The 72,089-nt window shown below is 41.8% G+C and overlaps 1 protein-coding gene across 2 annotated transcripts; it reads left to right on the plus strand.

Annotated features, from left to right (window-relative positions):
- Nucleotides 1–35,643: 35,643 nt before the first annotated feature.
- Nucleotides 35,644–57,504, plus strand: LOC121005284 (zinc finger protein 383-like). Of its 2 annotated transcripts, none has more exons than XM_040437924.1 (9): nucleotides 35,644–35,721; nucleotides 37,302–37,432; nucleotides 37,620–37,811; nucleotides 37,892–38,015; nucleotides 38,105–38,181; nucleotides 38,734–38,842; nucleotides 40,767–40,861; nucleotides 51,652–51,763; nucleotides 56,465–57,504. In XM_040437924.1, exons 2-9 carry the CDS (start codon nucleotides 37,325–37,327, stop codon nucleotides 57,484–57,486), a joined length of 1,839 nt encoding a protein of 612 aa, XP_040293858.1. In that variant the 5' UTR covers nucleotides 35,644–35,721; nucleotides 37,302–37,324; the 3' UTR covers nucleotides 57,487–57,504. The 2 variants fall into 2 exon arrangements, with proteins under 2 accessions (XP_040293858.1, XP_040293859.1); XM_040437925.1 differs by having other exon boundaries at nucleotides 55,765–56,479.
- Nucleotides 57,505–72,089: the final 14,585 nt, after the last annotated feature.

Here is a 72,089-nt window from a genome sequence, read left to right on the forward strand (position 1 = left end):
ACTTTAGTAGAATTCTTCACACCTGGTCTGTACAGTGACAGCAGTGTCTCTAACTAAGCACAGGATTACACAGTAGTGAAGAAGATATCTGGTGAGTGTGTGAAACCCAGCAGCCGATTCGATGTGTCAGGAGAATGGAGAAGACTTCAGAGTCCCATCCCCATGCCTAACTGTCACTCCTTGCTACATGAGAGAACCAATGATCAGAAGATCCTGGACCTCACCAACAAGATCATTGAGCTGCTGACTGGAGAGGTGAGCGCCGCTGGGAATTCTGGGACATTATACAGTAATACAAGGGAGGTGTTAGGTTGGTGACTGTATCATTGTGTGTGTCAGGTTCTTATAAGGAGTCAGGATGTCGCTGTCTATTTCTCCATGGAGGAGTGGGAGTATATAGAAGAACACAAGGATCTGTACAAGGATGTCGTAATGGAGAATCGCCAGTTCTTTACATTACCTGGTAAGAGCAGACTTTATTTTTAGAGAGGCTTTACTAGATACACCAATCTTGTGATCATTATGTATAAATTATTAATTTACTCTGTGTGTTTCCTACAGAAGGGCCCACTAAGAGAAATACACAGGAGAGATGTGCTAGTCCTCTTTATTCCCCGGATAGCCCAGAGGAAAATTGGAATGTAATATGGAATCAGGTAGATGCAACAGAGGATTCAGCAAATCCTCTAATCCTGTTATCTGCACAGAAGATATGTCTACCTCTTTTTATGGTCCCAGTTCTTTAGCGGTTCTGACACTAATGTCACTAGAACAGGAGTCCTGAGCCCCTCTTCCTCCTGATTGCATGACTGCATTGAGGAGGAGTTTGAATGGAATGGTGGTTGAGCATGTGCACTCCCGCACCATTAAAAGTCTGTGTTCCTGAGAGACGTAGCCAAGCGCTGTACTTGGTTATCTCAATCAGTCTCGTAGACTTTGAATGGAGAACAGGCACATGTACTCCACTACCACTCCACTCAAACTCCTCCTCACTGTGGTCCTGCGGGCGGGCTTGGGAACCCCATTCAAGTGATCGGTGGCTAAATCGCTGGGATACTGCCGTAAGGCATACAACCGTAATGACATTGTTAAATTCTTACTTTACTATGTGAAATCTTTCTCTTCAAAGTTTAGCGGTTTGCTGTGCAGACATCCTATGTCTCCTAACTGAAAAGCGTTTGATATATTGAAGATCTTGATGAATGGTTACTAAAACACAATGTTTTTGGGCTCCCTAAAGGGTTCTGCCAAACTTCCCAAAGGTTTCTTTAAATTTCCATTTCTTTACCTATCATAGGGCGAAGGTCTCACTGATATTAAGCTTGAAAATATGGCAATAGAAGAGGTTTATGTGAAGGATGACCAGCAGTGTAAAGAGGAGGAGATTCCTGCAGATATCACCTCAGGTAAGTAAGAAACCCTACATTCAAAGAAGACTGGTATGCTCCTTGCTGGTTTTCGGTGATTGATGACAGGAATCATATTAACTTGTTGTGGAGATTCTGTGCATACTGGGGCAGATTTACTAATCTTTCACACTAGCAGTATTGATTTCCTTTCTGTTCTCAGCTGCTTCATGTAAATGTTATTTGTATCTCACCACTGCACTTTAGTGCCTCACTCTGCTTGTGATTTTACTAGTGCAGTTTTCACTAGTACTGTATATGCCACATCCTTGGCAGATGAAAAAGGGAACATCAAGAAGAAATTCACTCACACATCATAAAACATACACAGTGTTAGAGATGGGAAAATTATATTGTGTACTGTATTGGACGTAATAACAGATGTGAGCGGTCACCTATGAATGGGAGCAGTGCTGCAGCCCCATCCACTGCACAACTAATGGAGCAGTGTAGTTCTAATGCTGACTTCCGGCACCAGAGCTACTGCAGAACTGAACAGAACTCCAGTGTTGAGCAAAGCGAGCTTCGAATGCTTCATCCAGAGTTGCTTCGTTCAAAACTTCGGAATAATACTGTATGGAGATTCTTCTCCATACAGTATTAGAATGTATGGGCTCCGATGAGCGAAGTTAGTTATCGGTTGTTGATTTTTAAAGTGGAAGTCACACGCAACATCGCGCATAACTTACTTCAGCTCATCGGAGCCCATACATTCTGATACTGCACGGAGATGAATCTCCATACAGTATTATTCCGAAGTTTTGAACGAAGCAACTTCGGATGAAGCATCCGAAGCTCGTTTCGCTCAACACTAATTATTCCCAATATGGTACACAATATAATTTTTTATCTGAAACATGATTTATGTTTTTGTAGTGTGGAAACTGGAGTATGTGAGGGAAGCCCATGTAAACAAGAGAACATACAAATCTAAAGTAGATGTCTGATCTGATCTGAAACAAGATGTTGCAAGGCAGCAGTGCTAACCACTGAGCCATCTTGTCACTATCTTGATTGTAGTTGTTGAGTATGTAAAAGATAACCGTAAAGACGCTGCTTCATTTAACATATTTAGTGCGTTTTGCAACAGAAAAAAAAAACTTCTTTTATTCTAGAAATACTTTTTAGCATTGTTCTGTTTTTGTAGGGAATATTTTGCGGTATTTAAGTTATTCAATATTTCTACTTTATTCAGAATAAGTCCTTTTTATTCTCGGCAGGTGACTGCTCCATGGACTTAGAGAAATGTCTTTGTTTATCCCCAGAATGGAAAGAAGGCCAAATCACGCAGGATTCATCTGGAACTGTTTTCCAAACCATTATTGGAAAGAGACCCTCAGTCCTTCATCAGAAAGAGCTGCCCTCTGTTCCTTATTATTATGAGGAACCTTCTTCTGATCTATCGTGGATTTTTAAAGAAACAGGCTTGAGTTTTTCTGTGCACAAGAGACTTGAGAGGCCATTTTCATGCGTGTATTGTGGAAAATGTTTTTTCAAGAATTCAGATCTTGTACGGCATCAGAGAGTTCACACAGGGGAAAAGCCATATTCATGTTCAGAATGTGGGAAGTGTTTCATTCAGAAATCAACTCTTGTTCAGCATCTGAGAATCCACACAGGAGAAAAGCCATTTTTGTGCGCGGAATGTGGGAAAAGTTTTACCCAAAAAGCAGCTCTTCTTGAACATCGAAAAATTCACACAGGGGAGAAACCATTTTCATGTTTGGAGTGTGGGAAAAGTTTTGTCCAGAAATTAAATCTTGTTCAGCATCTGAGAATTCACACAGGGGAAAAGCCATTTTCATGTTCTGAATGTGGCAAATGTTTTATAAGAAAGTCAGATCTTATTAGACATCAGAGTTCACATAGGGGAGAGGCTATTTGCATGCCTGCAATGTGAGAAAACTTTTACTAAGAAATCAGATCTCCTTAATCATGAAAGAACTCACACAGGGGAGAAGCCGTTTTCCTGATTGAAATGTGGGAGATGTTTCACCCAGAAATCATATCTGATTAGTCATCTAAGGACTCACACAGGGGAGAAACCCTTTTCATGTTTACAATGTGTGAAATGCCTTACCCAGAAATCAAGTTTGGTTTCACATCAGAGAATCCACATAAGCGAGAAGCCATTTTCATGTTTGCAGTGTGGACAATGCTTTTCCAACATTTCGCATTTTATTAACCATCAAAGAGTTCACATGGGGGAGAGCCCTCTTACTTATCCACCATAGTGCTTTTTGTTCAAGCTACTCAATTCACAAATAAATACTTTTGCCCTATGTGACTGTTATTGTCATCTGTCCAGACTTCTTAGAATACAAAAATGTCAGTTTCTTCTACATGCCTGTGTTTGTTCAGCACTGCCATTAGGGTAGTGCTGGTGGTACTGCACTCAGGGGAACTGAGAGCTGGGGGGAGGGGCCTGGGGTCCAGCCATTTTGGGTCTGACATTGTCAGACTCCTTACTATTCACTTCATTGAAGCTGTGTGGCCCTTCCCTTCCATGTGGGTTGGGGAGGGGCATTTTCTAAAGAAATTATTTTAACCCCTTAAGGACCGGGCTAATTTTCAGCTTAAGGACCAGGCCATTTTTTGCAAATCTGTCCCTTTGTGTGAATAACTTTAAAACGCTTTTATTTATCCAGGCCATTCTGAGATTGTTTTTTCGTCACATATTGTACTTCATGACACTAGTAAAATTGGGTCAAAAGATTTCATTTTTATTTATAAAAAAAATACAAAATTTACACGAAATTTTGAAAAATTTGCAAATTTCCAAGTTTCAATTTCTCTACTTCTATAATACATAGTAATACCTCCAAAAATAGTTAATAATTTACATTCCCCATATGTTTACTTCATGTTTGGATCATTTTGGGAATGCGATTTTATTTTTGGGAGATGTTACAAGGTTTAGAAGCAAATCTTGAAATTTTTCAGAAACTTTCCAAAACCCACTTTTTAAGGACCAGTTCAGGTCTGAAGTCACTTTGTGAGGCTTACATAATAGAAACCACCCAAAAATGACCCCATTTTACAAATTACACCCCTCAAGGTATTAAAAACTGATTTTACAAACGTTGTTAACCCTTTAGGTGTTCCACAACAGTTATTGGCAAATGGAGATGAAATTTCAGAATTTCAATTTGTTTGCCAAATTTTCCATTTTAATCCATTTTTTTTTCAAGTAACAAAGCAAGGGTTAACAGCCAAACAAAACTCCAATATTTATTGCCCTGATTCTGTAGTTTACAGAAACACCCCATATGTGGTCGTAAACTGCTGTACGGGCACACGGCAGGGCGCAGAAGAAAAGGAATGCCATATGGTTTTTGGAAGGCAGATTTTGCTGGACTGTTTTTTTGACACCATGTCCCATTTGAAGCCCCCCTAATGCACCCCTAGAGTAGAAACTCCAAAAAAGTGACCCCATTTTAGAAACTACACCCCTCATGGTATACAAAACTGATTTTACAAACTTTGTTAACCCTTTAGGTGTTCCACAAGAATTTATGGAAAATAGAGATAAAATTTCCAAATTTCCATTTTTTTGGCATGTTTTCCATTTTAATAATTTTTTTCCAGTTACAAAGCAAGGGTTAACAGCCAAACAAAACTCATTATTTATGGCCCTGATTCTGTAGTTTACAGAAACACCCCATATGTGGTTGTAAACTGCTGTACGGGCACACGGCATTGCGCAGAAGGAAAGGAACGCCATATGGTTTTTTGGAAAGCAGATTTCACTGGGATAATTTTAAGCAGCAATGTCCCATTTGAAGCCCCCCGGATGCACCCCTAAAGTAGAAACTCCAAAAAAGTGACCCCATTTTGGAAACTACAGGAGAGGGTGGCACTATTTGGTACTATTTTAAGGTACATATGATTTTTGGTTGCTCTATAATATACTTTTTGTGAGGCAAGGTAACAAGAAATAGCTGTTGGCACCGTTTTTTTTTATTTTATTTACAATATTCATCTGACAGGTTAGATCATGTGGTATTTTTATAGAGCAGGTTGTCACAGACGCAACAATGCCAAATATGACTACTTTTTTTTGTTTGTTTCAGTTTTACATTACAAAGCATTTAAAAAAAAATTTTTTTTTAGTGTCTCCACATTCTGAAAGCCGTAGTTTCTTATTTATTTTTTGGGCGACTGTCTTGTGTAGGGGCAATTTTTTTTTTCGGGACGAGATGACCGTTTGATTGGCACTATTTTGGGGTGCGTATGACTTTTTGATCGCTTGCTATTACACTTTTTGTGATTTAAGGTGACAAAAAATTGCTTTTTTTTTACACCGTTCTTATATTTATTTATTTTTTACGGTATTCACCTGAGGGGTTAGGTTATGTTATCGTTTTATAGTGCAGGTTTTTACGGACGAGGCGATACCTAATATTTATACTTTTTTTAATTTACTTAAGTTTTACACAATAACAGCTTTTTTAAAACCCAAAAAATTGTTTTAGTGTCTCCATATTCTGAGCCATAATTTTTTTTATTTTTTGGGGCGATTGTCTTAGGTAGGGGCTAATTTTTTGCAGGATGAGGTGACTGTTAGATTGGTACTATCTTTGGGACTTCAACTTTTGGGGGTCTGTATTGGAATGCATTGGCTGTATGAGTAATACAGTGTGTATTACTCATACAGCTTCCTGCTTGTGAGATCCAGGGGGCTGGATCTCACAGGCTCTTCACCGGAAGGCAGCCCCAATGCCTAAGTAAGGCATCGCGCTGCCTTCCATGCCATCGGGTCCCCGTGCTGCTGTAATGCAGCACGGGGACCCGATGGCAGCTCCGATCCCTGCCGGAATGACCCGTAAACGCTGCAAACCGCAGGTCTGAATTGACCTGCGGTTTGCAGCGATCGCTGATACGGGGGGGAGGGTCACATGACCCCCCTCGGCATTGTCACAGGGTGCCTGCTGAATGAATTCAGCAGGCACTCTGTTCCGATCACCGCACGGCGGTGATCGGAAATACACAGGGCGTACAGGTACGCCTGTGTCCTTAAGGACTCGGACATCAGGGCGTACTTGTACGCAGGGTGTCCCTAAGAGTTTAAAGGTCTCTGTTGAGAATTGAACCCCAGACCTTCCGTATAGCATAATCTTAACCCCTTAGGGACTTAGGGCGTACCGGTACGCCCTGTTTCCCGAGTCCTTAAGGACCCAGGGCGTACCGGTACGTCCTGTGTAGTTTTGATCACTGCCCACGGCCGGCAGTGATCGGAACAGGGTGCCTGTTGAAATCATTCAGCAGGCACCCTGTGACAATGCCTAGGGGGGTCCTGTGACCCCCCCGCATTGCCGATCACTACAAACCGCAGGTCAATTCAGACCTGCGGTTTTTAGCACTTATGCAAGTTTCTGATCCGTGACCGCAGGGATCAGAAACCTCAAAGTGGCCATATTTTTTAAAGTTAACCCCCCCTGCAGTCCTTTGTGTTTTTGTGCCTGCGGGCGCAGCGGGGGGGGGGGAGGATTGCGGGTGGTAGGCGTGCGGCAGTGTGGGGGGCGGGTGCACGATCTTCCGCCCGCCCCCCGTTTATTTTCAGGATGGCCGAGCAGTTGAATCAGAGTGTCAGCTCATTGCTGACACTCCGATTCAAACGGCAGACATCTGTGCAGATGTCCGCCGTTTTAACCCCTTCCATGCCGCGGTCCGTAGGGACCGCTGTATGGAAGAGGTGAAGAGGGAGGGAGCTCCCTCCCTCTCCCATCGGGGGGCTGCTGTGCCTTTGCAGCCCCTGGACAGGATGGGGTGACAGAGGGAGGGAGGGAGCCCTCCTCCCTCCCCTTCCCCGTCTGCTCAGTTGTGGCAGACGGGGAAGGTTCCCATGGCAACAGGACGCCTTCTCAGGCATCCTGCTGTCCATGGTGCTGAACAGATCTGTGCTAAACGCAGAGATCTGTTCAGACAAAGTGTGAGTGAAATACAGTGCAGTACACTATATAGTGTACTGTACTGTTTTATACAGACATGACCCACTGGATGTGGGTCTGGGTAAAAAAAAAGTTAAAGTTAAAAAAGTAAAAATAAATAAAAACACATGTTATATATCACCGCGTCCGTAACGACCCGATCTATAAAACGGTCATGTTACATTTCCCGCACGGTGAATGCCATAAAAAATAAAAAATTACAACTATGATGAAATTGAAATTTTGCTCACCTTACTTCCAAAAAAAGGTAATAAAAGTGATCAAAAAAGTTGTATGTACGCCAAAATAGTACCATTCAAACCGTCGTCTCATCCCGCAAAAAATGAGACTCTACCTAAGATAATCGCCCAAAAACTAAAAAAACTATGGCTCTCAGAATATGGAGACACTAAAACATGATTTTTTTTTTTTTGTTTCAAAAATGATATTATTGTGTAAAACTTACATAAATAAAAAAAAGTATACACATTAGGTATCGCCGCGTCCGTATCGACAGGCTCTATAAAAATATCACATGACCTAACCCCTCAGATGAACACCATAAAAAATAAAAAATGTGCTAAATAAACCATTTTTTGTCACCTTACATCACAAAAAGTGTAATAGCAAGCGATCAAAAAGTCACACGCACCCCAAAATAGTGCCAATAAAACCGTCATCTTATCCCGCAGAAATCATACCCTACCCAAGGTAATGGCCGAAAAACTGAAAAAATTGGCTCTCAGACTATGGAAACACTAAAACATGATTTTTTTTGCTTCAAAAATGAAATCATTGTGTAAAACTTACATAAATAAAAAAAAGTATATATATTAGGTATCACCGCATCCGTGACAACCTGGTCTATAAAAATATCACATGATCTAACCTGTCAGATGAATGTTGTAAATAACAAAAAATAAAAACGGTGCCAAAACTGCTATTTCTTGTTATCTTGCCTCACAAAAAGTGTAATATAGAGCAACCAAAAATCATATGTACCCTAAACTAGTACCAACAATACTGCCACCCTATCCCGTAGTTTCTAAAATGGGTCCACTTTTTTGGAGTCTCTACTCTAGGGGTGCATCAGGGGGGCTTCAAATGGGACATGGTGTCAAAAAACCAGTCCAGCAAAATCTGCCTTCCAAAAACTGTATGGCATTCCATTCCTTTCCTTCTACGCCCTGCCGTGTTCCCGTACAGCTGTTTACGACCACATATGGGGTGTTTCTGTAAACTACAGAGTCAGGGCCATAAATATTGAGTTTTGTTTGGCTGTTAACCCTTGCTTTGTTACTGGGAAAAATTTATTAAAATGGAAAATTTCCCAGAAAATTGAAATTCTGAAATTTCATCTCCATTTGCCAATAACTCTTGTGGAACACTTAAAGGGTTAACGACGTTTGTAAAATCAGTTTTGAATACCTTGAGGGGTGTAGTTTCTTAGATGGGGTCACTTTAATGGAGTTTCTACTCTAGGGGTGCATCAGGGGGGCTTCAAATGGGACATGGTGTAAAAAAAAAACAGTCCAGCAAAATCTGCCTTCCAAAAACCATATGGCATTCCTTTCCTTCTGCGCCCTGCCGTGTGCCTGTACAGTAGTTTATGACCACATATGGGGTGTTTCTGTAAACTACAGAATCAGGGCCATAAATATTGTTTAGTTTGGCTGTTAACCCTTGATTTGTAACTGGAAAAAAATTATAAAAATGGAAAATCTGCCAAAAAAGTGAAATTTTTAAATTGGATCTCTATTTTCTATTAATTCTTGTGGAACACCTAAAGGGTTAACGACGTTTGTAAAATCTGTTTTGAATACCTTGAGGGGTGTAGTTTCTTAGATGGGGTCACTTTTATGGAGTTTCTACTCTAGGGGTGCATCAGGGGGGCTTCAAATGGGACATGGTGTAAAAAAAAAACAGTCAAGCAAAATCTGCCTTCCAAAAACCGTATGGCATTCCTTTCCTTCTGCGCCCTGCCGTGTGCCCGTACAGTAGTTTACGACCACATATGGGGTGTTTCTGTAAACTACAGAATCAGGGTCATAAATATTGAGTTTGGTTTGGCTGTTAACCCTTGCTTTGTAACTGGAAAAAAAATATTAAAATGGAAAATCTGCCCAAAAAGTGAAATTTTGAAATTGTATCTCTATTTTCCATTAATTCTTGTGGAACACCTAAAGGGTTAACGATGTTTGTAAAATCTGTTTTGAATACCTTGAGGGGTGTAGTTTCTAGAATGGTTTTTTTTTGGGTGGTTTCTATTATGTAAGCCTCGCAAAGTGACCAGACCTGAACTGGTCCCTAAATGTTGGGTTTTTGAAAATTTCTGAAAAATTTCAAGATTTGCTTCTAAACTTCTAAGCCTTGTAACATCCCCAAAAAATAAAATATCATTCCCAAAATGATCCAAACACGAAGTAGACATATGGGGAATGTAAAGTAAAAACTATTTTTGGAGGTATTACTATTTATTATAGAAGTAAAGAAATTTAAACTTGGAAATTTGCATTTTTTATTTTTTTTTGTAAATTTGGTATTTTTTTATAAATAAAAATGAATTTTTTTGACCCAATTTTAGCAGTGTCATGAAGTACAATATGTGACGAAAAAACAATCTCAGAACGGCTTGGGTAAGTCAAAGCGTTTTAAATTTATCAGCACTTAAAGTGATACTGGTCAGATTTGCAAAAAAATGGCCAAGTCCTTAAGGGGTTAAATACCATAACTAAAATAGTGTCATTTTTATTTGCACTGTACCGATCACTATGAATAATGTGTTCATTATATTGTATGGGTTATTATAATTTCAGGGATACCAAATACTGTTCTGTGATATTTAGTAGATAGTTTGATACAAGAAAACACATGATTGTAAAAGTTTTTATTTTTATTTTTTAAGTAAATAAAAATAACAGAGCTAAATCCATTAAAATAAATGTTTTTTTTTTTTTTTTTAACATGCTTACTATAATGGGGGAGGGGGTTAGCAGAAATTCAATCTATAATTGTGTGTGTATGTATGTGTGTGTGTGTGTGTGTGTATATATATATATATATATATATATATATATATATATATAGTTCCAAGATGCACAGCAAGTGTGATCCAGTGAGATCTGGCTTTATTGAGCTTGAGAGGTGGAGAGGTGGACACTGCCCTACTAAGTTGGCTCTAATAAAATTAGGTTCTGAACAATGTAACTGGGAAATAAATGGCCACTTCACCAAAAAAAAATGAAGAGACTCAGAGCATGAAGAGACTCAGAGCATTTATTCTGCAATTCTTATTTTGGCCACCAGATGGCAGGCCAACATAAGATATGAACAAAATGCAAAGAAATTGTCAATTTTCAAATCCCTAATAGGTCAAAATAAAAAAAAACATTTTTCTATAGTCATTTATGAGCCTTAAAATTATATATTTATTTTAAAAAAAGTTCAAAAATATATAAAAAATAAAAATATATTAACGTTTAAATCACCCCCTTTCCGTATAATAAAAAAATTAATAAAAACATCCTGGGTATCACCATGACCGAAAATGCCCATACTATTAAAATCTTTTAAAAATATCCAACACGGTGAATGGCATAACAGAAAAAAGGGTCAAAATGGCCGATTTACCATTTTTTTTATTGCTTCTCTTACCCAAAAAAATGAAATAAAATGTGATCAAAAAGTCACACAAACTCCAAAATGGTATCAATAAAAACTATGGATTGTCCCGCAAAAAATGTGCCCCTAAACAGCTCAGTAGACATAAGTATAAAAAAGTTATGAGGGTCAGAATTTGGTGATGTAAAAAAAAAAATCTCAAAGTTTTAATTTATGTTTACACTATTTAGACATAAAAAGCCTATAATATGGGGTATCATTGTAATCGTAGAGTGACTTCATGTTTTGGGTGTCATATAACTGTTATATATTGTGTTCACAGAAGCAGGAAAGATAATATGCCTTTAAGATTCATTTTATAATGTAAGGTAGGCTCAGTGACACAGCAAAAATAAAAAATAAAAACAGAAAGCATTGTGTTAATCTGTTGTTGCTGGGCAGAAGTCTAGACCAATCACAGCCAGTTTCTCACACAGCAAGAGTTTTCACCAATCACAGCCAGCCTCACACACAGCCTGTCTGGGAATTCCCCAAGCTCCTGCTGCTAGAATCATTATTCACCAGAGACAGGAGCTGAAGAGACATTCACTCCACTGAGAGCTGAGTTTTATGGGAACAAGAGGCCAAAATAGGTAGTTAAAACAGTTATATAATGTTCATATTGTTAGTATTGTGATTAGAACTGTATACTGAACTAGATATATGTGTGTTTACTTACAGTTCCACCAATCGCAACCATACAATTGCCAAATACAAATTCAATTGCAAACTACAAATTGCAAACTACAAATAGCATACAAATCGCAATCCATACAAATTGCATACAGATCAGTAGAACTATCATCGGTCAAATCTTAGATATACCTCTCAGAGAGATCATAAAGTGCTTAAATAACTTAAAGTGAGAGTACAGATACTCAAGAGAGAAATATATCCACCTTTTTATGTTGAATGACCAGATTGAACAGTTGAACCACCATCTTATGCATACCGCCATTTTGTGATATCTTTTCAACACGTGTTTTGTACATTGACTATCTGCTGCGGAGGTGGCAGTGTTATATGACGAAAAGTTGAAGTTAATAAAGAAGTTATTTCAAACATTTGGTGTGCTCTTTAAACATACTGTTTCCATAGAAAGGCGCTAGAGGAATTACAGAGTAACAGACAGTCTGGTTAGACTAAAAGTCAGAGATATCAAAATTCTTCTAATGCCACAACGCAAAAGGCACTTCATAGTGCTGTGCCTGCCACAACCTATCCTGAGGATAGGCCATCAATAAGTGAATCCTGGAAAACGCCTTTAATTTTTTAAGCCAGTTTGCTGGCAGCTATAACTTATTTGTAAAGTGTTGCACTTCACAAGTCTGTCCATTCTTACATTCACTCTATACTGGTGCACCGTTTTCTTGTTCATCTGCTTCTCACAAAATTATACAAAACAAGAATGAAGACCACATGTAAAACACACGTGATGCTGATTTTCTGCTGACCGAAACATAATCTTGCTTTAATATTTGGGGTAACATCTATGTAAAGTGACTTGCTTACATCTAGTATCTGTATCTTTCTATACCAAACATGCCCACTAGAAGGCGTCCTACATGGAGACAGCTTAGATCATTACATTCTTTACTGTGCTTTGTAGTGAAGCTTCATTGGCTAACCAAAAAAAAAAAGTCTGCAAGCTTTCAGAGCACAGAGGCTCCTTCATCAGGCAGTAAACAAATAAATGAATGTGAAAGACAATTTAAAGGGGTTATCCCATGACTAATGTGACAAATGAAAATCAGACATCATGTAGTACATTCACAGTTTAGGAGGAAGCTGAAGGATGAAACTGAGCATGTGCAGCCTTCTAAGTGAGCCAGACAAAGAAATAAATTAAAAAAACAGCAGATGGCGCTGTACAGATACATTTTATTCCGTAAACGCTGCAAACCGCAGGTCTGAATTGACCTGCGGTTTGCAGCGATCGCTGATACGGGGGTGAGGGTCACATGACCCCCCTCGGCATTGTCACAGGGTGCCTGCTGAATGAATTCAACAGGCACTCTCTTCCGATCACCGCACGGCGGTGATCGGAAATACACAGGGCGTACAGGACTCGGACATCAGGGCGTACCTGTACGCAGGGTGTCCCTAAGAGTTTAAAGGTCTCTGTTGAGAATTGAACCCCAGACCTTCCGTATAGCATAATCTTAACCCCTTAGGGACTTAGGGCGTACCGGTACGCCCTGTTTCCCGAGTCCTTAAGGACCCAGGGCGTACCGGTACGTCCTGTGTAGTTTTGATCACTGCCCACGGCCGGCAGTGATCGGAACAGGGTGCCTGTTGAAATCATTCAGCAGGCACCCTGTGACAATGCCTAGGGGGGTCCTGTGACCCCCCCGCATTGCCGATCACTACAAACCGCAGGTCAATTCAGACCTGCGGTTTTTAGCACTTATGCAAGTTTCTGATCCCTGCGGTCCGTGACCGCAGGGATCAGAAACCTCAAAGTGGCCATATTTTTTAAAGTTAACCCCCCCTGCAGTCCTCTGTGTTTTTGTGCCTGCGGGCGCAGCGGGGGTGGGGGAGGATTGCGGGTGGTAGGCGTGCGGCAGTGTGGGGGGCGGGTGCACGATCTTCCGCCCGCCCCCCGTTTATTTTCAGGATGGCCGAGCAGTTGAATCAGAGTGTCAGCTCATTGCTGACACTCCGATTCAAACGGCAGACATCTGTGCAGATGTCCGCCGTTTTAACCCCTTCCATGCCGCGGTCCGTAGGGACCGCTGTATGGAAGAGGTGAAGAGGGAGGGAGCTCCCTCCCTCTCCCATCGGGGGGCTGCTGTGCCTTTGCAGCCCCTGGACAGGATGGGGTGACAGAGGGAGGGAGGGAGCCCTCCTCCCTCCCCTTCCCCGTCTGCTCAGTTGTGGCAGATGGGGAAGGTTCCCATGGCAACAGGACGCCTTCTCAGGCATCCTGCTGTCCATGGTGCTGAACAGATCTGTGCTAAACGCAGAGATCTGTTCAGACAAAGTGTGAGTGAAATACAGTGCAGTACACTATATAGTGTACTGTACTGTTTTATACAGACATCAGACCCACTGGATGTGGGTCTGGGTAAAAAAAAAGTTAAAGTTAAAAAAGTAAAAATAAATAAAAACACATGTTATATATCACCGCGTCCGTAACGACCCGATCTATAAAACGGTCATGTTACATTTCCCGCACGGTGAACGCCATAAAAAATAAAAAATTACAACTATGATGAAATTGAAATTTTGCTCACCTTACTTCCAAAAAAAGGTAATAAAAGTGATAAAAAAAGTTGTATGTACGCCAAAATAGTACCATTCAAACCGTCGTCTCATCCCGCAAAAAATGAGACTCTACCTAAGATAATCGCCCAAAAACTAAACAAACTATGGCTCTCAGAATATGGAGACACTAAAACATGATTTTTTTTTTTTGTTTCAAAAATGATATTATTGTGTAAAACTTACATAAATAAAAAAAAGTATACACATTAGGTATCGCCGCGTCCGTATCGACAGGCTCTATAAAAATATCACATGACCTAACCCCTCAGATGAACACCATAAAAAATAAAAAATGTGCTAAATAAACCATTTTTTGTGTAATAGCAAGCGATCAAAAAGTCACACGCACGGGGGCGTGGTTTGGCAGCCGAGCGTGATGGCCGCTTGAACCTGCTGCTCCTGCACATAGCGACCGATTTAGCAAGGTATACCCTTTGAAACAACTGGTGTCATTCACCCAAAAGTGCCCAAACAGCTTGTGAAATGCCTAGGGGCAAAAGGGTGCACGCCAAGCAAGGCAAACTTGACTTCTACTTCGAGAAAGACGCGGATGCCGTACAGCAGAGCCCGGCGGTCCCGCCATTTTCACCTCATGTGGATGATAAAGAACCGGCGCCTTCTCCAGCGCGGCAAAGAGTATCACCACAGCCGGCGAGGAGCGATTCAAGCCCACACTCACCTGAGAACCGGTCTACATCGACGGGCAGCTCCGCTGGTGCATCTCCCCCCTCCAGTGACGCTAAAGTACAGTCACCACTTTGCTCCGAGACTGGGAGTCCAGAGAAGCAGAGGCCTAAACTTCAGCCGGCGGCAGACACAGAGGTGAGCGTTGAGGATGCCCATTCTGCTTCCAGCATATTATATAAGTTACCCACCTCTGACCAGCCTGCGTCAGGAAACCTCCTGAAGGAGATGCTGATCGCTTTTAGCGCTGCCCTGCATGCTGATTTCTCCTCCTTGGTTACCCCGCTAAAATCATCTATTGCAGGCCTAGAATCAAGAGTGGCGCATGTGGAAGTAAAAATGGGGGAGTTTGCAACCTCGCACAATCAGTTAATAGATAATCAAGAAGCCATGCAGGCGGACATTGACCGTATCCAAGCTAAAATAAATGACCTGGAGGACCGCTCCAGGCGTAACAATATTAAATTTCGGGGCATTCCAGAGGATGTTAGCCTCTCTGAGCTGATGGACTTCCTGAAAACCTTAATGAAAAGGCTGCTACCCTCTTGTGCAGATCAAGACCTGATCGTAGTCAGTCTGTGAAATTATATGCAGACCTGTCGGCAGCCACACTGCGACAAAGGCGCCTGTTAGCCCCTATCACCACCGTTTTCAGGGAGCACAGCATTGCTTATAAATGGGGGTTCCCGGTGAAGCTTCTTCTCACCCATAATGGCAAGCAACACAGCATTGCATCTGTAGAAGAGGGCCGTCGCCTACTGAGTTCCTGGAACTTTCCTCTCCCTTCAGAAGAAGATCCACTACCCGGTCCCCCTCGTCATTTGAATGAAGAGTGGCATGCAGTTGGTGCCAAAAGGGGTACCAAGCATTGAATACCTACAGTAAAATGTGCACTGGAGTGCACACTAGTGCTTGGCATCAAACAGGACTAGTTCCCTATAAGTCCTAAGACCGGTAATTCACCATTATTGGTGACTATTCAGTCCGGTTTAATTTGATGTATAGTTTGTTATTTCTTTGTCTGTTTTGTCTGTTTTGTTCGTTTTGTTCCTTTTATTTAATTTTCACTTGCCTTTACAGTCACAATTTAGATGGCATTAATGATCGGGAAATAGAAGGGGTTAAGTTCGAGCTCTGTATGGCATCTAGGGAGATTCAAGCAGGCACCCTTAGCTTTTTGACCTTCCCTCATGGTTCTTAAACTGGTCTCCCTAAATGCCAAGGGGTTAAACAGCCCTCAGAAGAGATCCTTCATGTGGTCAGAGGCTCTTGACCTTAGAGCAGACATACTGTGTGTGCAGGAATCTCACATAATATGTAAGGATGCACATAGGATCAAACATCATCTATTCCCACATGTCGTACAGTCCCATTACCGTAAGAAGCAAAGAGGAGTCATACTGGCCTTTAGGAACACTATTGCCCTTTCAATTACTAACACCCTTACTGATAAGAATGGCAGATTCATCATTCTGACCTGCACCTTAAACAACTTGGCATATACTATAGTAGCTGTTTATGCCCCGAATAGACATCAGCTGCATTTTATGAATAAAGTAATAGCAAAAACGGCGAAATTACGACAAGGCCATTTAATAATTTGTGGAGATTTTAACTTAGTGCCTGACGCCGAGATAGATTCCTCAGCCAAGAATAGAGGTTCCTATCCCACTCTGGGTCCTCTTCTAAACCGGGAAGAGCTGTACGACGTGTGGAGAATTCACCATGCATCCGAAAGAGACTATTCTTTTTTCTCTCCTGTGCATAATTCCTACTCCCGCATAGATCTCTTTCTAGTTAGTAGATCACTCCTCCAGTTATCCACGCAGTCTACAGTTGAAACAATAAAATGGTCTGATCACGCGGCTATATCTTTATCAATACAAGAAACGTATAATATACGGGATTCTCTCTGGCGCTGCAGTCCTTATATCGTTTCTAATCCAAAGTACAGGGCCGAAATTGATAAAGCATTAACCGATTACTTCGAGCTAAATACAGGCTCAGTCTCTAATCCCTATAGCCTGTGGAATGCCCATAAGGCTTTCATAAGAGGTATATTTATCAAGTTGGGTCACCAGGCAAAAAAACTGAGGGAACAAAAACTACAGGACATTATGTCCCAGCTAACTTCCCTGGAATCCCTGAATAAATCCTCCCCGTCCGCAGAAAGATCTGCTCAAATACATGCCCTGAGAACACGACTTAGGGAGTGTCTCCTCTTTACATATGAGAAGAACCTGAGGGCCACTAAAGCCCGTTATTATTCGCAAGATAATAAAGCAGGTAAATTATTGGCCTGCCGCCTGAAATCAAGGGCAGCCAAAGCCAGAATCCCGTATTTGGTCCACCCGACAGACGGTCATAAGATTTATGATCCAAAGGCTATGGCGGATCAATTTGTTAGGTATTACTCTGCCCTATATAACCTAAAAGACTCTCCTGAGATAAACCCTACCCCGTCCCCTGATATTGACGCGTACTTAGAGAAGTTAAACCTAACGGCCCTAAACGACCAGCAGAGGAGCAAATTGTCCCTCCCTATTAGCACTCCTGAGATTGTTAAAGCTATCTCCTCGCTACACCCTCACAAGTCCCCAGGCCCAGATGGTCTGTCTAACATCTACTATAGCACTTACCAGGACAAACTCATTCCCCACTTGTTAACGGTATACAATAAGGCATTCAGAGAGGGTTCCTTCCCGGTTGAGATGTTGTCTGCAACAATTGTAGCCCTACCAAAGCCGGGCAAAGCACCTGACAGACCCCAGAATTTCAGACCCATATCTCTGTTAAACACGGATCTGAAAATGTATGCCAAAATTCTAGCTACAAGACTATCAGATATTATTCCAATTCTGACATCCTCAGACCAGACAGGATTTGTCAAGGGCAGGCAAATTACTGATAATTCCCGCAGAGTATTGAATATAATAGATACCATAAATCGTAGGGGAACCCAGGCGCTATTGGTGGCCTTAGATGCAGAGAAGGCGTTCGACCGACTGAACTGGTCGTTCGCCTTCTCTGTGCTGAGAACAATGGGACTGGGGGGAGCATTCATCGAGGCAATTGGAGCCCTGTACTCCAATCCCTCAGCCAAGGTGTTTATAAATGGGGCCCTATCCTCATCATTTCCCTTAACTAATGGCACGCGTCAGGGGTGTCCTCTCTCACCCTTGATTTTTATTCTAGCGATGGAGCCCCTGGCCCAGGCCATTAGACTTAACCCAGAAGTACCTGGAATACAGATTGGGAAGACTAAACATTGCATTTCCATGTATGCAGACGATGTGCTCATGACATTATCATCACCTCATTCATCCCTCCCAGCAGTTCTTTCTGATATTAAAGAGTATGGTCGTCTATCATATTATAAGGTTAACGAATCCAAGTCACAAATCCTTCCTTTAAACATAGGTAGAGACATGATAGACTCCTTAAAAAGTGCCTTCCCCTTTGATTGGAGAGGTGATAGCATAAAATACCTGGGCATAAATCTACCTCCAACCTTTTCTACTATGTTTACTACCAACTACCTCCCCTTATTAGAGATGATCAAGCAAGACTTTGCCTCATATAGCAAATCTGAAATATCATGGGTTGGCCGCATTGCAACCTTCCAAATGTTTATTCTACCTAAGCTTTTATTTATCTTCAGAATGGTTCCCATAAAAGTCCCCAACTTCTTTTTTAAAAAGGCACAAGGCCTACTCAGCCGCTTTGTATGGAAGGGAAGTAAACCTCGAATTGCAACTAGCACTTTCACAAAGCATAAAAACAAAGGAGGTCTTAGCCTTCCAGATCTTAAAGATTACTTCCTGGCCACCCAAATTCAGGCTTTGAAAAAATGGTGGATCATGGATGTTCAAACTCCCTGGGTACATATCGAATCAACGTTAGCCCCAAACAGTCATTTAAAAACCCTCCTGATCAACAGCCTGAGTGTCTCCAAAACTGGGGTCCAACCATTGCCTCTCGTGATGAAGGCTTCAATTTACCATTGGTGTCTCTTTCACAGTAAATGTGCTCCAGTTCCAGTCTCATTGCTAGATTCATCACCTCTACAGCTAGTGGAATTGCATATTCCAGAGTTAGATTTAGCACCATGGGGTCCCTTAGGTGTCAACATACTGAGTCAACTTTACAGCAATGGATCCCTAAAGTCCTTTAGTGAACTCCAAGAGGAATTTAAGATCCCCAAGGGAGATTTCTTTAAATACTTACAGATCAGGCATCTTTTACAATCAGCATCTCCTTACCAAGTGATAGCGTACAAGGGAGTTTTTGAATTGTGGGCCTTACCAACGAGAGCAGATAGAAAGGAGAAAATAAGATCTCTATACCAAGCCATAGACATGAAAGCCACTTTCACTAAATCTGCACCACTACTGGCATGGGACAAAGAACTGGGAACAACTATACCTGAGGTCGACTGGATAGAGTCATTTAAATTCATCTCTAAAACCTTTCACAGCACTTCCTTATATGAGGCTGCTATAAAGTCATGTCTAAGATGGTACTACACCCCTGACAGATTAAGCAGAATCTATCCCGGTACATCGAATCTCTGCTGGCGTGGGTGTGGACACAGGGGCACACTGCTACATATACTTTGGGGGTGCCCGTTGATTTCAAAGATTTGGTCGGATATGTTTGAAGTTGCCTCTAGTTTCTGTGGTATTGCAGTTAACAAAAATGTGAATACTGCGCTCTTTTTTAAGGGTATACAAAATATTCCACCTAGGAGCAGAATTCCGATGGCACATCTGCTACTTGTGACTAAATTAGCTCTGACAAAATGTTGGAAATCGGCGACAGTCCCCTCTAAGGCTGAAATTTTGGCCAGAGTCCAGAATAACTGTACTTATGAAAAAGTAATGGCATATAAAGACCATAGAGTTGATAAATTCTTGTATCAGTGGGAGCTTTGGATGTTATTCATGCCCAGGCCATCAAACCAACCTTATGATATATCTCTCTAAGCTGTCTGATTATTACACTACTGTGATGTTATAAGTAACAAGGCAATTTATTCTTTGTTTTGTTTTATCCTTTTATTTTATTTTATTTTATTTATTCTATGTATTCTATGTATTCAATTTCCTTTATTTTACTTTTTTTCTCTTTCTTTGAGTAATGTGTCATTACAAGTATGCGTTACTATAGGTCCTTATAGCACTGGCTTGTCTGGGCTAATATGGGACACAATCTTTAATATTACCATCTATGAGGGTCATCTGTATCATCGAATATTAAGATTGTATTAATATTGTAATGGATGGTATGAATCTTCTGTATTGTTAAAAATTTTCAATAAAAACGATTGAAACATAAAAAGTCACACGCACCCCAAAATAGTGCCAATAAAACCGTCTTATCCCGCAGAAATCATACCCTACCCAAGGTAATGGCCGAAAAACTGAAAAAATTGGCTCTCAGACTATGGAAACACTAAAACATGATTTTTTTTGCTTCAAAAATGAAATCATTGTGTAAAACATAAATAAAAAAAAGTATATATATTAGGTATCACCGCATCCGTGACAACCTGGTCTATAAAAATATCACATGATCTAACCTGTCAGATGAATGTTGTAAATAACAAAAAATAAAAACGGTGCCAAAACTGCTATTTCTTGTTATCTTGCCTCACAAAAAGTGTAATATAGAGCAACCAAAAATCATATGTACCCTAAACTAGTACCAACAATACTGCCACCCTATCCCGTAGTTTCTAAAATGGGTCCACTTTTTTGGAGTCTCTACTCTAGGGGTGCATCAGGGGGGCTTCAAATGGGACATGGTGTCAAAAAACCAGTCCAGCAAAATCTGCCTTCCAAAAACTGTATGGCATTCCTTTCCTTCTACGCCCTGCCGTGTTCCCGTACAGCTGTTTACGACCACATATGGGGTGTTTCTGTAAACTACAGAATCAGGGCCATAAATATTGAGTTTTGTTTGGCTGTTAACCCTTGCTTTGTTACTGGGAAAAATTTATTAAAATTGAAAATTTCCCAGAAAATTGAAATTCTGAAATTTCATCTCCATTTGCCAATAACTCTTGTGGAACACTTAAAGGGTTAACGACGTTTGTAAAATCAGTTTTGAATACCTTGAGGGGTGTAGTTTCTTAGATGGGGTCACTTTAATGGAGTTTCTACTCTAGGGGTGCATCAGGGGGGCTTCAAATGGGACATGGTGTAAAAAAAAAAAACAGTCCAGCAAAATCTGCCTTCCAAAAACCATATGGCATTCCTTTCCTTCTGCGCCCTGCCGTGTGCCTGTACAGTAGTTTATGACCACATATGGGGTGTTTCTGTAAACTACAGAATCAGGGCCATAAATATTGTTTGGTTTGGCTGTTAACCCTTGATTTGTAACTGGAAAAAAATTATAAAAATGGAAAATCTGCCAAAAAAGTGAAATTTTTAAATTGGATCTCTATTTTCTATTAATTCTTGTGGAACACCTAAAGGGTTAACGACGTTTGTAAAATCTGTTTTGAATACCTTGAGGGGTGTAGTTTCTTAGATGGGGTCACTTTTATGGAGTTTCTACTCTAGGGGTGCATCAGGGGGGCTTCAAATGGGACATGGTGTAAAAAAAAAACAGTCAAGCAAAATCTGCCTTCCAAAAACCGTATGGCATTCCTTTCCTTCTGCGCCCTGCCGTGTGCCCGTACAGTAGTTTACGACCACATATGGGGTGTTTCTGTAAACTACAGAATCAGGGTCATAAATATTGAGTTTGGTTTGGCTGTTAACCCTTGCTTTGTAACTGGAAAAAAAATATTAAAATGGAAAATCTGCCCAAAAAGTGAAATTTTGAAATTGTATCTCTATTTTCCATTAATTCTTGTGGAACACCTAAAGGGTTAACGATGTTTGTAAAATCTGTTTTGAATACCTTGAGGGGTGTAGTTTCTAGAATGGTTTTTTTTTGGGTGGTTTCTATTATGTAAGCCTCACAAAGTGACCAGACCTGAACTGGTCCCTAAATGTTGGGTTTTTGAAAATTTCTGAAAAATTTCAAGATTTGCTTCTAAACTTCTAAGCCTTGTAACATCCCCAAAAAATAAAATATCATTCCCAAAATGATCCAAACATGAAGTAGACATATGGGGAATGTAAAGTAATAACTATTTTTGGAGGTATTACTATTTATTATAGAAGTAAAGAAATTTAAACTTGGAAATTTGCATTTTTTATTTTTTTTTGTAAATTTGGTATTTTTTTATAAATAAAAATGAATTTTTTTGACCCAATTTTAGCAGTGTCATGAAGTACAATATGTGACGAAAAAACAATCTCAGAACGGCTTGGGTAAGTCAAAGCGTTTTAAATTTATCAGCACTTAAAGTGATACTGGTCAGATTTGCAAAAAAATGGCCAAGTCCTTAAGGGGTTAAATACCATAACTAAAATAGTGTCATTTTTATTTGCACTGTACCGATCACTATGAATAATGTGTTCATTATATTGTATGGGTTATTATAATTACAGGGATACCAAATACTGTTCTGTGATATTTAGTAGATAGTTTGATACAAGAAAACACATGATTGTAAAAGTTTTTATTTTTATTTTTTAAGTAAATAAAAATAACAGAGCTAAATCCATTAAAATAAATGTTTTTTTTTATTTTTTTTAACATGCTTACTATAATGGGGGAGGGGGTTAGCAGAAATTCAATCTATAATTGTGTGTGTATGTATGTGTGTGTGTGTATATATATATATATATATATATAGTTCCAAGATGCACAGCAAGTGTGATCCAGTGAGATCTGGCTTTATTGAGCTTGAGAGGTGGAGAGGTGGACACTGCCCTACTAAGCTGGCTCTAATAAAATTAGGTTCTGAACAATGTAACTGGGAAATAAATGGCCACTTCACCAAAAAAAAATGAAGAGACTCAGAGCATGAAGAGACTCAGAGCATTTATTCTGCAATTCTTATTTTGGCCACCAGATGGCAGGCCAACATAAGATATGAACAAAATGCAAAGAAATTGTCAATTTTCAAATCCCTAATAGGTCAAAATAAAAAAAAACATTTTTCTATAGTCATTTATGAGCCTTAAAATTATATATTTATTTTAAAAAAAGTTCAAAAATATATAAAAAATAAAAATATATTAACGTTTAAATCACCCCCTTTCCGTATAATAAAAAAATTAATAAAAACATCCTGGGTATCACCATGACCGAAAATGCCCATACTATTAAAATCTTTTAAAAATATCCAACACGGTGAATGGCATAACAGAAAAAAGGGTCAAAATGGCCGATTTACCATTTTTTTTATTGCTTCTCTTACCCAAAAAAATGAAATAAAATGTGATCAAAAAGTCACACAAACTCCAAAATGGTATCAATAAAAACTATGGATTGTCCCGCAAAAAATGTGCCCCTAAACAGACATAAGTATAAAAAAGTTATGAGGGTCAGAATTTGGTGATGTAAAAAAAAAAATCTCAAAGTTTTAATTTATGTTTACACTATTTAGACATAAAAAGCCTATAATATGGGGTATCATTGTAATCGTAGAGTGACTTCATGTTTTGGGTGTCATATAACTGTTATATATTGTGTTCACAGAAGCAGGAAAGATAATATGCCTTTAAGATTCATTTTATAATGTAAGGTAGGCTCAGTGACACAGCAAAAATAAAAAATAAAAACAGAAAGCATTGTGTTAATCTGTTGTTGCTGGGCAGAAGTCTAGACCAATCACAGCCAGTTTCTCACACAGCAAGAGTTTTCACCAATCACAGCCAGCCTCACACACAGCCTGTCTGGGAATTCCCCAAGCTCCTGCTGCTAGAATCATTATTCACCAGAGACAGGAGCTGAAGAGACATTCACTCCACTGAGAGCTGAGTTTTATGGGAACAAGAGGCCAAAATAGGTAGTTAAAACAGTTATATAATGTTCATATTGTTAGTATTGTGATTAGAACTGTATACTGAACTAGATATATGTGTGTTTACTTACAGTTCCACCAATCGCAACCATACAATTGCCAAATACAAATTCAATTGCAAACTACAAATTGCAAACTACAAATAGCATACAAATCGCAATCCATACAAATTGCATACAGATCAGTAGAACTATCATCGGTCAAATCTTAGATATACCTCTCAGAGAGATCATAAAGTGCTTAAATAACTTAAAGTGAGAGTACAGATACTCAAGAGAGAAATATATCCACCTTTTTATGTTGAATGACCAGATTGAACAGTTGAACCACCATCTTATGCATACCGCCATTTTGTGATATCTTTTCAACACGTGTTTTGTACATTGACTATCTGCTGCGGAGGTGGCAGTGTTATATGAAGAAAAGTTGAAGTTAATAAAGAAGTTATTTCAAACATTTGGTGTGCTCTTTAAACATACTGTTTCCATAGAAAGGCGCTAGAGGAATTACAGAGTAACAGACAGTCTGGTTAGACTAAAAGTCAGAGATATCAAAATTCTTCTAATGCCACAACGCAAAAGGCACTTCATAGTGCTGCGCCTGCCACAACCTATCCTGAGGATAGGCCATCAATAAGTGAATCCTGGAAAACGCCTTTAATTTTTTAAGCCAGTTTGCTGGCAGCTATAACTTATTTGTAAAGTGTTGCACTTCACAAGTCTGTCCATTCTTACATTCACTCTATACTGGTGCACCGTTTTCTTGTTCATCTGCTTCTCACAAAATTATACAAAACAAGAATGAAGACCACATGTAAAACACACGTGATGCTGATTTTCTGCTGACCGAAACATAATCTTGCTTTAATATTTGGGGTAACATCTATGTAAAGTGACTTGCTTACATCTAGTATCTGTATCTTTCTATACCAAACATGCCCACTAGAAGGCGTCCTACATGGAGACAGCTTAGATCATTACATTCTTTACTGTGCTTTGTAGTGAAGCTTCATTGGCTAACCAAAAGTCTGCAAGCTTTCAGAGCACAGAGGCTCCTTCATCAGGCAGTAAACAAATAAATGAATGTGAAAGACAATTTAAAGGGGTTATCCCATGACTAATGTGACAAATGAAAATCAGACATCATGTAGTAGATTCACAGTTTAGGAGGAAGCTGAAGGATGAAACTGAGCATGTGCAGCCTTCTAAGTGAGCCAGACAAAGAAATAAATTAAGAAAACAGCAGATGGCGCTGTACAGATACATTTTATTGAATAACGCACTGGCTATTCAAAATGTTTATTTATATGCAATTACAAAAGAATTCAGATTCAGATGCTGGTTTAAAAACTGTAGAATATTTTTGTGGTACAACTTCTTTAAAGGGACACTGTCACCTGGATTTTGGGTATAGAGCTGCAGACATGTGCTGCTAGATCGTCGCTAGCACGTTCGCAATATACATTCCCCATAGCTCTCAGTGCTTTTATTGCATCAAAAAAGCGATTTTATATATATGTAAATGAGGCAAGTAAGGTGCCCAAGGGGCTGTTACTAACGTTTCTTGTGCCCAGCCACGCCCACTGTGAAGGAGCCCAGCACCGCCCGCATCCTCCGAATCTCCCCCTTGCTCCCCGACGTCAAAAAGTTAGAGCGCCGTAATCTCGCAGCTAGAGCATGCGCAGTTCGTTTCCTGAGGCTGATGGCAGCACAGGGAAGGAACACTATGCCGGCACTGACATGCGGCGTACTCGCGCATGCGCGAAATTACGGCGCTCTAATTTTGTGAAGTCGGGGAGCAAGGATGAGATTCGTAGGATGTGGGCGGTGCTGGGCACCAGAAACGTTAGTAACAGCCCCTTGGGCTCCTTACTTGCCTCATTTACACACATATATATATATATATATTTAAAAAATTGACGCAAAAAAAACAAAGAGAGCTATGGGGAATGTATATTGCGGACGTGCTAGCGGCTATCTAGCAGCGCATGTCCACAGCTCTATAGGCAAAATCCAGGTGACAAAATCCCTTTAAGACTAGCAGAGATAAATCTGGGAATTCAAATTGATAACCACATTGCAATCATTGAAAAGACCACTCATTCTGATAGCCGGATTAGGGTACTTTCACACTAGCGTTATTCTTTTCCGGCATTGAGTTCCGTCACAGGGGCTCAATACCGGAAAAGAACTGATCAGTTTTATCCTAATGCATTCTGAATGGAGAGCAATCCGTTCAGGATGCATCAGGATGTCTTTAGTTCAGTCTTTTTTACTTTTCAGGACAGAGATAATACCGCAGCATTCGGATCCGGCATTGCGGGCTGCGCATGCTCAGACCGAAAAAAATGTGAAAAAAATAAATGCCGGATCCGTTTTTCAAGATGACACCAGAGAGAAGATTGCATTTGTCATACGGATTAGGATCCTGATCCGTGTGACAAATGCCATCAGTTTGCGTCCGTATTGCCAGATCCGGCGGGCAGTTCCGGCGACGGAACTGCATGCTGGAATCCGCTGCCGCAAGTGTGAAAGTACCCTTAATCACACATTATATGGACACCCTTCCTCCGCCTCCCTATTAGACTGACTTCTGATTCCTAAGTCTTAAAGGGACACTGACAGGGCCAAAAAGCATATTTAGGTATATATATGACAGTACAGGTCTTATAAAGTGTATTAGAATCATCTAAGTATCCCCCCTGTCCACCTTATAACTACAGTAAACTGAAGTTTTATAACCTGCTTGAATCGTCTTCAATCTGCCCAAGGGGCGGCGTTTCATCTCCACTTGTGCCCAGCCAGCCGGATTCTACTGGGCATGCGCCGGATCTTGCGTCGGGGAAACTAGTAGCCGCCCAGCGAAGTGAATATTGATGAGCTGGGCGGCGCTTCAAACGGCAGTTGTGGCGAGGCTGGCTGGGCGCAAGTGGAGATGAAACGCCGCCCCTTGGGCAGATTGAAGACGATTCAAGCAGGTTCTAAAACTTCATTTTACTGTATTTATAAGGTGGACAGGGGGGATACTTAGATGATTCTAATACACTTTATAAGACCTGTACTGTCATATATATACCTAAATATGCTTTTTGGGCCTGTCAGTGTCCCTTTAAAGGGGTATTCCCATCTCCAGGGCCGGACTGGGGATAAAAAGCAGCCCTGGAAAAAGTTGCATACCGGCCCCACAGCTTTGCGTCATTATTTACTTGTTTATAAAAGGGGAAAGCATTCATTTTAACCACTTAAGGACCACAGGTTTATACCCCCCTAAAGACCAGGCCCTTTTTTACAAATCGGCACTACACTACTTTCACCGTTTATTGCTCGGTCATGCAACTTACCACCCAAATGAATTTTACCTCCTTTTCTTCTCACTAATAGAGCTTTCATTTGGTGGTATTTCATTGCTGCTGACATTTTTACTTTTTTTGTTATTAATCGAAATTTAACGATTTTTTTGCAAAAAAATGACATTTTTCACTTTCAGTTGTAAAATTTTGCAAAAAAAACGAGATCCATATAGAAATTTTGCTCTAAATTTATAGTTCTACATGTCTTTGATAAAAAAAAAATGTTTGGGTAAAAAAAAAATGGTTTGGGTAAAAGTTATAGCGTTTACAAACTATGGTACAAAAATGTGAATTTCCGCTTTTTGAAGCAGCTCTGACTTTCTGAGCACCTGTCACGTTTCCTGAGGTTCTACAATGGCCAGACAGTACAAACACCCCACAAATGACCCCATTTCGGAAAGTACACACCCTAAGGTATTCGCTGATGGGCATAGTGAGTTCATAGAACTTTTTATTTTTTGTCACAAGTTAGTGGAAAATGATGATTTTTTTTTTTTTTTTTTTTTTTCATACAAAGTCTCATATTCCACTAACTTGTGACAAAAAATAAAAACTTCCATGAACTCACTATGCCCATCAGCGAATACCTTGGGGTCTCTTCTTTCCAAAATGGGGTCACTTGTGGGGTAGTTATACTGCCCTGGCATTCTAGGGGCCCGAATGTGTGGTAAGGAATTTGAAATCAAATTCTGCAAAAAATGACCAGTGAAATCCGAAAGGTGCTCTTTGGAATATGGGCCCCTTTGCCCACCTAGGCTGCAAAAACGTGTCACACATCTGGTATCTCTGTATTCAGGAGAAGTTGGGGAATGTGTTTTGGGGTGTCTTTTTACATATACCCATGCTGGGTGAGATAAATATCTTGGTCAAATGCCAACTTTGTATAAAAAAATGGGAAAAGTTGTCTTTTGCCAAGATATTTCTCTCACCCAGCATGGGTATATGTAAAATGACACCCCAAAACACATTCCCCACCTTCTCCTGAGTACGGCAATACCAGATGTGTGACACTTTTTTGCAGCCTAGGTGGGCAAAGGGGCCCATATTCGAAAGAGCACCTTTCGGATTTCACAGGTCATTTTTTACAGAATTTGATTTCAAACTCCTTACCACACATTCGGGCCCCTAGAATGCCAGGGCAGTATAACTACCCCACAAGTGACCCCATTTTGGAAAGAAGACACCCCAAGGTATTCCGTGAGGGGCATGGCAAGTTCCTAGAATTTTTTATTTTTTGTCACAAGTTAGTGGAAAATGATGATTTTTTTTTTTTTTTTTTTTTTCATACAAAGTCTCATATTCCACTAACTTGTGACAAAAAATAAAAACTTCCATGAACTCACTATGCCCATCAGCGAATACCTTGGGGTCTCTTCTTTCCAAAATGGGGTCACTTGTGGGGTAGTTATACTGCCCTGGCATTCTAGGGGCCCGAATGTGTGGTAAGGAATTTGAAATCAAATTCTGCAAAAAATGACCAGTGAAATCCGAAAGGTGCTCTTTGGAATATGGGCCCCTTTGCCCACCTAGGCTGCAAAAACGTGTCACACATCTGGTATCTCCGTATTCAGGAGAAGTTGGGGAATGTGTTTTGGGGTGTCTTTTTACATATACCCATGCTGGGTGAGATAAATATCTTGGTCAAATGCCAACTTTGTATAAAAAAATGGGAAAAGTTGTCTTTTGCCAAGATATTTCTCTCACCCAGCATGGGTATATGTAAAATGACACCCCAAAACACATTCCCCACCTTCTCCTGAGTACGGGGATACCAGATGTGTGACACGTTTTTGCAGCCTAGGTGGGCAAAGGGGCCCATATTCCAAAGAGCACCTTTCGGATTTCACAGGTCATTTTTTACAGAATTTGATTTCAAACTCCTTACCACACATTTGGGCCCCTAGAATGCCAGGGCAGTATAACTACCCCACAAGTGACCCCATTTTGGAAAGAAGAGACCCCAAGGTATTCGCTGATGGGCATAGTGAGTTCATGGAAGTTTTTATTTTTTGTCACAAGTTAGTGGAATATGAGACTTTGTATGAAAAAAAAAAAAAAAAAAAAAGCAGCATTTTCCACTAACTTGTGACAAAAAATAAAAAATTCTAGGAACTCGCCATGCCCCTCACGGAATACCTTGGGGTGTCTTCTTTCCAAAATGGGGTCACTTGTTGGGTAGTTATACTGCCCTGGCATTTTCCAGGGGCCCTAATGTGTGGTAAGTAGGTAAATGATCTGTGAAATCCTAAAGGTGCTCTTTGGAATGTGGGCCCCTTTGCCCACCTAGGCTGCAAAAAAGTGTCACACATGTGGTATCGCCGTATTCAGGAGAAGTTGGGGAATGTGTTTTGGGGTGTCATTTTACATATACCCATGCTGGGTGAGAGAAATATCTTGGCAAAAGACAACTTTTCCCATTTTTTTATACAAAGTTGGCATTTGACCAAGATATTTCTCTCACCCAGCATGGGTATATGTAAAATGACACCCCAAAACACATTCCCCAACTTCTCCTGAGTACGGCGATACCAGATGTGTGACACTTTTTTGCAGCCTAGATGCGCAAAGGTGCCCAAATTCCTTTTAGGAGGGCATTTTTAGACATTTGGATACCAGACTTCTTCTCACACTTTGGGGCCCCTAGAATGCCAGGGCAGTATAAATACCCCACATGTGACCCCATTTTGGAAAGAAGACACCCCAAGGTATTCAATGAGGGGCATGGCGAGTTCATAGAAAAAAAATTTTTTTGGCACAAGTTAGCGGAAATTGATATTTTTTATTTTTTTCTCACAAAGTCTCCCGTTCCGCTAACTTGGGACAAAAATTTCAATCTTTCATGGACTCAATATGCCCCTCACGGAATACCTGGGGGTGTCTTCTTTCCGAAATGGGGTCACATGTGGGGTATTTATACTGCCCTGGCATTCTAGGGGCCCTAAAGCGTGAGAAGAAGTCTGGAATATAAATGTCTAAAAAATTTTACGCATTTGGTTTCCGTGAGGGGTGTGGTGAGTTCATGTGAGATTTTATTTTTTGACACAAGTTAGTGGAATATGAGACTTTGTAAGAAAAAAAAAAAAATAATTCCGCTAACTTGGGCCAAAAAAATGTCTGAATGGAGCCTTACAGAGGGGTGATCAATGACAGGGGGGTGATCAATGACAGGGGGGTGATCAATGACAGGGGGGGTGATCAATGACAGGGGGGTGATCAGGGAGTCTATATGGGGTGATCACCACAGTCATTGATCATGCCCCTGTAAGGCTTCATTCAGACGTCCGTATGCGTTTTGCGGATCCGATCCATCTATCAGTGGATCCGTAAAAATCATGCGGACGTCTGAATGGAGCTTTACAGGGGGGTAATCAATGACAGGGGGGTAATCAATGACAGGGGGGTGATCAGGGAGTCTATATGGGGTGATCACCACAGTCATTGATCACGCCCCTGTAAGGCTTCATTCAGACGTCCGGATGCGTTTTGCGGATCCGATCCATCTATCAGTGCATCCGTAAAAATCATGCGGACATCTGAATGGAGCTTTACAGGGGGGTAATCAATGACAGGGGGGTGATCAGGGAGTCTATATGGGGTGATCACCACAGTCATTGATCATGCCCCTGTAAGGCTTCATTCAGACGTCCGGATGCGTTTTGCGGATCCGATCCATCTATCAGCGGATCCGTAAAAATCATGCGGACGTCTGAATGGAGCTTTACAGGGGGGTAATCAATGACAGGGGGGTGATCAGGGAGTCTATATGGGGTGATCACCACAGTCATTGATCACGCGCCTGTAAGGCTTCATTCAGACGTCCGGATGCGTTTTGCGGATCCGATCCATCTATCAGTGGATCCGTAAAAATCATGCGGACGTCTGAATGGAGCTTTACAGGGGGGTAATCAATGACAGGGGGGTAATCAATGACAGGGGGGTGATCAGGGAGTCTATATGGGGTGATCACCACAGTCATTGATCACGCCCCTGTAAGGCTTCATTCAGACGTCCGGATGCGTTTTGCGGATCCGATCCATCTATCAGTGCATCCGTAAAAATCATGCGGACATCTGAATGGAGCTTTACAGGGGGGTAATCAATGACAGGGGGGTGATCACCACAGTCATTGATCATGCCCCTGTAAGGCTTCATTCAGACGTCCAGATGCGTTTTGCGGATCCGATCCATCTATCAGTGCATCCGTAAAAATCATGCGGACATCTGAATGGAGCTTTACAGGGGGGTAATCAATGACAAGGGGGTGATCAGGGAGTCTATATGGGGTGATCACCACAGTCATTGATCATGCCCCTGTAAGGCTTCATTCAGACGTCCGGATGCGTTTTGCGGATCGGATCCATCTATCAGTGCATCCGTAAAAATCATGCGGACATCTGAATGGAGCTTTACAGGGGGGTGATCAGGGAGTCTATATGGGGTGATCACCACAGTCATTGATCATGCCCCTGTAAGGCTTCATTCAGACGTCCGGATGCGTTTTGCGGATCGGATCCATCTATCAGTGCATCCGTAAAAATCATGCGGACGTCTGAATGGAGCTTTACAGGGGGGTAATCAATGACAGGGGTGTAATCAATGACAGGGGGGTGATCAGGGAGTCTATATGGGGTGATCACCACAGTCATTGATCACGCCCCTGTAAGGCTTCATTCAGACGTCCGGATGCGTTTTGCGGATCGGATCCATCTATCAGTGGATCCGTAAAAATCATGCGGACGTCTGAATGGAGCTTTACAGGGGGTTGATCAATGACAGGGGGGTAATCAATGACAGGGGGGTGATCAGGGAGTCTATATGGGGTGATCAGGGGCTAATAAGGGGTTAATAAGTGACGGGGGGGGGGTGTAGTGTAGTGTAGTGGTGCTTGGTGCTACTTTACTGAGCTACCTGTGTCCTCTGGTGGTCGATCCAAACAAAGGGGACCACCAGAGGACCAGGTAGCAGGTATATTAGACGCTGTTATCAAAACAGCGTCTAATATACCTGTTAGGGGTTAAAAAAAACACATCTCCAGCCTGCCAGCGAACGATCGCCGCTGGCAGGCTGGAGATCAACTCTCTTACCTTCCGTTCCTGTGAGCGCGCGCGCCTGTGTGCGCGCGTTCACAGGAAATCCCGGCTCACGCGAGATGACGCCTATTGGCGTTAGTGTGACCTGGGAGCGCCGCAGAAATGACGCCTTTCGGCGTTAGCGTGACGGTAAGTGGTTAAAACACGTGTGTAAACACGAATATGAACTTTGCCCCACAATACCTCTGTTGTAGAACCCTCATTGTTCATATTATCACAGTAGACCAGCTTTTCCCAATCAGGATGCCTCCAGCTATTACAAAACTACAACTCTCAGCATGCCCAGACAGAGTTTGGCTGTCAGGGCATTCTGGGAGAGGTAGTTATGAAACATCTGGAGGCATCCTGGTAGGGAAACAATACAGTAGACCATTATCCCATCCAATTGGGTCAGAACTAAGAATAATCAAAGAACTTTACTTTAAAGAATGGAAGACACAGTTTCAAACTCTTACTTTATATTAGTTACTCAACACACACAAAACCAGTAGTTGATGAATAGTGCAAAAAAAAAATTGAGGGGAAAAAAAGTGCAAATAAACCTTTTGAGGTAAAAAGTGCAAAATGTTATACTAAACCATGTGACCATGGACCATGCTGGTATAACCTGGGTATCTCCTGTATATAATTATATATGTACAGCTGGAATAAGTTATACATCTTCCTGTATATAGTGAATGGACCATGCTGGTATAACCTGGGTATCTCCTGTATATAATTATATACCATATTTTTCGCCCCAAAAGACGCACCGGCCCATAAATACGCACCTAGGTTTTTGAGGAGGAAAATAAGAAAAAATATTTTTTTACCCAAAGGTGTGCTTTTGGTGGGTTTTGAACTAATGGTGGTCTGTGCATGACACTACTATGGGGGATCTGTGGATGGCACTGTTATGGGGGGGATCAGTGGGTGGCACTGTTATGGGGGAATCTGTGGATGGCACTGTTATGGGAGGGATCTGAGGGGGGCACTGTTATGGGGGGATCTGAGGGGGGCACTGTTATGGGAGGGGATCTGTGGATGGCACTGTTATGGGGGGGTGATCTGTGGATGGCACTGTTATAGGAGAGGGTGATCTGTGGATGGCACTGTTATGGGGGGGATCTGTGGATGGCACTGTTATGGGGGGAGTGATCTGTGGATGACACTTTTATGGGGGGGGTGATCTGTGGATAGCATTGCTATGGGGGGGTGTTCTGCGGATGGCACTGTTATGGGGGTGGATCTGTGGATGGCAATGCTATATATGTGTAACCCACAGATCCCCCACCCCATAACAGTGCCATCCACATATCCCCCCCCCCCCCCCATATTAGTGGCATCCACAGATGCCCTAATATACGAGGCCAGTGTCATGCAAATGCGGCGGGGTGGTGCGGTCACTGTACTCCGGCCCTACATCTTCTTGTATACAGTGTATAACTTATACCGGCTCTACATATATAATTATATACAGGAGATGCACAGGTTATACCAGCATGCTCCATATCAGTATCACTTTATACAAGAAGATGTATATACAAACTTATACCAGTTGTACATGTAAAATTATATACAAGAGATACCCAGGTTATACCAATTGTACATATATTATTATATACAGGAGGTACCCAGGTTATACCAGAATGGTCCATTAAAGATTTATAATTTATACCAGCTGTTAGCTGTACAATTATAATGATATCCAGATGATGCCTAGGTTATTCCAACTTAGTACATATTTAATTTATACTCAGATATATAGTCCTCCTGTAAGTACCTGGGGCAGTGAGATCTGTGCTAACCTTGTGCCTAGTGGGCTGAGTGCTGATTCTGCTGGCTCTTCAAGCACTGGACGGCCTAGACCAGCAGCGTGGAATCGTGGATGGCAGGCAGTGCCAGTGAGCATTGAACAGAATGTCACCCGTGCTCTGCAGCCGCTCCCGCCTGAACTAAAGGTACACGCCGTCGGATGTGCCACTCATGCAGCAGCGCTGATGACGTGTGACTTTACATCTTACAGCACACTGTGCGGTCCTGTGCTGCCCCGACCTGCTCTCAGTGATCAGCATGGCCGGCAGTCAGCTATTATCTACACCAGCAAAGGAGCCTCCTCGCTCTCGGCATGGCCGGCCATGCGGCAGTCAGCTACACGCCTTCACCTGCCAAGGAGCCTCCTTGCTGTCGCCTGCGGCCGGCAGTGTGGCAGTCAGGGCTACCAGCCTAAAGGGAATTTTCCCGGTATCCCGGTAGGCCAGTCCAGCCCTGCCCATCTCAGACAATGGAGGCATATCGCACCTACAACGAGAACGGAGCGAGGAGAGCTGTGGCTGGAGGACCCCAGATTTCCCGGGGTCCGTCCACCACCAAGCGCTGCTCCCATAGAAGTGAATGGGAGCGCACCACGAACGCGCGGCCCCTGCTCCCATTTATTTCTATGGGGCAGACGGAAATACCCGAGCTCGTCTATTTTCGGTGGCCCCATAGAAAGGAATGGAGGGCAGCTTCTCACGCGCAGTGCGCCCTCCATTCATTTCCCCGCTCCGTTCTCATTGTAGGTGGGACCGCACCTATCAGACAATGGGGGCATATACTAGTGATATGCCCCATTGTCTGAGATGGGACAACCCCTTTAACCCCTATTGCCTGATGATCTGTAAGAATATCCGCAGTTTTAGGCTCCATTCACACGTCCGCAAATGGGTCCGCATCCATTCCGCAATTTTGCGGAACGGGTGCAGACCCATTCATTTTCTATGGGGACGGAATGGATGCGGACAGCACACAGTGTGCTGTCCGCATCCGCATTTGCGGAGCGCAGCCCCGATCTTCGGGTCCGCAGCTCCGCAAAAGATAGAACATGTCCTATTCTTGTCCGCAGAGGACAAGAATAGGCATTTCTATAGGGGTGCCGGGCGGGTGTGTTGCGGATCCGCAACACACCACGGACGTGTGAATGGAGCCTTATTGCTCCCTTATCTTGATGATGTATCACCTCATGCCGTGCTGTGCTGCTCTCACAGTCACTCATTGGTGACCTGCCTGATGGAGGAGCCTCTGTGCTCTTAAAGCTTGCAAATGGATCTATTTTATTTTTGGTCATCCAATGAAGGTATTACTGCTATAATACTTTAACACAAATGTATTTTACATCACATAGTGAAGGTTCTTTATACAGCTCCCTTTACCTTCTACAGCAGGGATTAGCAATCTTTGGCACTCCTTCTGCTGTGAAACTACAACTCCCAGCATGCACACTTGCTTGGCTGTTCTTATAACTTCCATAGCAGTGAAAGGAGGATTCTGGGAGTCGTAGTTTCAGAACAGCTGGAGGTTGTTGATCCTTATTGTATTCTCCTCCTCTCATGTGACTGATCATATGATTGTGACATCATCAAAGGTCCTTCAGTCTGTAGCAGCTGGAAAGGTATGGCTGAATTAGTGGTGAGGGGATGTGTTCTATTCATTGTTACCCTCTTATGTATATGGTTATACTTTGTATCTCTATAGATATGTATGTCTTCTGTATACAGTGTGTATGTATGTGTCTCCTGACAATGGGACACAATAGGCAGCATGTGAAGAGTCCCTTCTTGTTTTATTAGTAGGGGAGATGAATTCCGATTTATGGTTTCCCCCATTAAATGTATACATCAGAAATGATGATGACATAATTACACAAAGAGGTCATGGAAAAGGTTACAGAATTTCCTATTATTACGGATGAGGATAGAGCGGTGTAGCTTCAGAGAGGGGGTAAGGGGGCTGGGATGGAGGGAAAGCAGAGGTTCTGCCCACCAGGCTGACACCCTGCTGCAGGAGACAACTGCAGTCCCGGGCATTTAACCCCTAATATGCTTCAATGGGTCTGTGGTCTGCATTTTGTGGCCAAGAATACATGTCCCATACTTTGTGGAACAGATATAGGGTTGCGGAAGGCACATGGATCATCTATGTGCTTTCTGCGTCATATGTCTGTTCTGCAGAAATGTAGCGCAGGTCCTAAACTTAGCTGCAAAATGTGGACCACAAACCCACTTAAGTTATCACTACTCACAGTGTTGGCTCGCTCCCTCTTTCACACCACTCACTACCCAGTTCAACTACTGACACTACTGCCCAGCGTACTACCCACCACTGTGTCAGTAGTGAGTGGTGGTGAAAGAGGGAGACAGCTATCCGTGTGGGGGAGGGGGGAGGGAGCTAACCATGTTGAGCTGGGACTAAGAAGTAGAGACCCAGAGTATTGGAACAGGATCAGCGGGAGCGAGTTTCTAAAAAAATCCCTTTCCTGGCCGACTCATTTAACCCATTAATGACCTATGATGGATATGGGTGGCCAGGGAATATATGGAGCAGGCTCAAAAGGTGGATATGACTCCCAGGGCACTACGCGTTCTGTTCCCCAACTATGATACGTTGTTTAGTTACGATCATTCTGGCCACCATTTGATTACTGGAGAAACAAATTGCCCCTGGTTGTTTTAATCCAGGTTCAGGACATGTACTAGAACATTTCTCTTAGATTCAGAATTATCCTGTTGTTCAGATAACACAGGGAGAGTGTGAAGACTATGAGACTGAATGAGCTGTAATACGTGAGAACCTTGTGCAGTCTCACAATGGTGTTATTCTATCATGGGATGTTGTAAGGATGCATACATCATGTATATACCGTTATACTGTGTTATGGACAGCTGTCTGGTAATACCTAGACCCCTCCATTGTCTCCAAGGACAAGCATCATGATTATCATATATATAATGATAATTATATCATTACGTATGAGATGTCTTACTGACTGGGGAGATTTATTAAATTGGTGTAATGTAGAACTGACTTAGTTGCCCATAGCAACCAATCAGATTCCACATTTCATTTTTCAGAGCTCCTTTGGAAAATGAAAGGTAGAATTGAATTGGTTGCTATGAGCAACAAAGCCGTTTTCCTTTACACCAGTTTGATAAATCTCCCCAACCTGCTTTTAGATTAACTGTTTTCATGTAGGACCCTCTACCACTGACGAGATAATGGTCCTTTTCCCTACTGATCCACAATCCGTGGACCAGGACAAGAACACATTGGCTGAAAGGATATTAAAACTTACCATTGAAATCATCTACCTTGTGACTGGAGAGGTGAGTTATCATGGAAATTATGACATATGTCTTCACTATATCACTTATCTGTATTGATAAAGCAGGGACATGACCTCGGAGAGTGATTTTTGGACTTGTCACTATCCAGTCTGTTAGTAAAACAAACAGGAGGCTGAGGGGTTCTGGGTATGTACTCTGTGGTGTCAGCGTGTTCCTCTATTCATAGGATTACACCGTAGTAAGGAAGACATCTGAAAAATGTGGGACACCCAGGGGCCAACCACATTTACCAAGATGTGGCAGCAGGACCCAGAGCCCCATCAATGTGCCCCCAGCCCATTCAGTGATACATGAAAGAATGAATAATGAGAAGATCCTAGAAGTCACCTACAAGATCATTGAGCTGCTGACAGAAGAGGTGAGCTCTGCTGGGAACACTGGGAGAATAAATAGCAGCATCACAGGAGGTACTCGATGATGTCTGTATCATTCTGTCAGGTTCCTATCAGATGTCAGGACATTGCTGTCTATTTCTCCATGGAGGAGTGGGAGTATTTAGAAAGACACAAGGATCTCTACAATGATATCATGATTGAGAATCACCATCCCTCCTCTTTAGCAGGTAAGAGGAGATCTTCACAGATTGTAGGGGAGCTTTTAGGGTACCGTCACTTCACGTAAACTGTCACTGTGTGTGTTTGTTTGCTACAGATGGACCAAGTAAGAGAAACGCACCACAAAATTGTCCCAGTCCTATCTATCCACAGGATTTCCCACAGAACTATCAGGTAGATGGAGCTAAGATCTCACCAAATGCTATATTTGACCAGAGAAATGTTGTTATTGTGTTAAGGAGGTTTTCCCACAAAAATATTCTTCATTTTCAAACCAGCACCTGGATCTGAATACTTTTGTAATTGCATGTAATTAAAATTTTAGTATAGCCACTCAGTTATTCAAAAAAAATGAATCTGTTAGTGCTGTCTACTCCTTTACTTAGTTTTCCATGCTCGGCTGTGTGTTAAAAGCTGTGACGGTTACAGGGAGAGACCTGCGGTAGAAAGGGCACCCCGCTGAGAAAGGGCACACCCCTTTAGCTGCCAGCCTGAAATAATTCCAGCAGAGCAGTTGGAGCAATGAATGGGGAGATCTCTGGACCTGTATGTGAGGTACCAGTTCTAGCTTTGTTAGAAGGAGATTGTCAAGTACTATATGATGCTTGATTTTGATTTTTTTTACATTAATCATGGAACATCCCTTTGGATTTCAATATTTCAGTCCTGTTTACTTCAACGGTCTTCTTCTGAATTGTGCATTTATTATTTCACATTTTTATTTAGGGTCAAAATCTGACTAATACTGGAACCAACTCAATTGTAGAAGAAGACATGTATGCATGGGGTGATCAGCTTTGTAAGGAGGAGGAAGTTTCAATAGATATTATCCCAGGTGAGTAAGGTGTCCGGTAGTCAAAGGGTTAACACACTGTAAGGCAGGTCTATAGATTCTTTAAAACGTACCCAGAACACACTTGTATAAATACAGCAAAATAAGGGATAAAATAATCATAACTTGTAATACTATCAAGAAAGGCGTCCAGGACCCTTTTCAAATGTTTTCAATTATTTAAAGGGGTTCCAGTTATTGATGCTGTATCCTCAGGATAGGTCATCAATATCAATTTTGGGGATCCGGCACCTCCACCGATCAACTGTTTAAGGAGACCACAGCGCTTTGTTGAGTGCCGCAGCCTCTTCCTGGGAGAATGACGTCATGTGGACTAGGCACAGCTCAGTCCTATTCAAGTGAATACCAAGCACAGCTCCTATACAATGTACAGCGCTGAGCCTGGTAAGCTGGGAGGAGGCAGCGCCGACACCTGGGATCCCCACTGATCTGATATTAGGATAGGTCATGAATATCTGAATCTCGGAAAATCCATTTAACCTTGAAAACTTCTTTTGGCAGAAAGTTCCAGTGTCTCTCTGCACTTACAGTAAAGAAGCCCTGTTAATGTCAAAAAATATTATCAGACGTTCTCCCATGGCAAAGAGTTTGGGAAATACTGCTGTAGATGTATTGGATATCCCTTTATGATGGTTACACCCCTAGGATCATTGGGTAGATCCTTGAACTGTTTTGATACATGCGTACATAGTCATTTAGATCATCCCTAAGCCTCTCTTTTAATCTTTCTTTTAGATCACTGGGATCCCTACCAATCACAAGAACAGGGGCCCCATACCCAGTGAAGCCCCCCTGAAATGAACGGAGTGGTTGGTCAGGCATGCGCGCAGCTGCTCCATACATTTCTATTGGCGTTCCAGAGACAGCATATCGCTTTACTCGGATTTCTTCGATAACCTTATAGAAATGAATGGAGCGGCTCATGCCAGACCGGCCACTCAGTTCGCTTTGGGGGCTCCATGGTTGTGAGGCCACCATTCTTGTGATTGGTGGGGTTCCCAGCTGTAAGATCCCCACCGATCTAATAGTTATTCTCTATCATTTAGATAGGGAATAAATTCATATAACCAGAACAATTCAAAATTAACATTCTGGAGAAAAGGTACTTTTTATCCATGTGCAAATGAGCAGTTAAGGGGTTATACCCATCACATTGATGGCATATTGGTATGATATGTCATCAATGTCAGATAAGTGCAGGTCCCACCTCTGGGACCCCCATCTATCTGTAGGTCAGGGCCCCTGAAGTGAAGGAGAGTGCACCGCGCATGTTCTCCATTTGCTGCCAAGGGACTTCTGAAAATAGTTGAGCGAGTGCGCTCGGCTATTTTCGGAAGTCCCATTCAGGTTAGTGGAGAGCACTGCCATCATTCCATACTTGTGTGTTGCACCCTCCTTCACTTTGGGGGGCCTGTCCTGGAGATAGGAGCAGATTCCAGAGGTGGGACCCACACTTATGTGACATTGATAGCATATGCTAGCAATATGCCATTGATGTCTGAGATGGGAATACCCCTTTAAGTGCATTGAGGGGGGAGACAAGGCACTCTGTGCACCCTTGCTCCTCCTGTTTCTTCTGCCAGTTCCTTTCCTATCTTTGATTGACAGGGCTAGGTTCCTTCATAGTCATACTACATACATATTTGTACATATTAGTTTTTCTTCAGATGCTGTTATTGAAAGTGCTCAAGCTTGGCTTTACGTGGTTCTTCAGTGTCTATAGTGTGGCTCAGTGATATTGTGAAGGATATTCAAATGATTGCGAAATGTCAGCCTCTCCCAAAACTGTTTTAGTGTGGCCATATATGTGTCCTGTAGATTTCATTTTCTTTTATTATGAATCCAGATACCTTTCTTACTATTATTAGTGCACTTAAAAACCATCATCTATGTACTTTTCTTGCAGATGTATCTTTTAAAAGAAACACATCCAGAAGTTTTGCCAATCCACCTTATGCCAAGCATTCTTCAGAAGGAAATAATAACCTGTGGGAGAATCAGGTAGATGATCAGATTCCCTCTAATATATTGTATTAATTAAAGCACAACTAAACTATCAGATAACGTTTCAGAATAAGCTGCCATGTTTGTATACATTAGCGATAGCACTATATCTCACTGTTACATCTGACATTTTTGCAGTTTTCTCCTTTGCATGCTGCATCTCTACTTCTCACACCTATAGCAACGGCTCAAAATAAGTATGTGTGCTACGCCAACATACTAGATTAGCAACACCAATAAACAAGCATAGCACAGCTAATAATGAATATACTTTATTTCAACAATAGACTAGATAAAAATACAAATACATACAATGCAGCAGTGGAAAAAACCAACAAACAGGATATGTAGAGGATCACAGTCTGGATAACATGATAGAAAATGTAATAAATGGATGGGTCATAAAAGGAACAAAAATCAATGTAGGTGACAAATACCCAAACAGGTATAAAGTGAAAAAAGTCCTGACCTCAGACTCATAAAACAATACGCTGTGCCAAGTACATATAAATATATAAAGTGCAACATGCAAAATACAAAGAAATGGCAGTGTAAATAGACACGGTAATAAATACCAGAGTGAAAGTCAGTAGCCCCGACGCTCGTTTCGCGTATAGCTTCCTCAAGGGGTGTATGTGTAAAGTGCTAACAGGGTACCTTTTATATATACCAAAATAAATTAAATAACTAACAGCTGGGGAAAGAACGCACTGCGTCACTTCCTCTTCAGATAAAAACAAAAGGAGCCCAATATTATAGATGAAATCGATTATATAGATACATGATGTAATCAATCTAAAAGGGGAGAGCGAGCAGTATGAAAATCGCTACAGTACATACACAACAGGAAGAAAGGCAGTGAGAGTTGGGTATCTCGTTCTGAAGTGGAACGCATGGAGCCGGTCATGTGACCAATGGAACGCACACGCAGGAGACCCGGAAGTCCCAACTCAACAACCTCCGCTCAAGCAATACAATTACAACGACCCTCACATAAGTCCACATACAATAAATATAATTGATTAATGAGCTTAAATAGATAGAAAAGCCCAGCTTGAGTAGATAAATAAATAAATAAACAAATAGCAATCCAAATTCATAAAAATGTATATAAATGACCGATACAAGATAACACCAAATAAAAAACGAGAGAGGGGGACAACATATAATGTAAAAAAGTGAACATCGTCAAGAGGAGGGGGAATAGGTGTAAATAAAAATGAAAATAAATATAAAAAGAGTGTAAATAAGTGAATAAAAGGTGTATGAAAAATGAAAAAAAAATAAAAAATATAATATTGAATTCCACAGCACTTCTAGAAAAACGTGAGTTTTGGTGAGTAAACTCACGTTTTTCTGGAAGTGCTGCGGATTCAATATTTTATGTAACATGTACATATATGTGTAAAATGAAGACAAAACACACGTGAGAAGAGTGAAAAAAAATAACATTTATATTTATTATTCTATTTGTAACGGCACCCTGGGCATAAAAGGGGGTTAACGCCGTTTAAGAGATATTACCTTTTCAGATGCAAAGGCAGCTACTAAAGACACCAATCTGTCGAACTGGAAACCATATGAATGCTGCATACAGCCGAATAGGAAAAACCATATGAAAGGTTTACACTCCTAGCAGTCGAACTGGAACAGCATACAATAAATGAATAAATCCCCCCCAAGAACGAGACAAGGCGTCGTGTTGAGGGTTAAGCAGTGGACAGCCAGAGCTGTGGGTTTATTGTTCTTATATACACATTAGTACCACCCACAGGGTTTTGTAAAACAACCAGTAACCCCGTACAATACACTCAGACACTCCCACACAAAATCCTCCCCTCTGCCTGTGATACAATTACCTTACACAATGGGTTAATGTAATTATCACAGGCAGGAGAATACACAGTTTTACACAATGTCTTCTGTCCTGGAGACAATTGGGAAGTAATCCAATTTATCTCCTAGGGCAGAGGCAAAACTCCATTAGCCACATGGTAGCAAAAGACAATAAAAGACATAAAAATATTTAACTGTGCAGCTATTGCATAAAACATAGACATTTAACATATCCCCAGATAGCTCTGGTCTGAGCGCATATTATTAGGTTAATGGCACTCAGACTAAACGAATACAGTAGAATCGTCATGGAGCCAAAGTCTTTCACATAGTCTTTCATTATCCGAATGGGCTCCATGGCATAGCTATCTGGGGTATCACTGTGCAAATAGGGCAAGTACAAAATGACCCGGCTTTCATGTCTTTGCAGGGGAAAATCAAGCGTTTCAACATGGGGCCATAGTCTAAAGGGAGCAGGCGGGCAACCAGGCTTCTCCAATGCAATGTGGCGAGATTGGTCTCGTCACACTATTGTTAAACACTCAAGTAGATTCTTGACTCTCCCTTTGATACTTCTATGTGTAGGCTCATCCCAATTCCAATGGCAAGGAAATATCTCTTGAAATCGGGGATCCAATCGAATAAAATGAGTGCCAGACCTAACAGATAATAAAAGGACAACATTTAATTAAAACCAAAAATAAAAATCAAGACGTACACAGAACCATAAATACAGGCAAAATTGCCTGCATATTCATTATACCCCCAGTATGATCAAAACATGAAAGCAAAAATATGCACAAGAACAACACATCAATATCAACAAGAATAAGATATATAAAGGATGTAAAGAATATATCAAAATGGTATGGCGGAAAAACAATTATAGAAATGAAGCAAAGCTTAAACCCTCATTTAGGTCATAGGGAGTAACAGTATTCAACTCAAAGATCCATTTAGCTTCACGTTGGGCCAGGAAACGTTTCCAATTCCCTCCCCTGCTGCCAACAAAAATCCTGTTCATCACTCTTACCTTCAAAAGGGAACCATCGCATGCATGGTGAACCTTAAAGTGACGTAGAATCGTCTTAAGGCAGGTCTGATCATCTTGATCCAGAGCAGCCTGTATACCCAAGACATGTTCCCTAGTACGGCGTTTAAGTTCACGTGATGTCAAGCCCACATATTGAAGACCACATGGACAACTTGCAACGTAGACCACGCCAATGGTATTGCACGTAATAGTGTGAGTGATTTGATAAGTCTTGTTGCCCGTAGCGTCTGTAAAACAAGTTGTAGTTAAAATATTGGAGCAAGCGATACAATTCCCGCAGGGACGACATCCCCATTTAGGGTCCTCAGAGCCAAATAATCTAGGGGGATTAAAGCCTTGATAATGACTGTGAACCAAAGCATCCCGGACATTGTTTTCTCGTCGAAAGGTAAGAGAGGGTTTAGTAGGTAAGTATTGTTTCAATGTGGAGTCCATACACAGGATCCTCCAATGTTTCTTCAAAACTGATAAAAAAAAATCAATATCACCCTAGTTGTATGTGGTGATGAAACGTACCATATTATTCCGAGGATTCTTTGTTGTTTTCGGACATTCCTGTAGAAGTGCATCCCCTCTCGACTGTTTAGCTCAAAAGTAACCCCTCTTCAATGAGGATTCACTGTAACCTCTTTCCCTAAATCTTTTAGTCAACTCCTGGGCTCGTGTTTCAAACAGGTCATCACGAGAACATATTCTCCTGAGCCATAGGAATTGACCAATAGGGATGCAATCAATTAATTTCCTTGGATGAGATGATTTTGCATGTAGGAGACTATTGACAGAGGTAGGTTTTCGGTAAAGATCTGTATATACAATTGCAAGAAAAAGTATGTGAACCCTTTGGAATGATATGGATTTCTGCACAAATTGGTCATAAAATGTGATCTGATCTTCATCTAAGTCACAACAATAGACAATCACAGTCTGCTTAAACTAATAACACACAAAGAATTAAATGTTACCATGTTTTTTATTGAACACACCATGTAAACATTCACAGTGCAGGTGTAAAAAGTATGTGAACCCCTAGACTAATTACATCTTCAAGAGCTAATTGGAGTGAGGTGTCAGCCAACTGGAGTCCAATCAATGAGATGAGATTGGAGGTGTTGGTTACAGCTCCCCTGCCCTATAAAAAACACACACCAGTTTTGGGTTTGCTTTTCACAAGAAGCATTGCCTGATGTGAATGATGCCTCGCACAAAAGAGCTCTCAGAAGACCTACGATTAAGAATTGTTGACTTGCATAAAGCTGGAAAGTGTTATAAAAGTATTTCCAAAAGCCTTGCTGTTCATCAGTCCACGGTAAGACAAATTGTCTATAAATGGAGAAAGTTCAGCACTGCTGCTACTCTCCCTAGGAGTGGCCATCCTGTAAAGATGACTGCAAGAGGTGAAGAAGAATCCTAGAGTGTCAGCTAAAGACTTACAAAAGTCTCTGCCATATGCTAATATCCCTGTTAGCGAATCTACGATATGTAAAACACTAAACAAGAATGGATTTCATGGGAGGATACCACAGAGGAAGCCACTGCTGTCAAAAAAAAAACATTGCTGCACGTTTACAGTTTGCACAAGAGCACCTGGATGTTCCACAGCAGTACTGGCAAAATATTCTGTGGACAGATGAAACCAAAGTTGAGTTGTTTGGAAGAAACACACAACACTATGTGTGGAGAAAAAGAGTCACAGCACACCAACATCAAAACCTCATCCCAACTGTGAAGTATGGTGGTGGGGGCATCATGGTTTGGGGCTTCTTTGCTGCGTCAGGGCCTGGACGGATTGCTATCATCGAAGGAAAAATTAATTCCCAAGTTTATCAAGACATTTTGCAGGAGAACTTAAGGCCATCTGTCCACCAGCTGAAGTTCAACAGAAGATGGGTGTTGCAACAGGACAACGACCCAAAGCATAGAAGTAAATCAACAACAGAATGGCTTAAACAGAAGAAAATACGCCTTCTGGAGTGGCCCAGTCAGAATCCTGACCTCAACCCGATTGAGATGCTGTGGCATGACCTCAAGAAAGCGATTCACACCAGACATCCCAAGAATATTGCTGATCTGAAACAGTTCTGTAAAGAGGAATGGTCAAGAATTACTCCTGACCGTTGTGCACGTCTGATCAGCAACTACAGGAAACGTTTGGTTGAAGTTATTGCTGCCAAAGGAGGTTCAACCAGTTATTAAATCCAAGGGTTCACATACTTTTTCCACCTGCACTGTGAATGTTTACATGGTGTGTTCAATAAAAACATGGTAACATTTAATTCTTTGTGTGATATTATTTTAAGCAGACTGTGATTGTCTATTGTTGTGACTTAGATGAAGATCAGATCGCATTTTATGACCAATTTGTGCAGAAATCCATATCATTCCAAAGGGTTCACCAACTTTTTCTTGCAACTGTATATACAGATCTTTACCGAAAACCTACCTCTGTCAATAGTCTCCTACATGCAAAATCATCTCATCCAAGGAAATTAATTGATGGCATCCCTATTGGTCAATTCCTATGGCTCAGGAGAATATGTTCTCGTGATGACCTGTTTGAAACACGAGCCCAGGAGTTGACTAAAAGATTTAGGGAAAGAGGTTACAGTGAATCCTCATTGAAGAGGGGTTACTTTTGAGCTAAACAGTCGAGAAGTGATGCACTTCTACAGGAATGTCCGAAAACAACAAAGAATCCTCTGAATAATATGGTACGTTTCATCACCACATACAACTAGGGTCATATTGATTTTTTTTTAATCAGTTTTGAAGAAACATTGGAGTATGGACTTCACATTGAAACAATACTTACCTACTAAACCCTCCCTTACCTTTCGACAAGAAAACAATGTCCGGGATGCTTTGGGTCACAGTCATTATCAAGGCTTTAATCCCCCTAGATTATTTGGCTCTGAGGGCCCTAAATGGGGATGTCGTCCCTGCGGGAATTGTATCGCTTGCTCCAATATTTTAACTACAACTTGTTTTACAGACTCTACGGGCAACAAGACTTATCAAATCACTCACACTATTACGTGCAATACCATTGGCGTGGTCTACGTTGCAAGTTGTCCATGTGGTCTTCAATATGTGGGCTTGACATCACGTGAACTTAAACGCCGTACTAGGGAACATGTCTTGGGTATACAGGCTGCTCTGGATGAAAATAATCAGACCTGCCTTTAGACGATTCTACGTCACTTTAAGATCCACCATGCATGCGATGGTTCCCTTTTGAAGGTAAGAGGGATGAACACAATTTTTGTTGGCAGCAGGGGAGGGAATTGGAAACGTTTCCTGGCCCAACGTGAAGCTAAATGGATCTTTGAGTTGAATACTGTTACTCCCTATGGCCTAAATGAGGGTTTAAGCTTTGCTCCATTTCTATAATTGTTTTTCCGCCACGCCTTTTTGATATATTCTTTACATCCTTTATATATCTTATTCTTGTTGACATTGATGTGTTGTTCTTGTGCATAATTTTACTTTCAGTTTTTGATCATACTGGGGGTATGATGAATATGTAGGCAATTTTGCCTGTATTTATGGTTCTATGTACGTCTTGATTTTTATTTTTGGTTTTAATTTAAATGTTGTCCTTTCATTATCTGTTAGGTGTGGCACTCATTTTATTCGATTGGATCCCCGATTTCAAGAGATATTTCCTTGCCATTGGAATTGGGATGAGCCTACACATAGAAGGATCAAAGGGAGAGTCAAGAATCTACTTGAGTGTTTAACAATAGAATAATAAAATATATACAGTATATATATATAATTTTTTTTCACTTTTCACTCTTCTCACGTGTGTTTTGTCTTCATTTTACACATATATGTACATGTATTTTTATATATATATATATACAGTACAGACCAAAAGTTTGGACACACCTTCTCATTCAAAGAGTTTTCTTTATTTTCATGACTATGAAGGCATCAAAACTATGAATTAACACATGTGGAATTATATACATAACAAACAAGTGTGAAACAACTGAAAATATGTCATATTCTAGGTTCTTCAAAGTAGCCACCTTTTGCTTTGATTACTGCTTTGCACACTCTTGGCATTCTCTTGATGAGCTTCAAGAGGTAGTCCCCTGAAATGGTCTTCCAACAGTCTTGAAGGAGTTCCCAGAGATGCTTAGCACTTGTTGGCCCTTTTGCCTTCACTCTGTGGTCCAGCTCACCCCAAACCATATCGATTGGGTTCAGGTCCGGTGACTGTGGAGGCCAGGTCATCTGGCGCAGCACCCCATCACTCTCCTTCATGGTCAAATAGCCCTTACTTTCAAAGTTTTCCCAATTTTCCGGCTGACTGACTGACCTTAATTTCTTAAAGTAATGATGGCCACTCGTTTTTCTTTACTTAGCTGCTTTTTTTTGCCATAATACAAATTCTAACAGTCTATTCAGTAGGACTATCAGCTGTGTATCCACCTGACTTCTCCTCAATGCAACTGATGGTCCCAACCCCATTTATAAGGCAAGAAATCCCACTTATTAAACCTGACAGGGCACACCTGTGAAGTGAAGACCATTTCAGGGGACTACCTCTTGAAGTTTTATCAAGAGAATGCCAAGAGTGTGCAAAGCAGTAATCAAAGCAAAAGGTGGCTACTTTGAAGAACCTAGAATATGACATATTTTCAGTTGTTTCACACTTGTTTGTTATGTATATAATTCCACATGTGTTAATTCATAGTTTTGATGCCTTCAGTGTGAATCTACAATTTTCATAGTCATAAAAATAAAGAAAACTCTTTGAATGAGAAGGTGTGTCCAAACTTTTGGTCTGTACTGTATATATATATATATATATATATATAGATTTTTTTCTACACTCGCGCATATATATATATGTATATATATATTTATTTTTTTCATTTTTCATACACCTTTTGTTCACTTATTTTCACTTTTTTATATTTATTATCATATTTATTGTTATTTTTATTAACACCTATTTCCCCTCCTTTTGACGATGTTCACTTTTTTACATTATATGTTGTCCCCCTCTCTCCTTTTTTATTTGGTGTTATCTTGTATTTGTCATTTATATACATTTTTATGAATTTGGATTGCTATTTGTTTATTTATTTATTTATCTACTCAAGCTTTGGGCTTTTCTATCTATTTAAGCTCATTAATCAATTATATTCATTGTATGTGGACTTATGTGAGGGTCGTTGTAATTGTATTGCTTGAGCGGAGGTTGTTGAGTTGGGACTTCCGGGTCTCCTGCGTGTGCGTTCTATTGGTCACATGACCGGCTCCATGCGTTCCACTTTAGAACGAGACACCCAACTTTCACTGCCTTTCTTCCTGTTGTGTATGTACTGTATCGATTTTCATACTGCTCACTCTCCCCTTTTAGATTGATTACATCATGTATCTATATAATCGATTTCATCTATAATATTGTGCTCCTTTTGTTTTTATCTGAAGAGGAAGTGACGCAGTGCGTTCCACTGTGGAACGCACGCGCAACGCTTCTGTGTGGCCACACATAACCTCTTTCCCCAGCTGTTAGTTATTTAATTTATTTTGGTATATATAAAAGGTACCCTGTTAGCACTTTACACATACACCCCTTGAGGAAGCTATACGCGAAACGCACGTCGGGGCTACTGACTATCACTGTGGTATTTATTATTTATTTATTTATTACCTTGTCTATTTACACTGACATTTCTTTGTATTTTGCATGTTGAACTTTATATATTTATATGTATTTGGCACAGTGTATTGTTTTATGGGTCTGAGGTCAGGACTTTTTTCACTTTTTACCTGTTTGGGTACTTGTCACCTACATTGATTTTTGTACCTTTTATGACCCATCCATTTATTACATTTTCTATCATGTTATCCAGACTGTGATTCTGTACATATCCTGTGTGTTTTTTTTCCGCTGCTGCATTGTATGTATTTGTATTTTTATCTAGTCTATTGTTGAAAAGAAGTATATTCATTATTAGCTGTGCTATGTTTGTTTATTGGTGTTGCTAATCTAGTATGTTGGCGTAGCACACATACTTATTTTGAGCCGGTTGCTATAGGTGTGAGAAGTAGAGAAGCAGCATGCAAAGGAGAAAACTGCAAAAAAAGTTTATTTTAAAAACTATACACAAAAATATACATTAAAACTGACAGATAAATATACCTGCCAGTCGAACAGATTGGTTGGATGGAAATAGGTAAGAGATGGAAAGGAGTAGAATGTCTGTAAGTTCAGAATTACCGTGGTAGTGTCCAGTAACAGATAAAGTCTTTGCAAGGAATAATCCAAGATGGCGGTGTGCCCGTGTCCAGCGGGCGGTCATGATGTTAATCGACTTCAGATGGTAGGTGAAGGACCAGGACCTGAGTGGGTCACTGTGTTTTACCCACTCTGTAGCTGGGAGTGGCTATGACACGTACAAGCCCAGCCTTGTGTAATTGGAAGAGGGGCAGTTCTTGCCCTGAGAGGGAGAAAATCTGGCAGAATCTTGGCTTTGCCAGTTTCTCCATACCCGTAGGTCAAATTAAGAAATTTATAATCAGGACAATTTTACGCATCATCTGATACCAAATATGACTGGAAGATAATACAGGGTGCCTGAGAACCGTTATATCTCAGAGCGGGATTTTCCAATTGACTTGCGGTGTGTTAGAAGAACCGAAACATTTTCTGAAGAGATGTTCATTTCGTATTTTCCTAACCCAAGAAATATGAAGGAAATATGGGAAAATTATGAAGTCTATGGATTGGAGGTGACCTTAAGGTCATCTTCCTTCTTGTACCAACCAGCTGTGTGATAAGGATCTGTCCTTCTCTTTTGAAGGTCTGACCAGGCTTAAGGAGTGTGAAAACTCATGCTGTGTTGGGGCCGCTCAGACTAGAGAGAAGGTCCGTTTATGAGGTTTTGTCATTAAGATATCAGATTGATGGATGTATAACCTGACAGGGGGTCAGTAGGAATCTTTGGCCAGGGTTTGCTAATTAACCTCTGCTCTGTGAGCTGTATAGGAAAGTTTTAACTCTTTGTGTGCAGGAGAGGGCTCTGGTGATTGTGATTTTAGAACATGATGCATTCGCAATTTCTTCGTATTTCCGAGATCGCGAAGCGTCACACTCATATGGCTATGTAAATAGAAAAATAAAAAGGTTATGGCTCTGGTAAGGCAGGAAGTAAAAAACAAAAAAAAACTGAAAATCGCTGAGTCCTTAAGCTGTTAATATTGGTGTCTCAATCAGTGTGGGGGGAAACTCCACACTGAACACAGGAGGGAAGGGGAACAGTAACTGGGCCAGGAAACTAGGGAAGAAACAGGTCACATCCTAAACAACACTAATCCGGGCCCTAACTTCCTATCAATATGAATAGACCTTGAAGGTAGGAATATTCATATGCTGTATACCTAGGCCCTTATATCCCTATAAGGCCCTGGAATGAGGTTAGGACCAGAGACAACCCATTCCTCCCCAGATGGACGAATGGAAGTCTCTGTCCCATGCCCAGATACAAACAATAGGGAATATAACAAACACAAAACAATAAGAAAAGACAAGACTTATCTGAAAGTAGAAAACTGGCAACTCCAGAAGCACCACAGGGTACAACCGACCAGCTAGTTAGAAGGCAGGAAGAAAATCTATAAACCGCACCTCCAAGAGTGAGAAGCGGCTACTTATGGGAAAGGCAAATCACCAACAAGCAACACCTGAAGCAAGGGGTGTGGCATTCACCAAAACACAGACACAATAAGATCCACAGTGAACGTGTCAATTTAACCCACAAGTTGCCAGTCTCTCCGATCTCCTGGTACCTGCCACGGGAACGTCCGTGACAATTGGCTTTGCTTAGTTTCTTCAACTGTCCCCTGAATTGTATGTCATTTGCTTCACCTTTTTAATCAGGAAAAAGATCTGACCAACATTAAAGTTGAAGTTATTGTAGGAGAAGAACAGATGTATGCGTGGGATCATCAGTCGTGTGAGGGGGACGAGGTTCGTCTAGGTGTTTGCTCAGGTGAGTAGTAACCACTAAGGTTTAGGTTTAACTAAAAGAGCATAATGCAAACAAAACAATATTCAAATAAAACAATATATAAATCGTGATTTAATTAAATTTTTCTAGTTGGGTTAAAGTTTTCCAGTTAGGTTAGGGCTACATTGCGATTTTTGTAGCATCACTGATTGATTCACCTGCAGTCTACCATATTGCATACAAAAATGGAAATCCAGTTTAGGGCATTATATATGGGACGTGCACTATGTGCTACTGTACATGCTGTCCAAAATATACTACTACCTCTGCCTTAGAGCTCATAAACACAAACATATTTTCTTTCCATGTCCGTTCTGGGTTTTTCTGCGGCCCGTATGCGGAACCATTCACTTCATTGAGTCCGCAAAAAAGTTGGAAATTACATTGCTTTGCTTATGTCCACATGGTCATTCCTCAGAAAAAGATAGAACCTGTCCTATTCTTGCCCATTTTGTTGACAAGGATAGGCATTGTTACAATGGTTCCGCAAAAAAAAACTGATGCAATATGGATGTCACACAGACATCATCTGTAATTTTTGCGGATCCGTGTTTTGCGGACCACAAAATATATACGATCGTGTGCATGAGCCCTTAATCAGCCAAACCAGCTTAACACTTGCATCATTAAAGAGGTTTACAAGGGAATAGATATTGATGGGCTATCCTTAGGATAGGTCATCAGTATCTGCACCCCCACCGATCAGCTGTTTTGGGCAGCCAGCAGTGGCGTAAACTATACAGTGGACGGAAGGCTCCGTAATGTAGCTCAGCTCCAGTTCACTTTTCCCATTCTCTGTATAATTTCCGATGTCGGCTGATGCCTGAAACTGCTATTTGTTGGTAGTGGCCATTACCATGTAAGTACCCTATGGAGAATGTAGGTGGTAAGGCTGGTTTGGTTGAAAGCAGAGGGAGTAGTATATTATGGAGAGAATGTAGCACATGCTGCACATCCCATACCTAATTCCCTAAATGGGGTTTTAGTTTGACTGACTAAACCCTCCATGTCTTAAAAAATAAAGGAAAAATGGGCTTGGATTGCAATAATAAGGAATCTAGTAGAAAATGAGACACTCTGAACTTACTAGTGTTTACATGGGCTATAGCCACTATATGGAGCATGAGTGTGGGGAGATATTTACTTAAATTTCTACAGCTGGAACAGGAGTTTGATTTCTGCTGGTGTTCTCAGTAACCCATCTGAATTTAGTAATGCTACATTCACATTTGCATTGGAGGCTGCACTCAGGAGTTGTGTCACAGTTCATCAAGAATAGCAGAGAGAAGAGTCTTTTTTTTTTTTTTCTCCACTAAAAACGTTCTCATGAATAGAAACCTAATGGATCCCATTATAGAGAAATGGGACCTGTTAGGCTCTGTTCCTGTCAGTTATGTGCCGAATCCGGCACTTCCGTAATTATAGTTTTTTCTGCTCCTATAACGGAGAAGAAGAACAGAAATAAATAGCACTGATGTGAAAGTAGCCTTAGGAGGATAGTTTGTTGGAAAACAAATATACACTGAACAAAAATATAAACGCAACACTTTCGGTTTTGCTCTCATTTTGCATGAGCTGAACTCAAAGATCGGAAACATTTTCTACATACACAAGAGACCAATTACTCTCAAATATTGTTCACAAGTCTGTCTAAATCTGTGTTAGTGAGCACTTCTCTTTTGCTGAGATAATCCATCCCACATCACAGGTGTGGCATATCAAGGTGCTGATTAGACAGCATCAATATTGCACAGGTGTGCCTTAGACTGCCCACAATAAAAGGTCACCCTGAAATGTGCAGTTTGATCACACAGCACAACGCCACAGATGTCGAAACGTTTGAGGGAGTGGGCAATTGGCATGCTGACTGCAGGAATGTCTACCAGAGCTGTTGCCCATGCAATGAATGTTCATTTCTCTACCATAAGCCGTCTCCAAAGGCATTTCAGAGAATTTGAAACCAGCCACCCGGACAGCAACAATCGGTTTGCATAACCAAAGAATTTCTGCACAAACTGTCAGAAACCATCTCAGGAAAGCTCATCTGCATGCTCTTCATCCTCATCGGTGTCTGGACCTGACTGCAGTTCGTCGTCGTAACTGACTTGAGTGGGCAAATGCTCACATTCGATGGCGTCTGGCACGTTGGAGAGGCATTCTGTTCACAGATGAGACCCGATTTCACTGTTCAGAGCAGATGGCAGACAGCGTGTGTGGCATCGTGTGGGTGAGCGGTTTGCTGACGTCAACGTTGTGGATCGAGTGGCCCATAGTGGCGGTGGGGTTATGTTATGGGCAGGCGTATGTTATGGAAAATGAACACAGGTGCATTTTATTAATGGCATTTTGAATGCACCGAGATACTGTGACGAGATCCTGAGGCCCATTGTTGTGCCATTCATCCACGACCATCACCTCATGTTGCAGAATGATAATGCACGGCCCCATATTGCAAAGATCTGTACACAATTCCTGGAAGCTGAAAACATCCCAGTTCTTGCATGGCCAGCATACTCACCGGACATGTTTGGAATGCTCTGGATCGGCGTATACGACAGCGTGTTCCAGTTCCTGCCAATATTCTGCAACTGCGCACAGCTATTGACAAGGAGTGGACCAACATTCCACAGACCACAATCAACAACCTGATCAACTCTATGTGACGGGGATGTGTTGCACTGCGTGAGGTAAATGGTGGCCACACCAGATACTGACTGGTTTTCTGACCCCCCCCCCCCCCCCCCCTTCCCCATTAAGGCAAAACTGTGCACATTTCAGAGTGACCTTTTTATTGTGGGCAGTCTAAGGCACACCTGTGCAATATTGATGCTGTCTAATTAGCACCTTGATATACCACACCTGTGAGGTGGGATGGATTATCTCAGCAAAGGAGAAGTGCTCACTAACACAGATTTAGACAGATTTGTGAATAATATTTGAGAGTAATGGGTCTTTTGTGTATGTGGAAAATGTTTCAGATCTTTGAGTTCAGCTCATGCAAAATGGGAGCGAAACCAAAAGTGTTGCGTTTATATTTTTGTTCAGTGTAGTACAGTTTCAAGAACAAGTAAGGGAACCATTTGGAATTATCAAAATTTTTGAATCGATTAATGATGTTTCATGGTTATATATGTCGTAATTACAGACAAACCAAATACATATAAACAAAATAACACACACAGTTGTACTTTCATGTCTATTATTGAGCACATTGAGTAAACACACACAGTGCAATTTCACAGATGCTTTGTCCATTAAATAAAGGCACACAAAGCCTGGTTACTGATAAAGGTGTACTTTTCAAGAAAAGTTAGTAAGTGAGAACTATGCCTTGATGTAAACAACTTTCACAAAATGTGTCTTAGGGCTCATGCACACGATCATATGGCTGTGGTGCCCGTATTGCGGACCGCGAACAGCAAGTCCCCAATATACGGGCACCAGTCGCGTGCACTCCTTATCACGGATGCGGACCCATTGACTTGAATGGTCCGCAAGATACGGAGCAGTGAGGATAGGAAGCCAATGAAAGCTATACGAAGCGTTTGCGTGGGATTTCATTCCGAGCCTCCGCACCGCAAAAAAACAGAACAGAGCACAATTAATTCTAAGGTGTAGAATGTAAGGGCAGCTGGGTGATGTAACAAGATAATCACACCAAGAGCACAAGTAAATCAACTAAAGAACAGTTGAAAAGGATTTCTGTTTTAGAATCACCAAGTCTGAACCTTGACCTTAACCCTATTGAGATGCTGTGGCATGACAAAAGGCAAGGGAAGAATGGTCCAAAATTCCTCCTCGAAGTCTGCAGCTACAGAAAATATTTGCTGGAGATGAATGCTGCTAAACAGATAACTAACTACAAGTTCCTAAATTCAAGGGTTCACTTTTCCTTCCTGCACTAGACAAACTCCAGTGTGCTCAATAAAAGACATGATTGGTACAACTGTTTGTATAGTAATTGTTAATTTACTTTTTCCTAGACCTTTATGTCTGAGGTAAATGTTCATTTAGAAGATGATCCAGCGAAATGTGCATTTTTTATATGAATCCATCCTGTTTAAAGAGAACCTGAACAGACTGACATTTTGTGGAAAAATAAACCTGTACATTTAAATATCTGCTCTTTCTGAACACAAGACGGCCCATTCAGCTATTATCAGTGATTGATAGCATTCTCTGTGTAAGTGTATATACAGAGATAGCTGTCAGTCACTGATAAGATGGCCATGTACAACTGAGCTCAGTAAGAGAAGAAACTTAAATGTATAATTTATATTTTTTGATGAATTTTTCCCCACAAAACTCCCTTCCTATTCTGCCTGTAGATTGCACTGCATTTCGTGGTGACAAGTCCAGAAATAGTCTGCAGGTGAAGTAAATGTAGTACACTAGAAACACTTTTAGATTGGTCATTAACCTTGGTAGGAAAATTTGTGTATGGGTTCTGTGGAAAAGGAGGTCATGTGCCAATGTAATTAAGCTTTTGTGGAACCCAGTGATATTCTGGCCAGCTGTCATATGAATATTAAGTAGAGAAAACATATAAGAAGGGGTTAAAAAGGGGGGCATTGATATTGACATCTGCTAGATGTGTAGCATACATACTCCCTACCTAGACACATGAAGACCCAAATTGTAATGTTAAAAAAAATAGAATATATTTATTTTTTTCCCCAACAGATGACTACGCCAGCATGTGGGAGAGTCACTTAATTAAATATCCAGATTGTAAGGTAGAAGAAAACCATATTGCAAAAGACACTCATGAAAAACACTTCATTACTTCAAATATGTCCTCCGTTCTTTACAGCGAAAATCTACCATCTGATCATTACAGTCATGAGGATCCTTCTCTTGGGTTATTCGAGATTTCACAGCAAAGTGCAGACCACAAAGAGGGTAAAATATTCCCATGTCCTGAATGTGGGAAACATTTTAAAAAACAGTCTAATCTATCCATGCACAGGAGAATTCATAGTAATGAGAGGCCTTTTTTATGTTCAGATTGTGGGAAATGTTTCACCCAGAAATCAGATCTTGTTATACACCAGAGAATTCACACAGGAGAGAAGCCATTTCCATGTTCAGAATGTGGGAAATGTTTTACCCAAAAATCAGCTCTTCTAGAACACCAGAGAATTCACACAGGGGAGAAACCATATTCATGCTCGGAATGCGGCAAATGTTTTACCCAGAAATCAGTTCTTGTCAAACATCAAAGAACTCATACAGGAGAAAGGCCATTTTTGTGTTTTATTTGTGGGAAGAGTTTCACCCAGAAGTCAATACTTGTTCAGCATCAAAGAACTCATACAGGAGAAAGGCCATTTTCATGTTCGGAGTGTGGGAAATGTTTCAACAATAAGTATGGTCTCATTATCCATGAGAGAACTCATACAGGGGAAAAGCCATTTTCATGTTCTGAATGTGGAAAAAGTTTCAAAAAGAAATCTAATCTTAATAAACATGAACAAATTCACAGAGATGAGAAGCCATTTTCATGCTCACATTGTGGGAAATGTTTCACAGAGAAATCACAACTTAATAAACATCTAAGAACTCACACAGGAGAGAAGCCATTTTCATGTTCAGAATGTGGAAAATGTTTTACCCAGAAATCACATCTTAGGAACCATCACAGGGTTCATACTGGGTATAATTATCTTCAAAACTCTGACTTTACACAAATTGTTAAAGAATGATATTATAATAAAGAGTATATTTTTATATTATTGGTTGGGTTACATTATTTTGTACTTCTTAATGACTCTGAATATTTATACCAGACTACTCTTCTAGCCAACCTTCTTAAAACACAGTAATTTTTATACTGACTTCCAGTAATGAGAGGACATGTATAAGCAAGATGTTGCTGCATTTGTGGGAGGGGAGGCTGATTACAAGGCTATTCATACGTACCTGTGGGCCCAGAATGGCTGATTACTAGGCTATTTATAGGCACCTGTGGGTCCAGGCTGACGCTGATTCAGCTGATTTCACTACCTCTGGGTCAGCTCTAGGATACAGCAGCATGGTGTGGAGGCTCCTTACGGCTGGGCGACGGCAGAATGTCTCAGGAGGGCGCTAGTATTCATGGTAGGATCGGAGTTGTTTGCACGGGACCCACGCTGCGGTCCGCGACATGTAGCGCTCTGGGATGAAGCAGAGTTTGGGCGCTAATGGTCAAACGATGGTTGTTAGTGTTGTTTTGTCTGGCTATTCAGAGGCCTGGTGGGGCCATTGCATACAGTTATTGGGGTAGCATGTGCTTAGAGTAGGCATGGTTGTATGTTTTCCGATACCTAGTTTACATGCAGGGCGCGTGTCTGCTGTGGGCTCAAGCTATGCACGCTGTGTTAAGTAATGGTAAATATGGATCAATGGTCGATTAAAAAAAACAAAAAAAAAAACCCTGCAGCATTTTAGGGCAGCTCGTTCACATCTGGGTAAACAGCAAAAGGTGCCATGTGAATGCTGGCGCTCACGGTAGCATCGACCTTGCTGCACAGGACTCTCACTGCGGTCCGCGATTTGCAGTGTTCTGGGACGAAGGGGGTTTTGCGCTAATGGTTGAATGATTGTAGTTAGGATTGTTACCTTCAAAATTACGTCTGTGTGTCTGCATTTACATTTTGTCCTATACACCATTCACTACTAGAGCTGCGTTCATACGTCCGCTGTTGCGTTACGTTAATACTCTGCTCACTTCAGATTGCATTCATAGCGCTGCTTTATACCATGCTTTTCATGCTCGTACTCAGAGCTGTGCCCATACCATGTTTTAGACACCACTCACATCCAGAGCTGCATTCACCCACTTGTTCTTATATTACGTGTTATACTCTGCTTCCACTTGAAGCTGCATTTCTTTTCATTTCTACATCATGGTTACTCAGTATTCTTACTAAGGCAAACAGCACACCGCTCTGATACTACTCTTCCGATAAACATAGCTGCTTTCTTTTCAGGCTTACGTTTCTTTCCTTGGTGGTTTGTTACTTTCCATAGGTCTACTTTTCTGTTCACTTCAAAAAAAAAAAAAAAGGGGTTTGTGGTGTTCTTTAGTCCTGGTTTGCATTCACTAAGACTGGTCTCCTTGACTTCTGGTTCGTATTCACTCAGATTGGTCTCCTGCCCCAGTTAACCAAATGGCTCCCCAGCGGTCAGTGGGCCAATAGGAGTAAGCCCCTACTATATTTTCACAGTAGTTCATTCGTTTTGTCACGATAAGGGTCTTCTCTTAGCAAACTGCAATGCCTCTGGCTCTTTTTTTTCTCCCATCTGTTTCAGTATTGCGGTTGGTTTAATGTTTCGTTTATACGCGTGTTTCGGATCACTAATGTTTATGCATTTTTCTCTAGGTCTGGGTCACGTTGTAATTACTTGTCACTGTAAGGTCATTCAGTTCAGTCTCTTGGCTTTGGGGGGCTTCATGGCCTCGGGGGCCCGATGACCGTTCAGGTTTGTTAGGTGTACAATATGGTTGTAGGCTGGTTAGCGTCCTAGGTTTATTATCGGAGAGGGTCATTGGTTATGTGAGTCCACAAGTCATACTGGTGCTGCATAAGTGGTTTATATTTTATAAAAAAAAAAAGGGGGGAATCCGCCATTAGAGTCTCTCACGTATGGCTTCTCCGTTTTAATTTTACACGGGTGACTCCGCCATTAGTCCCTAACGGGTGACTCCGCCATTAGTCTCTCACGGATGACTCCGCCATTAATCGCTCACGTATGGCTTGGCTTCGCCATTAGAGTCTCTCGCGCATGGCTTCTCCGTTTTAGGTACACATATATGGCTCCGCCATTAGAGTCTCTCACGCATGGCTCCGCCATTAGAGTCTCTCACGCATGGCTCCGCCATTAGAGTCTCTCACGCATGGCTCCGCCATTAGAGTCTCTCACGCATGGCTCCGCCATTAGAGTCTCTCACGCATGGCTCCGCCATTAGAGTCTCTCACGCATGGCTCCGCCATTAGAGTCTCTCACGCATGGCTCCGCCATTAGAGTCTCTCACGCATGGCTCCGCCATTAGAGTCTCTCACGCATGGCTCCGCCATTAGAGTCTCTCACGCATGGCTCCGCCATTAGAGTCTCTCACGCATGGCTCCGCCATTAGAGTCTCTCACGCATGGCTCCGCCATTAGAGTCTCTCACGCATGGCTCCGCCATTAGAGTCTCTCACGCATGGCTTCTCCGTTTAGGCTTACGCATACGACTCCGCCATTAGAGTCTCTCACGCATGGCTTCTCCGTCTAGGTTTACGCATATGACTCCGCCATTAGAGTCCCTCACGCATGGCTCAGCCATTAGTCTGCCGCGCAGGGCTTCTCCGTTTAGATTTTACACACCTAAACTCCTCCATTCGAGGCCGGCTGCGTGGTCCCACCACAAGTAGGTTCCATGTCTTTTCTACCTTTAGACCTGCTCGCATGGCTCTGTCATCTGTGGCTCGCAATACAATTTCTTGTGGTGGCTCGTGTCATTAGAGCCTCACTCACATTATTGTTTTCTCTAACTTTTAATTTCTAGGTTGTTGGGTATAAAAGGAAATCATTGTTTTCTTTATAAGCCGTCATCCCGAGCCTGCCTTTGCGGACGTCACCTTCTCCCAGGCAGGCTTACGTCATTTACAAACTCGGGCTGAGGGTGTTGGTGTCCAGCCTAAGTCCTGGGTATCGGTCTGTGTTCCAGTAGGAGGTACAGTAATAAGGCGCAATTTACGAAGTCTGCCACGTCTAAAGACACGACAAAGCATATCACGACTACAGGCACAGTATACATAGTTTGTCACAACCTTAAGCCTATTTTCTGTTCCGACTGCAGGTATTGTGTGTACGTTCTGTCCTTATTACAGGCAACATTAGCTTGTTAATCGAAATAGGCATGTATTCCTGTTTGTGGTTCCCCAGACCTGGTGAGTTTACACATTTCAATTAATCTACTACTAGAGTAAGACGGCGTACGCCATGTTCTAATTTTTGGCTCCTTTATAAAAATAGAAAATAAGAATAAAAGTGTGGCCTGGGGAATAAGTAGCGGTGAAGTATTTTGCCGCCAGGAACAGTTGGTGTCCTATCAGGGCCCTTGGCGAATGTTGGAGTTAATTTAGGCCCTTCCAACAGATTCACCATTGTTTGTTTCAGTCTGCAGCTCTCAGGATTCAGTCCTTCTCGTTGTATGGTCACGTGTTAGTATACATAGGAGTAAATCGTTTCTGGTTACCGGCCACTCGTTCAATCACATCAGCATTAACCATCTCCAAGAACGATGTGCCGATGCACACGACAAAGAGGTAAGGTAGATGGAAGTCACTGTGTTATATACGCTTTAATCCGCACCTTCATCGTGAAAGGTCTTTTCGTTCAAAGTGGGTGTCGTAACGGTATGTATATATTTTACTCTAAACTAAGGTCTGCTCTTTTTGGCCACTTTAGGCTGCCCTTCCACAGCAGTTATGACATAATTCTACTGCTTGTTGTAGATGGGGTTAGGTAGGTTAGGTTCACCTTTCTGATAGCCGATCCGACCACAAGTATAAGCAAGATGTTGCTGCATTTGTGGGAGGGGAGGCTGATTACAAGGCTATTCATACGTACCTGTGGGCCCAGGCTGGCTGATTACTAGGCTATTTATAGGCACCTGTGGGTCCAGGCTGACGCCGATTCAGCTGATTTCACCCACCCACACCTTCTGACAGTCACTTCACATTAGGGTGGCCCACTTTAGGCTGCCCTTCCACAGCAGTTATGGCATAATTCTACTGCTTGTTGTAGATAGGGTTAGGTAGGTTAGGTTCACCTTTCTGATAGCCGATCCGACCACAAATAATAAATTATGTGGCCCACATACACAGACAAACTAAAAGAGAAATTCTAATCCCTCTACACAGTGGTCTTAAAAGCACAACATGATTTCGCCCAGCTTTGTTCTCCAGACACAAAAGACAAATACACTGAAGCACAATCCCTCCTAGACACCATTTTGCAAAGTATGGCAAAGACCCAAAGTAGAGTCTCGCAAAATAAATACTATCGGGTAATCAGGTGGTATCTCTTCTTACTCGTCTCCCTCAAAAGACTGCTGAAGGATCTCCGCGCACTAAAGTGTCCATATGCAAGAAAAGTCTTCCTCCTGGACATAAGAAGCCTCTTTGTTCCAAATGTCTGGATAAATTAATTTCTGAAGAGTCACCATCTCTATTAGACAATATCTTATCTTGGTAATCAAGGAGGAAGTGGGGGCGTGGCTAACTGCCGACATGGCCGGACCTGTCTGAGAGCTGCTCCGGCTCCATAATCTCATCCTGACTAATCCTGCCACTGGTAACACAGATTTTTCTGTCAAACCTGAGCCCAAGAACCCCCTGAGACCGTACATCCTGGTCATGGGTCCTAGTAAGGCGCCTGAAGGAGTTTGCCCGCCAGGAGTCACACCATGGCGCCACCGCTACCTCCTCTCCTCGTGCACCGCTAACCAGGGGACAAGCTGGACAGGCCCCAGCGATGGAGGGGGAGCCTGAACTTACCTTGCAAGCCTCCCACAGCCAGCTGATGGCAGCTATTATGGGATGCCAGTCATCACTCACAGGCAAGATAGAGGAGGTCAGAGTGGACCTGAGCCTCCTGCGCTATGATGTCCAGCAACTGAGGGAGCGGGTCCGGCTCACAGAGGAAAGAGTGTCTGAGCTGGAGGACTTGACCAGACCCTTGACTGCCAGAGTGTCTGCTGTGGAGGGAGCGGTAGAGACCTGGCGTCAGAAATGTGACGACTTAGAAAACCGCTCGAGGAGAAACAACATACGCATACTCAGAGGACCGCATACTGAGAGGACCGCTCCTTGCTCAATTGGCGGGATCGCGACCTCATTCTTTCTAAGGCAAGAGTAAAGCAAACCATCACCCTCGGATCTGCTAACATCTCCTTATACCCGGATTTCTCGGCGGAGCTCCAGAAGAAGAGGGCTACGTTTCCATCCATAAAGAAACGTCTGCGAGAGCTCGATTTGCAATATTCTATGGCCTACCCGGCCCGTTTGAGAGTCCTGGATGGCGGGAAATCTCACTTTTTCAACAACCCCAGGGAGGCCGAGGACTGGCTCCTAGTGAGGCCCTGGAATGGGCCCCAGAGATGAGGTGATATTTCTTTGGGGTAGTAATATATTTTCTTGGTCCGGGACGGGACTTGCTCATCCTCTGTTTTATTTTTCATTATGAGCAATAAGGGTTCTATTGGACTTCCATGTGAACATTACATTTGTCATTAAACGGGTGTGAGAGACCCGCGGGTATGACTGAAATATATCTCAGGTTCTGTTTAAGATGTAACAGGTTACTGGCCATGGTTATAATTAATCTTGGGAGCCAGCTTTCTCACCTGCACTTGTTTGATCCATCTCCACACTGTGCAGGTTCCCCATTACCATGGTCAATCAAGGAGGAAGAAAGCAGCACAGTTGATTGCAAGATGGCGTCCATTTGTCAAAAACCTTCCATCCCTACTGCTGTGTTATCCACTCCCTCTGAAATAGACTCTTAAGATGAGGATTTTGATGAAGGGGAATTAATCTCAGGTTCTTATTTAGATTCCACTCTGCTCTATTGAGACTTTCTGCTCTATTGAGGAAACTGATGCTTTGCTAAAGACTATCAGAGCGACCTTAAGTTTAGAGGATTCTAAGCAGCCTAAGTTAGTCCAGGACCTTATGTTCAAAGGATTGGGGGAAAAGAAAGTGTTCCCTCTCCATTCTAATATCTCAAAATTTCTAAAGAAAGAGTGGGCGGACCCAGAGAAAAAAAAAAAAAACAGGAGTCTCCAGAATTTTCAAGAGAAATTATCCTATCTCAGAAGAAGATACCACCCTCTGAGATAAATGCCCTATAGTAGATGCACCCGTGGCAAAATAACAAAAAAATCCCCTTTGAGGATGTCTGTCTCCTTAGATATCCGATGGATAAAAAGAGTGAAGCCCTATTGAAAAGATATTGGGAAGCTTCGGCCATTTTTAGACCTGGTGTAGCAGCCACTTAGACTGCACGATTTATGTCCATCTGGATAAGTCAGCTGGTGGAGCAATTAGTATCAGGAACCCCAAGAGAAGATATTATCGCATCCCTGCCTATGTTAAAACAAGCAGCAAATTTCCTGGCAGACGCCTCTGCGGACACAGTGAAACTAGCCACTAGATCTGCAGCCCTCTCTTATGCCACGGTATTAAGAGCGGTATGGTTAAGATAAATAAACTGTGTGGTTTTCCTTGTGAGGGGGACAGACTTTTTGGGTCAGTCTTAGACGATATTCTAGAGAAGGCTACAGGAAAAAAGGTTTTCTCTCAGATACAAAGTTCTTTCAACAGAGACGGGACTTTGGCCCTTCAAAAAGAGGAAGACCAGATCAGAAAAAAGAGGGTTTGCAGGAAAATGGCAAACAAATAGAGGGATTCCTTTTTAACCCAGGAAATTCCTCTAAAAAACCAAATGACCAATGACGCCAGAAGTTTGGTGGGAGAAAGACTAAAATAACTTCCTTCCCTCCTGGAAGAAAATCTCCACGGGTTCTGGATGTGATAGAATTAGGGCTAAAACTGGAATTTTCTTTACCTCCACCAAGCGGTTTCTGTGTAAACAAGGAATTAAAAGGGAAAGATCAGTTAGCCCTATTAGACTATCATAACATTCAGCCCTATTAGCTGAATGTTCTTCTTCAGAATGAAGCCATTGCTCCAGTTCCTGCTGGGGAAGAAGGGGAAGGTTTCTATTCCCCAATTTTTTTTATAAAGAAGCCAAACGACTCTCACAGAGCAATTATAAATCTAAATGGTCTGAACAAACACATACAGTACAAACAGTTCAAAATGGAGACAGTGATAACTATAATAAATATCTTAGAAAGAAACTTCTATATGGCAACTCTAGATCTCACAGATGCATATTACCACGTTCCAATATACACACCACAAGTATCTAAGGTTTGCAATCCAGACAGGGGGCATTGTCTCTCACTTTCAGTTCCAGGCTCTGCCCTTTGGCTTAACATCAGCCCCCAGAGTGTTCACAAAAATCATGTCTGAGATAATATAGTGTCTCCATCAAAAAAAGATAGTCATACGTTATCTAGACGACTTTCTTATAGCCGTAGTGTCAGAGGAAAAACTGATAGAGCACTTGGGGATAATTCGGCAGGATATTGAAAGCTTGGGATGGCTGATAAATTTAGAAAAATCAGAGGCCCAACAGAAGGAAGATATTTCTGGGTGTAGTGCTAGACTCGCAAGCAATGAAATCATTTCTTCCAGAACAATTAAAAATCAGACAAGAAATATCTTTACTTCAGAAGGCAAAAAGAGCATCTATTCGTTTTATAATGAAAATCCTAGGTCTCATGTCCTTCGACAATTCCGGTGGTAAAGTGGGCTCAAGGACATTCCAGAATCCTTCAGGCTTTCATGCTGCAGAACTGGAACAAAAGCTTAATCTCTTTAGATAAGAAAATGACTATTCCTCATCTAGTGAAGGTTTCACTAGCTTGGTGGCTTTGAAAGAAAAATCTGTCAAGAGGGGTGTGGTGGCAAAAAGAAAATCCCATAATTCTAACAGACGCCAGCAAGACTGGTTGGGGGGCTCATTCAGATCAATCCATAGTTCAAGGAAAGTGGGAGAAATTAAGTCAGGCCTCCTCCAATCTAAGAGAGCTTTCAGCAGTATGGGAATCCCTGAATGCACTACAACCAGAGATAAGGAAAGAGATGTGAAGATATTCTCAGACAACATCACTACCGTCACTTACTTAAACAGACAAGGAGGTACAAGAAGTATATCCTTGGCAAAAGTTTCAAGGAAGATTTTCCATTGGGCAGAAGAAAATGTAGCTTCTATTTCCACAGTTCATATAAAAGGGGAAGAAAACAGAGTAGTGGATTTCCTAAGCAGAGATGCATTAAAGTAGGGAGAATGGAGTCTGTTCCATATCTAGATCTTTTTGCAACTCTACAGAACAGACAGACAGGTTTTGTTCCCTGTCTTACAAAGACCGTCCATATTTTGTAGATGCACCCCTGGCCAGAGGAAATTCTGTACGATTTTCCCCCCTTCTCTCTGATTCCAAAGACATTGACAAAGGTATTAATTAGAGGAAAAAGCCAGATTAATCCTAATCGCCCTGTTCTGGCCAAGAAGGTCATGGTTCCCTCTGTTACTCAGCCAATCAGCAGGAGACTATTGGATCCTACCCACCCTCCCAGACCTTCTCCACCAAGGTCCAGTCTTCCACCCCAAGACAGCACAGCTACGTCTGACGACTTGGAACTTAAATATGAATTGGTAGAGTGTAGGAATTAAAACAGTTTGCATATGTGCCTCCCACTTGTTAAGGGACCAAAAGTAATGGGACATAATAATAATAATCATAAATAAAACTTTCACTTTTTAATACTTGGTTGCAAATCCTTTGCAGTCAATTACAGCCTGAAATCTGGAACGCATAGACATCACCAGATGCTGGGTTTCATCCCTGGTGATGCTCTGCCAGGCCTCTACTGCAACTTTCTTCAGTTCCTGCTTGTTCTTTTCCCTTCAGTTTTGTCTTCAGCAAGTGAAATGCATGCTCAATCGGATTAAGGTCAGGTGATTGACTTGGCCATTGCATAACATTCCACTTCTTTACCTTTAAAAAAAACTATTTGGTTGCTTTTGCAGTATGGTTTGGGTCATTGTCCATCTGCACTGTGAAGCGCAATCCAAAAAGTTCTGAAGCCTTTGGCTGAATATGAGCAGATAATATTGCCTGAAACACTTCAGAATTCATCCTGCTGCTTTTGTCAGCAGTCACAACATCAATAAATACAAGAGAACCAGTTCCATTGGCAGCCATACATGCCCACGCCATGACACTACCACCACCATGCTTCACTGATGAGGTGGTATGCTTAGGATCATGAGCAGTTCCTTTCCTTCTCCATACTCTTCTCTTCCCATCACTCTGGTACAAGTTGATCTTGGTCTCATCTATCCATAGGATGTTGTTCCAGAACTGTGAAGGCTTTTTCAGATGTCGTTTGGCAAACTCTAATCTGGCCTTCCTGTTTTTGAGGCTAACCAATGATTTACATCTTGTGGTGAACCCTCTGTATTCACTCTGGTGAAGTCTTCTCTTGATTGTTGACTTTGACACACATACACCTACCTCCTGGAGAGTGTTCTTGATCTGGCCAACTGTTGTGAAGGGTGTTTCTTCACCAGGGAAATAATTCTTCGGTCATCCACCAGTTGTTTTCCGTGGTCTTCCGGGTCTTTTGGTGTTGCTGAGCTCACCGGTGCGTTCCTTCTTTTTAAGAATGTTCCAAATAGTTGTTTTGGCCACTCCTAATGTTTTTGCTATCTCTCTGATGGGTTTGTTTTTTCATCCTAATGATGGCTTGCTTCACTGATAGTGACAGCTCTTTGGATCTCATCTTTAGAGTTGACAGCAACAGATTCCAAATGCAAATAGCACACTTGAAATGCACTCTGGACCTTTTATCTGCTCATTGTAATTGGGAAAATGAGGGAATAACACACACCTGGCCATGAAACAGCTGAGAAGCCAATTGTCCCATTACTTTTGGTCCCTTAACAAGTGGGAGGCACATATGTGATAAAGCAGCCCTAAATTAGAGCATTTGAGATACACTCTGGTGCTCCAAATCAATGTACCCCCAGGGGGTTAATCTCCATGCGTGGTTGAGAGACTAGACACTGACACAGTTGCTGGTCAAAGCAATCTCTAACTTTTATTACATGGGGTAAGCGTATATACATCTTCAGAAGAGGGCAGTCCTCACTGAGGCATAAAACATTGTTTCATTGGTCAAAAAGGAAGAGATAAGAGAGAGGAGATAACACCCTGGCATCTGCGCACTGGGCCCTACTTTGGAATGTGAACTAATGTAAACATCTGGTTACCGTCGCCATTTTGTAATGGCTTCTATTCTAACAGTAATACTGCATACGTCATATGTGACACTTCAAAGAGGTGCTTCTCTATAGGCAGTGAATAATATATACATATCATCAAGCCATATGATTGGCTTATGCACTCCTTCACACTCTATATACCTCCCTTGGGACACCTGTACAAGGATGAGAAAACAGACACCTCTCACAGCACAGCTCTTTGCCCCCCCCTTTCTCCTCCAGTCTTGAAACAAAGAGGGGGTGGGTGGGCACTTGGAGAAGAAAAAGTTAACTCATTACAGTCCTAGAGATACAAAATATATAGAATAAAATTCACACATCTTTAACAGTCCCCCCTTGAATTTCATTCTCTCCCTAAACCTAAACATCTGTCCCAATGCTCCGACATCCTCTTCACCAGCTTCCACGACAAGCCATACCTAGCGAACAGCCTCCCGTGACACTGGATTTGAGCACGGCGAAGTCAGATGATCTTTCCCTAACTGGCGTTGACATTATATGGGGGGACTGGAGGTCATCAATGCTCCTGATTTTCTGGATCGACGTTTTCATACAATTTTTCCATATTCTTTTGAGTCATGATCAACAGTCACACAAGGGAAAACCAGTCTCAACACTTCCTTGAAATCAATCCAATTATGCTTTTCTTTGAGCTTCACTGTGCTTGTGGTCAACAACACTCGGAATGGACCATCAAACCAGGGTTTTAGGACTTTTCTAACGTGTCTTTTACTACCACCCAATCTCCAGACACAAGTGGGTGGGTTCCTGGTACTTTATCAAAACCTGGAAGTGAAGCAAAACTTGAAAATGTACTTTAGTCAAATGCTTGTACAAAACTGATCACATAATCTGTCAGACAACCATGTTGCATCTGAAGCTGCTGTGGGAAATAAAATCCTATCCTAGGGGCTGACCCAAAAAGGACCTTATAGGGACAAAGGCCTGTCTCACGGTTAGGTGTATACCTTACTAAAAGAGGGCTACCAGCAGGCACTCTATTAAGGCTTTTTGAATCTTTTAACTTTAGTGTCCCGTTCAGTTCCTTTTCCCTACTCTACTGCTGCTTTGTGGATGGTACGAAGCATGTAAGGCCTGTCCTACACCCAAAACCTTCATCATCTCCTGCATCACTTCACCTGTGAAGTAAACACCTGTGTCACTTTCAATGCTCTAAAGTACCCCATACCTGCACACAACTTCGGCCATAATCTTCTTTACTTCTTTGGGTACGGTTTTGGCCATCCTGAAAACAAGTCATCACATCACATATCAATACATACTCATACATGCCCACCTTGGGTAGTTGAAGGTAGTCTGCAAACGTTGAAACAGATACAAAAAGCAAGACGTGTTTCTTGGGTACCTTAACCACGTTGTTCTGGGCACAAATCATTTATCCTTGAGTATGTCTGACTGTTACAGTGCTGAACCCTGGGGCGTACCATATGCTACGTACTAAATCACACATAGCAGTTTTTGTCTGGTGCATCACTCCATGGGTTGCCTGTGCCATTGTGGAGTAGAGGGACCTGGGAAGGTAAAGTTTCCCTTCTTATTTGTAGTCCCCCCTTTCCCATCCACCAGTCCCTTTCCTCCTTCCCCATCTGGTTCTGTAAGGTCTTAAGAACTTTCGGGAGACAGGAGGAGTTATTTCAGGGACCTGAACTGTGGCCACTTAAGACAGGGGTCTGCTTAGGTAATTTGGCAGCCATTTTTGCCGCCTGATCTGCCGTGGCTTTCCCCTTTGCCTCCTCTGCATCTGTTTACAGTGGCCTTTCGTTGCTATCATCACCTCTCATGTTAGTGACAAGAGGGCTTCCATCAGAGACCTCACTGCTTCCCCATTTTCGATGGGTTTACCTGAAGCGATCAAGGAGTCTCTGGCTTTCCATATGGGCCCATAGTCATGGGCTATCCCAAAAGCACACTTGGAATCAGTGTAAATGTTGGCTGTTTTTCCATCTGCATATCTGCAAGCCATCTTCAGAGTCTTTTAGCTCCACTTCTTGAGCAGACATGTGTGGTAGTTCCCGTTTAATCACCACTTCCCAACCTGTGTAGTACCTGCCATCCTGGCCACACCTCGATCCATCCACAAAGAGCACATGATCTAGATTACCTAATGGCTGATTTACCAAATCCCACTACCTCTTGTGACATCTACAAACAGTCAGGACCCTCTTCCTTTGAATCTGGAAGAAAAGTTTAAAGTGCGGTGCCCTAACTCTTCCCTCCCCCTTGATCCAGAGGCAACAGGGTGGGTGGGTCCAAAGTATTACACCTTTGGAGAGCAACATTGTCAGGCAACAAAATGGAACACTGCATTCTCAAATAACGGGCAACAAAACAATCATTTGGATTGTACGTTCATGAGGATAGATGTAATATCACCATCACTTTGTGGTTCAGAACTATCTCAGAGTTTTCATCAAGCATAGCTAGTACAACTACTACAGTTCTGATGCAGAAAGGGGCACCTCTGGCCACGGGATCAAGTCTGGTTGAATAATATGCTACGGGGCGTTATTGCTGGCCATGCAGTTGGGTGAGGACAGCTGAGTCATGGCCACTCACTTCATAACAATACAATCTAAATGTAATAATCTGATAGGCCCAGTGTGGGGGAACACAAAATTGCCAGCTCTAGGCATAAAAATCATCTACCACCTCATCTGTGAGGCGGAAGGGACTAAAGGACAAATCAATCACAGTGGAGTGAGTAGGGGTAATGGGAACCTGAGCCAACAAGTTGTGTGTATTGGGCACGATGTGGGTGTTAGAAACTGTGGCTTCATTAACGGCATGTAGGTCATGTACCATCCAATGGTGAGTGGTTTTGCTTTTCTCAGCTTCTGGGAGTACTGATACAAACATGGACCAGGGAATTTTATCACTAATGGCCAACAAAGTTCCTGGTCGTTGAGGGCACCTGTAAGCTTCACAGTGCCGTCCTCCTGATATGAGATACTAGCATGTACTTTTGCAAGCAAATATGCACCCAGGAGGCAACAAGGGGCGTTATCACTGACCAGCAAACGGGCAAGCGCATCTTGGTTAGGGGCAAATCTAATATGGATGGTTTCTGTTGAAAAGGGAGCGTACTACTTTCCCATCCACTTCTACCCAAAGACTGGTGTCCTTGGGGAGTAAATTAGGGGAGGCCATGTTTGCTGTGCACAACTGTCTTGGCTGCTCCAGTATCAATCAAAAACGGGACTACTTCTTTATCACCCAGAGTGAGGGATATTATTGGGCCAGACTGAATCTGCTAAAAATGTTTAAAAGTAGAGCCGATACTGGATTTCCTGTTTCCTAATCTTGATCTAACTCCCCCTTACCTGTCTTTGTGTTCTCCTTATGACAAAAAAACATGGGTGTCTGTGGGGACGGACAGTGATCCGGGCATAGTCAACATAGAATACAATCCTCTCGTGTGGTGTGGACGAGGAGTACCAAACACGGGACACAACACTCTCTCTTCTGGGATCTGGGTCCCACAGACTCTGCAGGCCCATCATAGGGTGGCAGACTTACTTTTTCCTCACTTCAATGTGGCGTTTGACATCAGGGCTGAAGCAATGCCAAAGGAACACTACCTATGGTTGGCACCACTGAACCACCCAATGCTGCTTGATGTTACTCTGCATTTTGGCTTACAGAAGTATCCAACTTTTCCTATCGCGGAATTAATAGACTGGAAAACAGGACTTCTCATCTTCCATGGGAGTGTCTTATAACTAGGGAATGGTCACAAAGGCTGTCATTGTCTGTAACGTCCACCCCCTATCCTTCTCCCTCCGCTCTGAGTCATCTAAGTCCACCCCTTTCAGTCGGACGCTGTGGTCCTCCTTTTGTCTGTCAGTAGTGTCCCAGCTATCCATAAGAACAGAGCTCTGATGTGAAGCACAACACTTAACATGTAACACGTAACTTCAAACATTGAAACAAACAGATCTGACAATACAGACATGAACACACAAAGGGCCCATAAGATACTTTTCATTGACTTCAATTTAAAAAAATGTACAGCTCAATCAAAACTGTTGGCACCAATAAAAAACCAAAAATCTTCCAAGAAAAATAAAATAAAATCCTCAATGCGCATATTATTTAAAAAACAAATATCGTACTCCATACACATTCACATTTTCATGTACTCATTTTCACAAACCGCTCATAACCACGCCCTTATACACAAAATATGAATTGCATTCACAGCTCTGCTAAAAACATCCATCAGTCTTCACACATTTTCGACTCAACTACAACTCAAAGCCACACCCATTCACATTCCACTGAATCATTTATGTCTTCCAACCCAGCCACATAGTTACTTTGTTTCATCCCAAAACTTG

Source organism: Bufo bufo, chromosome 6 (genome assembly GCF_905171765.1).
Source record: "Bufo bufo chromosome 6, aBufBuf1.1, whole genome shotgun sequence".
Classification (NCBI taxonomy): domain Eukaryota; kingdom Metazoa; phylum Chordata; class Amphibia; order Anura; family Bufonidae; genus Bufo; species Bufo bufo.

Excerpts from the sequence above, each read along its gene's own strand:
- LOC121005284 (XM_040437924.1), top strand. The coding sequence starts at position 37,325 with ATGGTCCTTTTCCCTACTGATCCACAATCCGTGGACCAGGACAAGAAC. Across the intron at positions 37,812-37,891 it reads TTGAGCTGCTGACAGAAGAG|GTTCCTATCAGATGTCAGGA; the intron begins GTGAGCTCTGCT and ends TCATTCTGTCAG. Across the intron at positions 38,843-40,766 it reads TTCAATAGATATTATCCCAG|ATGTATCTTTTAAAAGAAAC; the intron begins GTGAGTAAGGTG and ends CTTTTCTTGCAG.